This window comes from Primulina eburnea, chromosome 7 (genome assembly GCF_022965805.1).
Source record: "Primulina eburnea isolate SZY01 chromosome 7, ASM2296580v1, whole genome shotgun sequence".
NCBI lineage: Eukaryota > Viridiplantae > Streptophyta > Magnoliopsida > Lamiales > Gesneriaceae > Primulina > Primulina eburnea.
In genome coordinates this window covers 8,783,450-8,852,182 of record NC_133107.1, presented here as the reverse complement: position 1 = coordinate 8,852,182, position 68,733 = coordinate 8,783,450, and the positions used below count along the sequence as shown (strand labels likewise).

The 68,733-nt window shown below is 32.0% G+C and overlaps 5 protein-coding genes across 7 annotated transcripts; 1 reads left to right on the top strand and 4 right to left on the bottom strand.

The window, feature by feature from the left end:
• Window positions 1-9,998: 9,998 nt before the first annotated feature.
• On the bottom strand, window positions 9,999-11,603 carry LOC140836113 (protein PHYTOCHROME KINASE SUBSTRATE 2-like). The gene has a single exon (XM_073201521.1). It carries the CDS (start codon window positions 11,411-11,413, stop codon window positions 10,070-10,072), a length of 1,344 nt encoding a protein of 447 aa, XP_073057622.1. The 5' UTR covers window positions 11,414-11,603; the 3' UTR covers window positions 9,999-10,069.
• Window positions 11,604-16,133: 4,530 nt separating this feature from the next.
• Window positions 16,134-18,251, bottom strand: LOC140837149 (large ribosomal subunit protein eL34-like). The gene is made up of 4 exons (XM_073203195.1): window positions 18,047-18,251; window positions 17,808-17,887; window positions 16,575-16,684; window positions 16,134-16,459 (listed from the first exon to the last, which is right to left on the bottom strand). Exons 1-4 carry the CDS (start codon window positions 18,123-18,125, stop codon window positions 16,366-16,368), a joined length of 363 nt encoding a protein of 120 aa, XP_073059296.1. The 5' UTR covers window positions 18,126-18,251; the 3' UTR covers window positions 16,134-16,365.
• Window positions 18,252-22,800: 4,549 nt separating this feature from the next.
• On the bottom strand, window positions 22,801-23,960 carry LOC140836112 (zinc-finger homeodomain protein 11-like). Its single transcript, XM_073201520.1, has one exon. It carries the CDS (start codon window positions 23,778-23,780, stop codon window positions 22,911-22,913), a length of 870 nt encoding a protein of 289 aa, XP_073057621.1. The 5' UTR covers window positions 23,781-23,960; the 3' UTR covers window positions 22,801-22,910.
• Window positions 23,961-38,818: 14,858 nt separating this feature from the next.
• LOC140837147 (beta-1,3-galactosyltransferase GALT1-like) lies at window positions 38,819-44,492 on the top strand. Of its 3 annotated transcripts, none has more exons than XM_073203192.1 (9): window positions 38,819-38,965; window positions 40,636-40,734; window positions 40,872-41,696; window positions 42,513-42,745; window positions 42,850-43,131; window positions 43,418-43,546; window positions 43,618-43,797; window positions 44,033-44,140; window positions 44,253-44,492. In XM_073203192.1, exons 3-9 carry the CDS (start codon window positions 40,937-40,939, stop codon window positions 44,460-44,462), a joined length of 1,902 nt encoding a protein of 633 aa, XP_073059293.1. In that variant the 5' UTR covers window positions 38,819-38,965; window positions 40,636-40,734; window positions 40,872-40,936; the 3' UTR covers window positions 44,463-44,492. The 3 variants fall into 3 exon arrangements, with proteins under 3 accessions (XP_073059293.1, XP_073059295.1, XP_073059294.1); XM_073203193.1 differs by lacking the exon at window positions 38,819-38,965 and adding an exon at window positions 39,031-39,631; XM_073203194.1 differs by lacking the exon at window positions 40,636-40,734.
• A 4,549-nt stretch (window positions 44,493-49,041) lies between these two features.
• Window positions 49,042-51,426, bottom strand: LOC140836111 (uncharacterized). Its single transcript, XM_073201519.1, has 3 exons — window positions 50,619-51,426; window positions 50,089-50,535; window positions 49,042-49,614 (listed from the first exon to the last, which is right to left on the bottom strand). Exons 2-3 carry the CDS (start codon window positions 50,447-50,449, stop codon window positions 49,352-49,354), a joined length of 624 nt encoding a protein of 207 aa, XP_073057620.1. The 5' UTR covers window positions 50,450-50,535; window positions 50,619-51,426; the 3' UTR covers window positions 49,042-49,351.
• Between the last annotated feature and the right edge of the window lie 17,307 nt (window positions 51,427-68,733).

Below are 68,733 nucleotides of genomic sequence, written 5' to 3'. Positions count from 1 at the left end.
AATGATTGACAAAGGTATTTTAATTTTATTTTATTTACTTTAGATATATCTCAACATTTCGAAGTACTAACATTTATTTTCTTTGTTTATTTTGCAGAGTTGACAAAATTGGGTGTTGATACATCTATTATTGATGTTTGATTATTCTTGAATTATTGGTACACTTTATTGCATTTTAATTTTCTCAGGTTATTTGATTATTCTTCATTATTTTCTTGCATTTTATTTTTCTCAGGTTTGTTTCCTGTATTGATGAAAAACATGAATTATTTGTACACTTTATTTTTTGTTTTATGATGTTCATTTTTTTGTTAATAAATTTACATCTTTTTATGTAGGTGATGAAATATTCCATAAGATATTTTGCAAGTCAAACAAGAAGTTGACTCTGATTTTTTTGGTGAAAATCTAAGTTGAATTTTCAAGATTAGACTTGTTAATTATAATACTCATTCTATGTATTGAGATAAATATTTGTTTATGCTCGATTTAAAGATTTGTTAATCATAATACTCATTCTATGTTTTGAGATAAATACTTGTGTTTAACTTTTGTAGACATTCACGAGACAATATTATTTTCACAAGCTTATTTTCTTGTCATATATTAATTTGTAGACACAAAAAGATAAAATGTTATTTCTTCAAAAAAAAAAAAAAACCCGAACCTGACTTTTTCGGGTACCCGAAAAATCGGGTAGTGACCAGAATCGGGTCGGGTTCGGGTAATGAAAATACTACCCGAAAAAATCGGGTACCCGACCCGAACTACCCGAAACCCGAAAAACCCGACCTGTGCCCACCCCTACTCTCCACAACAAAGTGATCACACGATCACACAAAAACGCCTCAACAAAATATAGGTTCGGCTTTTGTATTTTTCTTCTATGTATGCGCTCTTCTGCCGACCTCACGAAAGAGTCACATCAAAAGACTCACACGAAAAGCTTCGACTCTCCAACTCTCTCCTCAAGACTTCTCTCTATCCCACGCTTTCTCTCTTCAAAGCCTTTTCTCTTTCTACTACCCCACTTGTCTCTCAAAAGCCTCCTCTCTGCCAACTCTCTGAAAAGTCTCTGGAAGTACACTTCAAAACTCCCTAGTATGACTGTAAGGCTATATATCTTTTTATTCATGGCTTGACCTAAAAGATATTCCATAAAAGAGTCCTACAAAAAATATGGAAACAAGATTTGATTAGATATTAAACTCTTTTAAACAAAGATAAAATATCTTAGATATAAAAGTAATATTAAAAACAAATCTTATAATATCTAGAGATAAATCAACCCCGATCTTATCACCTAGAAATAAATCAAACAAATTTTATAATCTAGAAATAAATCAAGGAATATCTTATAGTCTAGAAAGGCAAAATCTTAAATTGATATTATCAATTTAACAAAATAATAAAGGAATAAAATATTCCTTTCAATCTCCCCCTTTTTGCCTTTCTGGACAAAACATCCAAAAATGATAATCTTGGTAAGTATCACCGTCATTAAGCTCCCCCTGCGTTAGAGCGTGTCTCCCCCTGAGTCAAAGTTCATCTCCCCCTGAATTAAACATGTTAGAGCATTGGTGTTGTTGACAGTGTTGTCAACACCATCATTGGAACACCTGAAAACATAAGAAGACATACGAAGGAGAAATTCATTAATCACGTAAATATATATAAGAGCAACCCAAAAACAAAATTAAAGACAGAGTATAAGTATTCATTCAATCTCAGCAACTCCAGATGCTTCAGCATCATTCATTTGCATTTTTGGTCCTCATACTCCCCTTTTTTTGCCAGAATGTAAGTCTACTTCCAAAAACAAACTATACTCAGCCACGCAGTAAGCAACGAATTCTTTGGCCTTTTGAATCTGCTGTAGATCAAAGTCAATTTGCGCAACATAATCAAAAGAATCAATGTTGTCAACGGTGTTGACAACATCAGACTCAACATCAGTAGTATCTTCAGCCATATGTAGAACGTGAGAGAAAACTATAAAGATATATCAAAAGTTAAGCACAAAAAACACAAAGAAATCACGAGAGTAAGGAAAGATGCGAGAGCAAGTGAAAATAAGCAAGAGTAATTATCATGGATTCAACGATAACAAAACATATATACTCTTACTCAAACGAAAAAAAACACAGTGATTCAATCCTTCAGTTCTGAACAATCCACACGGTAAAGGTAATATTTTCAAAATTTACAAAAAAACTAATTATGTTTTAATCCCAAAATCAAACAGTAAAATTGATTCAAACTCGTGTTACGACGATTTCAAAAGAATATCCAGTGAAAACCCACATCGATTATAACCCACTAACACAAGTAGTCACATAAATTCAAAATCTAGGTAATCAAGGTTTTTATCAACTGTCATAAGTCAATACTGATATGTCACTGTACATGATGAATTCACGAAACAAAAATCAATATGCATGTCCTAAATATGCCTCCAATATGATGAATTATCAAAATGTCAGGCAATATATGAATTGTGCTGTGTCTGAACTTGGTGTTGGCAACACCTCCTGGCAACACCACTGAGTTTTAGTCAAACTTCCATAATTTTTTTTATTCAGAAATTGTAGCTCCCACACTAGAAGAACGGTCTTCAATAGACTCCCCTAGGTAGCTTTTTACATTACTATTTTTACTTAGAAGTGGTAGCTCCCACACTAGAAGAACGGTATTCAATGGACTCCTCTAGGTAGCTTTTTCCATTTTCTTCTAAATTAATTTTTTTATTATTTACCTCTTTTCTGTTTTTCTCCTTATGCTCACATTTTCCAAGTCACTTTTTCACATTAGACAAGATCACGATTTTCATGAATATCCTCAACTACTCGGTGCCTTGGATTGAGCATAATTCAATCTTCAACATTTGATTGGAAGTATGAACACTCATTGAGTACCTTTCAGAAATTGCCTTCACTGTTCAGACTTTACACAAATAAATAGGATGATTACGATTATGCAGTACACCTAGCATCCTAAAAAAGAAATGCAAAAATGTTGTTGTCACCGGTGTTGGCAACACCGAAGACAACACGTGTGTGTGATTATTGTACGCACATGCTGAGAGACTTCCGAAGGTTGGAAAATCTCTCAAAGTCCAAAGGTTTCGTGAATATATCAGCCAGTTGATTCTCAGTCCTAACAAATTTCAGTCGAATTATGTCTTTTTCAACCAAATCTCGAATAAAATGATGTCTTATGTCTATGTGTTTTGCTCGAGAGTGTTGAACCAAGATTCTAAGAAATGTCTATAACACTTGAGTTGACACAATGTACCATCATTATTATTCTTGGGTTCAATTTGAGACACAAAACACGAGTGAATTACCTAGGAAAACGTGGAGCTCATGCATATTAAACATATCATTTTGCGGTAGTCCACCTTTTCTTTGTTTCTTGTTTGCACACCATCATGTAATTCACCAATGATTTGTGATGATGGATGATTCTTCTAAATCTTGCTGGGAATTTCTCTTTCACAATTGATCACCACATCATCATTATCATCGTTATCATTATCCACAGTTTCTGTTTGGTTCAGAGGCGGTATTGTGCTTGGTGTTGCTTCACTGGTCTCAACACCAGACTCAACACTGTTTCTTGTCAATGCCTCACTTATATCCAACCATTCTTCTACATCAGCCTCCGGTGTTTTAACTGTCAGATATGCAAGATCATCAAACACAACGTTAATTGATTCCATTGTAGTCCTAGTTCTCAGATTAAATACACGATAAGCACGACCATTAGTTGAGTATCCAAGAAAGAGACATTTAACACTTTTTGAATCAAATTTAGCTAGATGATCTCTATCATTCAACACATAACCTACACATCCAAAAATATGAAAATATTTAAGGTTTGGCTTTCTTCCCATGATAATCTCATATGAGGTCATTGTAGAACCACTCCTTAAATAAACACGGTTGGAAATGTGACATGTCGTATTTAAAGCTTCGGCCCAAAAACATTTTGACACATTCTTAGAACTAAGCATGATCCGAGCCATTTCTAGAAGGGTTTGATTTTTCCTTTCAGCTATGCCGAATTTTTTGAGGGGTCTTCGAAGATGAATATTCATGAGTGATACCTTTCTTATGGCACAAAGAAATAAAATGAGAATTTTCAAACTCCTCACCATGATCGGTTCTTATTTTAATCACCCTCATATCATACGGATTTTTTTATCCTAGCATGCAACTTCTTAAAAGCATCAAATGTATCCGATTTTTCTCTAAGAAAACTTACCCAAGTAAAATGCGAAAAATCATCAACACAAACAAACGAATATTTCTTACCACCTAAGCTCTCAACATCCATTGGACCCAGTATATCCATATGCAAAAGTTCAAGGCACTGTGTTGTCCCAAAGTGTTGCAACACCGGGTGCGCAACACGGATTTGTTTACTTTTCTGGCATGGACCACAGACATACACAACACCTAAATTTAAATTGAGCATACCTCTCACAGCATCAAACTTACGCAGATTCTTCAAGGTATTGATACTCACGTGTCCCAGTTTTTGATGCCATATGTCTAAATCACTCACCTTGGCACTTCGGCAATCATCACCTTCTCCCAATTGATAGCAATTTTCAGCAGAACGAGTACCTGACATTACACAAACATTGGCATCATTAAAAACTTCACAATTATTTTTATTGAACTTAACATGCAAATCATCATCACAAAGTTGACTAATGCTTATTAAGTTTGAGTTAAGTCCTTCAACATGTAGAACATTGTGAAGTTCAGGAAGCCCATCAACGTTCAGGGTTCCTTTTCCTACAATTCTTCCTTTGGAACCACCACCATAGGTTACACACCCACTTTTTACTTCAACCTAATTCGTGAGGTGTTCTTTAGATCCGGTCATGTGGCGTGAGCACCCACTGTCGAAGTACCATGCACCTGCAATGTTAGTTTTTAAAGAAGTATAAATGATATTGCATCGAATAACAGTTTTAGGTACCCAAACTTTCCTTGTGGAAGATTTCTTGACTGCGGTGTTGCGCCTGGTGTTGGACAACACGGTGGGCAACACCCGATTTGATTTCCAATTCAGGTAGTCGTCTCTTAGTTTGTAGCAGAAGGGTCTGATGTGCCCAGGCTTATAGCAGTAGTGGCAGATAAAATGTCGCTTTCTTTGCTTTGGTTTGGAAGTTGACACTGGTTTCTTGATTTGTGACATCTTCACTGGAGGATCAACTTTCAAAGGAGAGGAAGAAGCTCTATTTTGTTTCGGCCTTTGTTCCGATGCTAGCTTTGAGATTGGCAGATTCTCCATAGGAGGGTTCACCATTAAAGGGACAGAATTGTCTTCAATTCCCTTTACAAACACAGTTGATTTTGATCCGGAGTTGGAAGAATCACCATGTTCATATGCGCTTTCAACATATCCAAGACCAGTTCTGTTGTCCTTTCCCATAGTTAGCATTGAGTCAAGTTTTGACGAACTTGAGTTGAATTTTGCAAGAGTCTTTGAGGCCTTCTCAAGCTCATCCTTGATTTTGCACAGTTCAAGATCCTTCTTACTCAATAAGACTTCCAGTCGAGACATGCTACTCTTTAACTCAGTATTTTCCTTTGAGAGCATAGAATTTGTTTCATTTCTTTTGATCCAATCTTCGTATAGCTCCTCATACATAGCCTGCACACATTCAAATGTGAGTTCATCAGAATCAGTATCCTGGATTTCATGATTACCTGAGTCATTGTGAGATTTAACATTGAGACACAAAGATTTTGAAGTGGTGTTGCGGCCCGGTGTTGCAACACCAGAGGCAACACCGTGCGGGTTGACTTGCAGCCAACATTTTTCCTTCAAAACAGCAGTGTTTGTAGACAGTACGTCCATTGAGATTCTGTAAAATTTCCTGCAAACAAAAACAACAATAAACCAGAATCAATCACTTAGTGTATCAAGCGTTGGCTCTGATACTACTTGTAAGGAATTGTTGTGCAGGAAATAAATATAAAACATTATTATATGTGTATCAGAAGTTAGTGTTGTGCCCGGTGTTGTCAACACAGCACACAACACGGCAGCGGAAATTAAGTATTTAACACACAAATATAACTTTAATAAATTAACACCAGATTTAAATTATGCACAAGTACGAATACTTGTGCGATGCCTCATGGCAAAAAATTCACTAGAAAAATTATGTAAATCGTTTACACCAAAACAATACTAGTGAGAAAACAAAATCAAATTCCTTGACACTCCAAGGAATTAAAAATGTATCAAAACAAACCACATAAAAACTAGATGCATAAAATAAAAAGGCGTGTTGCTTAAAACCAAACGACGACACTCTTCGATCAACACTCTGCGTCAGTGTTGTTCTTGAGTGTTGGCAACACCAATCGGCAACACGGTATAACAGTGAATCAATCACACAAACTTTTCACAATCTAAACTCTGTGTGTGCACTCCCGAAAACCTCCAGCAGATCCTGTCCACAACAAAGTGATTACACGATTACACAAAAACGCAAATATAGGTTCGACTTTTGTATTTTTCTTCTATGTATGCGCTCTTCTGCCGACCTCACGAAAGAGTCACATCAAAGGACTCACACGAAAAGCTTCGACTCTCCAACTCTCTCCTCAAGACTTCTCTCTATCCCACGCTTTCTCTCTTCAAAGCCTTTTCTCTTCTACTACCCCACTTGTCTCTCAAAAGCCTCCTCTCTACCAACTCTCTGAAAAGTCTCTGGAAGCACACTTCAAAACTCCCTAGTACGGCTGTAAGGCTATATATCTTTTTATCCATGGCTTGACCTAAAAGATATTCCATAAAAGAGTCCTACAAAAAATATGGAAACAAGATTTGATTAGATATTAAACTCTTTTAAACAAAGATAAAATATCTTAGATATAAAAGTAATATTAAAGACAAATCTTATAATATCTAGAGATAAATCAACCCCGATCTTATCACCTAGAAATAAATCAAACAAATTTTATAATCTAGAAATAAATCAAGGAATATCTTATAGTCTAGAAAGGCAAAATCTTAAATTGATATTATCAATTTAACAAAATAATAAAGGAATAAAATATTCCTTTCAATATGTATAATTTTTTTTAAAAAAAAAAAGATTGATTGACATATTTTTCAATCAATTTGTTTCGATAAAGAGGAAGAATTGTTGTTGATTTTAATATGAATCCGCCGATCCGGTATAAATGAATTATTAGATAAATAAGAAGTAAACAAAAAACATATATATTTAAAGAAAAAACCGTATAAATGCACCAAAAAAACCTCCTAGGAGACTGAGTTTTGACAGTTTTCCCGGCAAATATACATGTTCTCGTTTGTTATACTTTGTTGTATATTTTCGTTAAGATTAATTTCCCAATTATCCATCATCTCAAACATCGCCTCCATGGAGCCATCTAGCTTCCAAACATTCAAGAGTGAGAGCTTCCCAATGGGCCCATCCGCCATCACTCTCCCTTTTATATATCCATCCATTTGACTGCTGCTGCTGCTGCATTAAGTTCTTGGGCACTTGCACTCCATTATTTAATTAATTTGCTGACATGACTTACTCCTTTGTTTGCATCGATTTTCACGTTGAATCTTGGAACCCATTATGACATGCAATATATGCAATATATCCTCATCTGACCATCTTCTATAATATTGCATGATCAGTGAAATTGAGAGGTTTTGCTTCTTATATTAACGAGTGGCCTAAAATAACCAAACCAGGCAAAAATTCTCTATTATGATTAAAATTATAAATTTTAAATAAAATTTATAATTTTCTGCTTTTGAATAAGTTTTTTAAATTTTAGATTAAAATTCCAAATTTAAAACAAATATATGTACTCCGACATAGCTCAATGATCTCTATATCAACACCTCCACATTTATCCCGTATAAGTGCTTTCTCCATCGTCTAACTCGGCCGCCCACGGCTCCTTACTGACTTAGTTGTTGCACTGATATTTGTTCATCTGTTTATTTATTTTATTTTTTACTTGCAATTTTATCATAATTATAAAGGGCCGATCAAGAAATTTTATTGATGGGATGGAGTAAAATAAATTATATCTTGTCAACCAACCCTTTTTTTTTCGGAGATCAGATTCCAGCAACTTTCCCTATACTTCTGATCTTCCTTTTTTCTGCATAAATAAATTTATTAGAGTTGATGTGTTGCTGCTGGTCTTGAGCTTCTCATGCCATGAGGCGTTGTGTCCTGTTGTGCGGAAGCGAGGGGTCCATTTCATTATTAATAAGATGGATCGGTACATATATATCTACAGCTACAGTGCAAAGCTCGTTACAGCAGTCGAGTACGTGTACTGTGTGTTTGTAGAAAATTATTATTCTAAGAAGACTTTTTTTTTTTGGAAAATGGTTTTTTTGGGACTAATTTTGATCTATTAAGTTTTGATTTTAAAATATTATGACCTAATTGTTGACGTGGCATCTGACAATAAGTCATTTTCGAGATCAGATTAAATATTTTTCTATGAAACGTCGGCGTTTTCATATGTCACATCAGCCGTTGAACAAAAATAAAAAAAAATTAAAAGTTAGTGTACCAAAACCAAATTTTGAAAACTTAGTAGACTGAAATCAAAAATTGAACAAATTAGTTGACCAAAAAATGTGTTTCCTTATTAACTTTCATAAAAATAATGTTCTAAGAAACGGTTAAAAATAGAATTTCTTATCGAAAACTTGAGTAGAAGAGGGCAGAGTGAAACTAACTCAACAGCAGTTCGCAAAGCGATTCAGTCTGTGTATATGAATTATAAAGGTCCAAATATTTATAAATATACTCGTAATTAAAATATATTAAAAAATTTATATGAAATGGTCTCATAAGTCAATTTTGTGAGACGAATATTCTACTTGAGTTAATCATGAAAAATATTGTTTTTTATACCAAAATTATTATTTTTTATTGTAAATATATTCATTGTTGACATATATCACGAATAAAGTTATTGTGAAAACGTTTCAAAAAAGAACTACTTTAAAATATGTTTCATCATGAATTTCTCAGACCATATATATTTATAGGTAATTTCTAACTCATCTAAAAATCTTGATTTATCTGAAATAATTTTACCAGTGAGGTCAGGTTCAGTTTGTCCTATTTTGAAGTCTCAAACTCGAAAAGCGAAATCTTAGTAGAAAATGAAATTTTAATAGTACTTTATAATATAATTATTATAATATTAAATTTAATTAGTTAGATTTTTTAAATAACCTAGAAATTGCATTCTCTTCTTTTCTTGATCGTTCTTGATAGTCAGAATTTAGAGAAAAAGAATACTTAAAATTCGACTCAAATTAATTTATTCACGTGACAGAATCATATGGAATAGGAACCGAACGTGCTCAAGTTGGAAGAGAAAATTTTAGAATTGTGATTTGGCCTATGATAAGCTATATAGATGCTGCTAAAAGATTACTAAAGGGAAACTTGCCATTTTAATAATGTATTTTGATTTTATTTTTTTATTTTTTTTGTATTTTAATCGTAAATGTTATCAAATTTTAGTTCAAAATATGATTATTATTTTTTTTTTGGTTTATTAACATGTCTAATTTTGAGTTTTGATCTATAAAGTTTTAAAATTTTAGTTTTGATATACTATTTTTTAATTTTCTACTATTTTGTTTCAATTATTGATGTAACACCTGACAATATAGATTATCAACATTATGTCGAGTGTGATATTATAATTTTTTGATGTCACATCACCAAAATAACAGTATATTAAAAATTATTGTAACAAAATCAAACTATATAAAAAAAAATTAGTAAATCAAAACTAAAAATTTAACAAATAATTGGACAAAAAAATCATTTTTCTTTTCAATAATTCATCTTCGAATTTTAGTCCGTTTTTCCCATAACACGGACATCATATATCATGATTAAAAACAAAAATTGGACATTAAGATTGAAATTTGACGATATATATAATATTTTAAACCAAAATTTGCAATTTTCCCATTATTATACATCTAACAATTGATTAAACAAACAGCATAGACAAATATAAACATTTTACATGATGTATAAAAGATTTTTTGCATCTCCAGATTGTGATCGACATAACTTTTGCCCGTCAAATGATGGCTGCCTGATTTTGGCGCTGAAACCCACCTCCTTTTTCTCCCCGTTAAATCTTGAAACTGGCGATTTTTGCGATGATCTCGGATTTGAATATGCCTTTGTATTAGGTTTATGCACATTTCCAGCCACTCTAACAGCTTTCTGATTCTTACACCCCGACAGAAAACTGGATCCAACTTTCGGCATAACAACGTTGGACGATGAATTTTTCACTTTCTTGCTGATTTTATGAGTCGTGCTGATGGTGGATTTCCCATCATCCGAATCCGACAGGGCGGAAAAGTCCGCCGCACTGGTGGTGATCACGCTCCACTCGACGCTTGCTTCGCTTGGTGCGTAATCGTTTTGGCCCGAAGGGGAATCCGATCCCTGCCTGGAAAGAATAAGGCCGTTACTTTTGGGCATGCTCTCGATTTCAAACGTCTCCGAACTCGCATCACGGTGATCGCTTTCAGGAAGAGTTTCTTCAAAGTCTATTGCTCCGGAAATTGGAGGGATTTTGATCTGGTTCTCCACTCTACCTGGAGAAGTCGCATTCCATGCAAACATGTTAAATTTTTTCTCCAGGCCCCTAGAGTATATCCTGTCATCGAGTTCCGGAGAACCAAACACTTCCAGGGATTTCCTCTTGTTATTACCTTCTTCGTCATGATTTCCAGGATTCGGGTTGAAAACAGGGAAGCTGAAAGGGCAATCTGAGTTCAACCTGAATCCAGGTTCATCAGATTTTACAAAATTACGCCCTGATTCCGAGTTTTTCACGCCCTGATCCCTGATTTTCTCTTCTGGTCGTGAATTCCATTTTTCCACCACACAATCACGAATATCATTAGAATCCTTGCTAATACAAGAACAGCTAATAATATCAAGAAAAGTAATCCTCTTGTTCATCTTTCCAGGCTGCTGGTTTCTTGAAACACAGTGCATCAGCCTGCTCCGGCTATTGCAGCTCGATTTACAGCTCGACTCGGAACGTGTGCTCGGGAAAGACGTCCACCTTCGAGTTTTCACCGGAAGAAATTCGAACGGGTCATCTTTCTTGCCCGGATTAACATAGGGTAATTCTTTCTTCACGGTTTTACAAGTTTGATTCGTCCCTTCATTGAAGTATTTATGGGCATCGAATACATCGATTTCTTTGTCTTCTGCCTTCTTTCTTCCTGATAACGTAAGCACGAAGTTTTCCTCGTTTTCATTCAAGTACGAGGAGAAGGAAGCACCCCTTCTGGAATTGCTGCCGTTGGAAGGAGTTAGGGTTATTACAGGCATTGCCATTCTTGTGATTCGATGCAAGAAACGAAAAACAGATCAAGAGATGCTGTAAGAAAAATGGCAGAAAAAATGAAACAAAAAAATGAGAAAAATTTGCAGATATTTTGTGGATTGTAGGGTTTGAAAGACAAGTCGAGGTTTGGTCTGAGTTCTTGATCAGTATTAGGAAGGGAAATTAAATAGGAACAGGAGAAGGAAGGGTGCCTGAATAAATGGAGAGGGGCCCTTTAATTTGATGGGATCTTGAAGAAAATCCAAATTCATAGATATAAATCAAGAAATAGACAATATAGATGATTGGTGTGTGATACTGTGCATATAAATTTTATATACTTGTAAAAGCATTTTCAATTATGGATTCAAATTATTTTCAAAATTTGTCATTATATTAAAATAGGTGAGATAAATATAAAACTTTTCGATGTGGGTCAAAAAACATTGAAAACTAATTTGTAATATTTATCAGATTCTAATCAAAATCAAACATGTTCTATCTTTTTTAAATTAAATTTGAGCCCAAATTATTTTGATCGATAATTAACTATCCATCGGTGAATTTTACTATTTTATTGATATAATAGAATTTTTTATTAAATAAATATATTTCTAATCTTTCGAGTATTAATTAATAATTCGAATAGTTCACAAGCATGTTTGAATTTTTCTAGCCGAACTCGAGCTTTAGTTCAAACCGGATATGAGCCAAAAAAAAATCATTTTTCCGCAACATATTTAAATAAATCATTATTTTTTTTATAATTAAACATAATTTAAGTTACTGAGCCTCACATTACTGATACATTTTTTTCATATTCAACTTTATTTAGTTCGTATACGAACCATGTGATTACATGATTAAAAATATAATTTTATTTCTCTCTCCAATAATAAAAGTATCATTTATTTAGTTATTTCCCCTAATACAAGTGTCCTGATCCTTTTTCATTTCTCTCAATATGTCATGGACACGTTAGAACAGTAATTGAAACATGATATTTGGGTGGTTGTATAGTTTAAATATATAGTTGCACCATTACCGTCCGCTATATATTTTGGTAAAGCAACAAACGTTCGGTCCAATAATCGGTATTAGAGCCTGATACAATTTTAAATATTAAACTTGCAAATTACTAATAGCTATAAAATTCGGTTAAACGGAAAATACTCGGTGCTACACAACATATGTTAATTTTAAATTTTAAAGCACTAAGCATTTATGCTATAGTTGATCATCTCTAAACTGCATCTGGTGTAGACCACTCGGTGCATAATGAAAAATCCAAGATAGAACTCAATCAAGTATCTTAACATTGTACTATAGTCGATATACATATTTCGAATCCGAGTGATCATATGAACATGTTGAGAAACAATAGCAGGGGAGAGATCGAAGATATAATGCTTGAGCTGTTAAAAATTTTAAAATATTGAAGTTATAACGTTAAGATGACTATAACTTTAGATAAAACAAGAATCGGTGGATTTTAATTTTAGCTGTGGTGGATGCACTTGATTGTGTGTCCCATGTTACATTATCAATCCTGCCATGCACATAATCAAAACTACACAATCCCTTTTGCAACCATGTGAAGAATATATTAGTTTATTCAGAAAATCCACAGCATTACAGCCAATGTCTGCCTGAATTTATAGCATGTTTTAACCTGTTGACTCCCAATAATGCAGTTTCTCATGCCTTTTGTCGGCAAATATTTCACTTGTGAACAAAATATGTGTATTTTCACACTTTCAATCAATCCGATCTGGTTGGAGATAATATTTTTAATTATTTTATTTGGGTCGAGAATTTTTTTTGCAGTGATTGTTTACCTGTGTTAAAATGGTTTTTTTTATATTAAGTATTTTTACAAAAAATAATCTAGAGCATATATAAAAATAATTCAATAATTATTTAATTTGGATAATTTTATGTTATTTTTAAAATTTATAGTGTTTTATAATAATTTTTTAATAAATAAATAAAATTTATAGTGTTTTATTTTGTGACCCATGCATGTAAATTAAATTTAGAGTGAGTATCATGTGAGACCGTCTCACGGGTCATAATTTGTGAGACGGGTCAATCTTATCCATATTCACAATAAAAAGTATTAATACTCTTAGCATAAAAAGTAATATTTTTTCATGGGTGACTCAAATAAGAGATCTGTCTCACAAATACGACCCGTGAGACCGTCTTACACAAGTTTTTGCCTTAAATTTAATGTAAACTTTTAATTTTATAATATATTCTTGGGTGAATTATGTTAGGGTACTTTTTTTTGTTGAAAGATAAAATTTGAATTTTTATTTTTTAAAAAATATTATAAATAATAATTGTATTTTGGAAAAGAAGTGTTTTGGGAAATAATATTCGGTATATTTTCCGGAGATAAAAAGTAATTAGTACAACTCTACAAGGAACTCGAGCTTTATAATATACTCATATTTTGGTGCACGAGATTCGTGCTTACATAATTAGAATATGATTCATTGATCATGCATATTTTTTTATTTTAAATATGAATAATATCTAAAATTTAATGATATAGATAAATCAATACTTTTATAAATTTAAAATATTTTTAAAAAGTAGATAAAATAAGTTACACCAAAGAATAGGTCTCTTGTGAGACGGTATCACGAATCTTTATCTGTGAGATGGGTCAACCATACAGATATTCACAATTAAAAGTAATACTCTTAGCATAAAAAGTAATACTTTTTCATGGATGACTCAAATAAGATATCTATCTCACAAAATACGACTTTTTTGAGACCGTTTCGCACAAGTTTTTGTATACACCAAAAATACAAAATTAGTTGTCTAAAGCTCTCATACAGGTATAGAATATTTTAGATGTGTGTGTGATCATACACACACTGAATGCATATAAATGATTTTTCTTGTGTACAATATGATTTTATATCAAGTAATTTTGAATGAAAAAAAATTATAGATTGTACTAAAATTAAGAATATTAAAGATGAATTTTTATAATATTTTCTAATAATTAATTAAAATAATTATTTTCTATTTTTGAACTTTATAATAATTTTTAATTTTTAAAAAATTAGGGGTGATATGGTTCTTAATCTTGACATCATTTCAAAGTGGTTATTCTACACCTCGTAACTATTACATCATATATTAAATTGACTTCCCCCTTATTTAAATGTATTTTAGTTTTTACTTTGTTCTTTTCATAAAAATAATAATACCATGGGAAAGTGTATTTTGAGAAAGAAAAATTTGCATATCGCGAAAACAAAAATTAGTTACTTTATGGTTCTCTTAAAAATCGAAATTGTTTATTTTATAAATTATACAAACACATAATGCGTGCAGATTAGATTAGTATAATGAAAGACGGTTCAAGTCATTATCATTCATCAATTTAAAATCATGGTGCCCAATAAAATACAAAAACATAGAAGCCCAACTGCTAATGCAAGGATATACCTTGATTGAGACTAATTCCTAAATATTTAGACAATATTGATACCGAGGATCACATGACATCTCCACAATTAATATTGTTGAACCCGAAAATGAAAGCCATTTTGGTCCTATGTTTTCTTCCTGTTTGTACTTAAAGGAACAACACATCGCACCAGATCAACAGCATAAATGAGATTTTCTTGGATTCTAAAAGGATTACTAAACAGGGTATCATGGCTATGGTTTCTTGGATTCTAAAAGGTTACAAAACAGGGTATCATGGCTCGGTTCGGAAGAATCGAACTCGCTGTCAGGTGGGTTTTTCGCGGGTCAGATTCATGTACGGACTTATAGAGCTTTAGTTGAACTCGAACAAGTTCGAGAATTTCATACCTGATTCAAGTCGAAACCCTGCGAAATGGGCTTCATGTGAAGCACGAACATGTCAAATACAAACTCAGTAGGTAATATTAGTACTATGCATGACTCGTTTCACACCGACAATGAACCAGAAAAAACTAACTGCAGCTGGAAATCAATAAATAGTACTAATATTACAAGAGCTCGACTAAATACAACATACAGAACTATTCTTCATCCATGGTTAAATATGCTAATCTAAGCCCAACTAAAAGTCCCCCGTCCCATCTGCAGCGAAAATGTCAGCCCAGTAAAATGGAGAAGGCGTCCAATATTCCTTAGATTGTGTACAAGAAATCAAAGCATCGCAAGCTGGGAATGAATCGTGTCATTTCTGCAAATAATGACTCCGTCGGCTCTTACTGTGTAGACGTGGAATTGCCCCAATATTGTTCAAAAGCAACGAGTATTTTTTCTGGAACAAGGGGGCCATCATCTTCAAATCCCATCTCATATTTCCAATCATCTTCTTCACCTTGACAAGTGCATCAACTTCATCTCGTAATACAATCGCACCTTCTGGATGTCTATATTGATTTTTTGAACCAGTTTATCAGATGAAAACGAACTAACTCCAGATTCCATTTGGAATGGATTTTCATCTCGTGAAAACCCTCACCGCATGGTCTCGAAAAACGCCATCAACTATTCTTCTTCCTCGTTAGATATGTCAACTTGCATTTTTGTATGGTTTTGATTAATTTTAATACATATGGCTTCTCGAGGGTACGGAGAAGGGATAGATTTGGTAAATTTGATGTTGGATTCTTCTTTGCATGCATTCCAAAACACGACAAATACGCATTAGTATATTCATACATCAAAACATCAAATTCTAACGAAAATTGGCAGACTCAGAGCTAAGAAAGGCGCAGTACTAGAATTACATAAAAGAAATCAAATAAGTTCAGGTGCAAGAGGGAAAACCACAAAATCTTTTGAATTTTCGACAAACTGAAGAAAAAAAACAAGTGATTCTTTCGAGAATTCAAAGAAAATACAAATAATAGTGAAGCTTTAAAGCCTCACAATACAATTCCATGATTCCTTGAGCGATTGTAATCCAAAACTAGTTCAGAATCTGGCTGGCACTTCAGCTTTTAGAAGAAAGCTTGTCCTTGGCTTTTTGTATCTTCAAAACTTTCTTCACGATCTTTTGTTCTTCAATCAAGAAAGCTCTAATGATCCTATATCAAGGCATAGATGATTTATGTCAGTATTTACCAGAAACAAACATTGAAAACGAAGCTGAATTGAGAAACATTGAAAATGAAAAGCTTAATTCATACAAAAATAACGAACCTTTCCCGGACGGCGATACCAGACAACACGCCACCATAAGGTCGGTTGACAGTCCTCCGGTTTCGGGATAATCTAGACCTCTTGTACTCCGCAGGTCTCAAATGAGGAATCTGCGATATGATAAACAGTAGAGTACTTGCTGATCCGTAGATTTTAGCACAGAAATGCAAAGGACAAAAGCTTAAGGTTTATAATATGAAAACTCAATAGTGATAACTAATTTTCCAGATATACATAATAGGATCACAAGACAATGCTAACCACCACAGCCTCACAACACATAATACCATTATGTCTATTTGAAACTACTAGAAAAAACTAACTTCCCATTCTATCTTTATCAACAGAGCAGAACAGCATAAATGTCAAGGATTCTTATCAATCAAGTTTCTCTGAAAATATCACAAGCCAATAGGCCTATCATCACCAACTTAAACATGAGTGTGATCACTACCACAATATCATAATGCATGAATAGCCCTTGTCATAGTCGTTAAAATCCCTAATAGCACTTACCTAAGCTCAAAACTCAACAAGGTTCAGCTCACGTGTCCCAAAGCTGTGCTTTTTGATGACGAGAGTCCCTTAACCCGGAAGTCCCAACATTCACGAATATTACAGGTTATATATAATTAATATTTTATATTCTGATTATACCCCATTCTTCTCACTTTAAATGTGCATTGCTTTGCACATAGGGTCTAAGTTTATGATACTCATGCACCTAAGTGGGCATTCCACTTCTAATAACTATGGTCTAGGTGTACTCAAATGACATTGAAATTCAAGTATAAACAGAGCAATCCCGAATAGCATCAAGTGTTTCATTTCTGTTCCATTCTCTCAGTTACTCCTCTAAAATATATAATTTTTTGCTGCCATATATTTTACCAATGAACACTGACAGGAAGAAAGATTGTATTCCCATTTCCCACATTTCTTAAACATTGAGAAATAAGCATATATGAGGGCATCATGCATCATGAGATGTGTGCATTCCCTGCATCCACCAACACTTTCGACAACACCGCACAAGAATCGTTGAACAATCAAACAGCCCACACAAATGGGTATTCAGATATTGCAGCTGATACAAACCCCATACGAATTCATAAAAACCTTGGTTGAAACACACAGATTAGTGAGAGCTAACATCAAATGGAACAAAACAATGGATTCGTTTAACAAAAGGCCCATTGAAACACACAGATTACTTGGAAAATAGAGAACTACCCCTTGGATTCTTTTTCCAGTAACAGGGCATTTAGGGCCACTCGCCCTCTTCTTAGTAGTCTGGTACACTAGCTTCCCACCTGTATTCACACAAATCACAAACAATCCATCAACAAAACACCTACAGAATGAAAAGAATTCAGAAAGCATGACATCAGATTCACAAGAAAAAAAGATCAAATCCATCAAATTACTGCAAAATCACTCCTCCTCCTTCAAGCTCAAGGATCCAAATTTACCGGGGGTTTTCACGACGCGGTGCTGATTGGACTTGGTGGCATAGCTGTGCCGCTTCCTGTAGGTGAGCCGCTGCACCATTTTCACCTTCTTCGGGTCTTCGGATTTTGGGACTCCGAGGCGAAGAGAATACTCTTCTTAGCAAGTAGGGCTATTTAAATGTAGGGGTTCTGGATTGAAACCCTAGCATGTACGGCTGAGATCTTTCCTTTTTCTTTGGGTATAACTCCACGGCTGGGATTCGCAAAGCAGTTGGACTCGCTAAGCTTTATTTTCATATATATCAAAGAATTGGGCTAAGACAATATGGACAAGACAAATTTAACTCAATCGTTTATTTCGATACATTAATTGAATGACCAATATCATTTTTTTTGGAAAAATGGAAAAAAAAAAAACCCATTATTTTTTTCTAAAAAAACAATATATTTACCAAATTATTTTTTGATAAAAAGACAGTATAATTTATAACACGACCAATCGTATGTCAATTTACCAAAAAATATAGTCACTATTTGTGCAAATTAGATAATTGGAACCATGCAACAACCTAAGTTTCATGTTTCGATTGTTCTATCACGACAATTATGACTCAACATGAAAAGTTTGAAAGTTTTAGAAAATTCTAAAAAAAATACTAATACTAATTTCACTCTTTCTATTTTGAACTAATTTCCGTGTTAAACTATTTGTTGACAACTAAATCCATTTGGTAGTTGCCAATTTATGGTAAAAGTTATGTAAAAAAAAATTAAATTATTAACAGTCTTTAACAAATGGGAGGCTAGATTTTACAAATTCATTCCAACAAATGATTGATTGCACAAATATGATAGTTTATGTTGCAATCATTAGACATTTAATCAGACTTGTGGATCAAAATTTCAAAAAAAAAAAATTATTTTTGCCAAAGTCTAAAAATTATATATTATAAAATGATATTACATGTGTCAAAGTTGTAGCATCTGACTAAAGGAGAGACGCTGATTAGTTGAGTGGCATAAAGGTACTTTTGTAAAGTGAGAAGTGCGTCTCATGTGAGACCGTCTCACGGATCTTAATCTGTGAGACGGGTCAACCCTACGGATATTCACAATAAAAAATAATACTCTTAGCATAAAAAGTAATATTTTTTCATGTTTACCCAAATAAGAGACATGTCTCACAAATACGACATGTGAGACCGTCTCACACAAGTTTTTGTTTAAAGCGAGTTGTATGAATAGAGATAATGTAACATTAGTTCGTTCAATAAATGAGTTGATGATATTTGATATGACGTAAGTAGATATCTCTTTGTAATGTATGATCGATTCTTGTGTAGAACATCTCACTGAAATATGATGTAAGATATGCTTAGAGGTCGGTGTTTGTGGTCAGTCCCCCGAAAATCTGTAAACTCATTCACATCTCTCGATTTACCATCTCAAATGGGGTTCAGTCGACTCTACCCCTGCGGGCACTGTCCGCAGGGGTCATCCAACGGCTCGGATTTTTTCGAGTCAATTTTTTTTTTTTTACAGGGAGATGCGGGCCGTTCATTGCCTGCCTGTACGGACAGGGTGAAACAAAACCTCAAATGGGTGGAGAGAAATCTGACTCATATAAAGGGGTTTCCCATCAATGAAGTCCATAAGATAATTAACTAGTCCATTGACTTGTTTATACGACTCAGTAGATATTATCTAGCACCCAAAATTGTTTATGAAAAAATAAAAATAAAGCTAAATTTTGCCGATTTGATATTTAATACTGATAACGTAACCAACCCATCAGTAATTTATATATCGTTGTGCTAAAAAAAAAGGTCTTACGTCCGATCAATTTAAAAAAAAAATTCAAATCACTCGTTTTGTAAGTTATTTTATAATTTTTATTTTATTTTTATTTCATTACTCACTTATAAACTTTACAAAACTTTGTTATAATAAATTGCTTCTACATTCATGTATTCCATCAGTTTTTTTAAAAAAAATCAGAAAAAAATTAAAGTTCTTATTTTATTATTTTTTTTAACCAGAAAATGAAATTTGTCATTAGAAAATTGCACATGTTGTTCAAAAACAAATTGAAATGTTTGAGTTTTTATGTGTTTGTTTTTTGTTTTTTGACATATTTTCTTCTATGATATATTAATTCCATTTTCTTTTGTTTTTATTTTTCTATTATTACATATATTCATCATAATCGCCGCACGATCTCAACAATTAAACCATAATATCTTATTTATCTTCATTTTTTAATACTAACAATACAATTGACTAAATCTTTTAAAACTTACAAGGTAGCTCAAACAATAATAACGTTCTCGATACTACATAAGAGAAATTATCGTTCTTAATCTTTTATATATATCAATTATAGGATCGAATGCTTAATATATATATATATATATATATATATATATATATATATATATATATATATATATATATATATATATATTATGTATAACAGACAAAATTATACTAAGAAAAAATCACATGGTACATGTTATATCATATGTTATACTAATTTGAAGCCAATCCAAATAGTTACGTTACATATTTGAAGTTACAATATATTATTTATTATAATATTTACATGTTGGCCGATTTTTTAATTATAGAAACCAAGGTTGTCGAATATTAAATTTTATATCGAATTTAAAAAAAAAATTAAAAGAGTTGTCTCGAATTTTGAATTTGGTTCAAGATAAAAACCCAAATCAACCCTCCAATTCCTCTGGATTTCTTAAAACTAGAGATTATAATTCAAAATATGCAAGGGAAAAACTGTCTTTTTATTGGCTGGATTGTGAATTATCAAGGTTTTGAATTAGGTTTATTGGTAATTCTTTAACGTGTTTTACATTATTTTTTATACATTAAACTAATAAATTACTCAAGCATCAAGTGCTTGAATTCGACCAGATAATGATAATCTTTTAGGCAAAAACTTGTGTGAGATGGTTTTTACATATCATATTTTGTGAGACGGATCTCTTATTTGGATCATCCATAAAAAAAAATGTTACTTTTTATTCTAAGAGTATTATTTTTTATTGTGAATTTCGATAGAATTGACTCGTCTCATATATAAAAATTCATGCGACCGTCATAAAAAGACCCACTCAATCTTTTATAGTACAAATCAATGTACAGTTTGTTATAAGATTTTTAAGGGGGAAACTATATTTTTATATGTACTTTGTGTGGTCTATTTATGGTTTTAACTCATTAATTTGTATTATTTCTTAGTTTTTTATCAAAGTGCTAACATGTACCTAAAAAATAATGACTTGACACTGAAAAATTATAATATGACATCAAATATTGTTTGTATGTCTGACGTCATGTTAATATTTTGATTAAAAAAATTAAACTAGAAGAAATCTTAAATTAAAAGATAAAATGATAAAAAAAATGAAAAATATACTAATTATTTGGCGTAATCAGAAGAAGCAAAGTTTTTAAGCAAGGTGTAAATAAAATTTCAGAAGTGTAAATTATAATATAATTGTATATGTGATATCATATTTATTATATTATAAAATAGATTGATAGAAGACAAAATTGACCACAAAGTTTGATTGAACAAACTGCAGCTGAGAATTAATTAATATAATAATTATTATAATCACGGCCATATTCTAAGAGTTTCACATGTGAACCCTGAAAGGTAGATCCTCAAATCTGCCAGACTGCAACCCTACACCCCTATCTCTTGTTAGTTAAATAACAAAGTAATAGGTAACAAAAATATCAAAACCAATTATTAAAATGATAGAACAAAAAGAGATTTTTTCTTGCCAGCCAAAATCAATATTTAAAAGATAAAAATTTGTGTGAGACGATCTTATAGGTCGTATTTTGTGAGACAGATCTCTTATTTGGGTCATCTATACAAAAATATTAAGTTTTATTCAAAGAGTATTACTTTTTATTGTGAATATGAATGGGGTTGACCCGTCTCACAGATAAAGATTGGTGAGACCGTTTTAAAAGAAATCTACTCTGTTTAAAAAAATATGTCAGAGATTCCAATAATGTCGGAATGTAGTGTAAAACATATAGGCCTATCGAATCAAAAATTAATAATCATCATTAAAAAAAAGCTAAAAAAATAAACTTTTCCATTTAATTTTAAAAATAAAATATGACGAAAACAAAGTAAAAATTATCTATAAAGTCTGATTAATTGGTCAAAGATTTTGTCTTAATTTTAATATAATTAATTGTTTTTATATATATTTACACCCATTTTTGGAGTTGTTTTGATTATTGATTAAATATATCAATAATATGCAACGTTACATCAACACTTACTAAGGCCAAGCTCACTTTGTGTAGCATTTTTAAAGATAAAAACTCTTGTGATATTTGTAAAATAAATATTCAATCCGATCCAACTTACGTACAGATATTATATTTTATGTTAAAAATATTATTTTTTATAATATATAAATCGGATCAACTCTAAACAAAATTTTGAATAATATCAAAGATGGACAAAACTGATTTCCCACCTTTTCCCTACTAGAGACAAGAAATCAACTTTCTCACATTCCAGATTTAAAAAAGAGTAGATATCTTGTGAGACGATCTCACGAATCTTTATTGTGAGACGGATCAATCTTACCGATATTCATAATAAAAAGTAATACTCTTAGTATAAAAAGTAATATTTTTTTCATGGATGAATAAAATAAAATACCCGTCACACAAAATACGACCCATGAAACCATTTTTAGTCTTGAAAAAAACAAAAAAAAATCTAAAATAATACGGTCGAATGAATAATTATAATTAGATTATGTGAGTTACATATATTAAAGTAAAACAAAAATGAAGTATCCCTTAATTATAATCAGCCTAAGTAATCATATCAATGTGAGGGAGATGAACAATTAACATGAAAACAAACTCCACCTCCATTGATCTCATTCTCAAAATGACCGCCATTAATGTTACTGTTTTCTTCATTTTCTGTGTTGATTCTATTCTCCATTTCGCCATTGATGTTTACTCCGCCGCTGTCCATTTTCTTCTTGCCGGAGGTGCTCTTGTTGTTGTGCATCCAGACTTTGAGCACCCCCTTCGCCACCCCGATTCCGCGGCAGAATTCTTCCACCGCCGCCCGATCGCTTCCCTGCATTTTCCAGCCGAGTTTCTCCGAGAAGGCTTGCATTTTCTCCTTCTGTTCCTGGCTGAATTTAGTCCGGAACCGTTTTCTCTGAATTGGGTTCCCCGTGATCGGTGTCACCGGCGCCGCCTGGTGCGCCTGCTCCTCCTTTGCCACCGTGGAGCTGAGGGTGATTAGCATGTGCGGTGCGAGCTGGCAGTATGGCTGCTGCGGCGGGGGGGAGCGTGATAGGGACGACCGCCGAGGGGGGAGAGGGTGACGGAAGTCGAGGAACGGCGGGGTGCTCACGTCGGTGGGAGAGACTTCCGCCGGATCGCGTCGGTGGAAGTTCCGGTGGCAGCCGCAGGCGGCGCAGATGAGTGACGTGGGGTCTCTGTTGGTGGAGGACGGGGAGAGCATGAACTCGCCGCAGCCGTCCACGGCGTGGCCGCCGAAGGTGGCTGCATGGTTCTTCATGCACTCTCTGTATGTCACCACCAACGGCGGCGGGCGGCGGGGCGGGTTCTTAACCTCGCCGTTGGTGATGGATTGAATTTGTGTGGGCGGTGGTGGGGTTTCATTTCCAGAATCACCAGAGCTAGTGGATGGGGTTGGGGTTAAATCCAAGTCCATAGATTTTCAAGAAAATTAGGCAACAAATCTAGGGTATTAGGGTTCGTAAAGTGGAAGCTTGAAGGGCACTGAAAATGGTGAAAGAAAATGTGAAAGTTGTCCTATTTTAGGGATTTGAAATTTGGGATTTTATGCCAATTTTTAAGGATTTGCTTTTGTTTGGGATTACTATCATCTCACCTACAATTATATGTTCCACTTCTTTTTTTCATTTAACTTTAATCATCACACACACCTGTATTATTTTACAGAGTATGTCTCTTATGATACGGTCTCACGGATCTTTATTGCAAGACGGGTCAGTCCTACCGATATTCACAATACAAATTGATACTCTTAGCATAAAAAATAATATTTTTTTATGGATGACCCAAATAAGACATCTGTCTCACAAAATACGACCTGTGAGACTGTCTCGCTCAATGTTTTGCCTATTTTTTATATATTTAATACACATTACATACATATATTTAGAAATAAAATATAATGAAATAAAAACTCGATGAGAAATATTTTTCAGTATTAGTATTTTGATAGACACATGTTTGTATAGTCAATTTTTTAAAATAAACACTATTTTTATATAAAAATAAATAAATTTGTACAATGAAAAATCAAGTTTAAAATTTTCTGATTTTAATAAGTCTTTTTTAATTTATTTTTCTACATAAAATTGATTTGTGACGCCGAGAAACAAGAGGAGCTATTTCGGGTGAAAAAATTCACTATAACACTAGTTTGCCTAGATTAGGTTAAACATAATGTATAGCTGAATTGGATAAGAGAATAGTACTACATTTTATTTGAACTCAATATATATTTGTATTTGTCTCGATTTTCAAACTCGATATCTCGTCTCATATTTAACGTCGTGTTGTATGAGCTATAGATATAGCTCATCGTGGTACAAATTTTATAATGTATGTGTACAGGGACGGATCCAGGAATAAGAGTTGGGGTGGGCTTGAACTCAATATGATAAGTTATATATTATTAAAAAAAAAGTACATTATATCGTTCAACGAAGTTGTGCCTTACGGGATTTTAAAACATAAAATTCATCAATAATAGAATTTACATCAATATGTTTAGCTAAATCTCGTTCAATATAGAGTGTCAAACAATCGGCAAGAAAGTCATCCTCCATTTTATTGCGAAGTGCTGTCTTCACATGCTTCATTGCTGAAAAAGCCCGTTCAATAGTGGCAGTAGACACAGATAATGTCAAAACAAGATGAATCAATCTAGTCAACATAACATAAACACTTGACCGTCCACTCTCGGTCAATTGCTGACACAACTCAACAAGTGTAGAAACCTTTAAATTCTGCATCACATCGAGTTTATAAATGTATCAATTCATACTTCAAAACAACAATTTATTGATCTGTGAAATCTCCAGGATAAAACTTCTTCGCAAGCTTGCAAATATCATCACTGTTAAATGAGTCAAATGAATTTTTAGGATCTAAATCTATACTAAGAGAAAGAAGTTTCACCGATGACTCATTGAACCGAGTATTTAACTCCATCAAAATGAAATCTATTGCTGCATTATAAACATCAAAGTGTAATGATGTTCTATTGAATAAACCGTCGCTAATTAAAACCGCCGATCCACCTTTTTTTTATTTTTTAATAATGTAGCGACGGTTTTAGCAATAACCGTCGCTAATAATTGCGACGGTTTTTGATAAAACTGTCGCCGATCCACATCGGCGACAGGTTTACTAAAACCGTCGCAAAAGTAAAAACCGTCGCTAAAATCGTCGCTAAATAAAAAAAAATGGGCTGGGCTACAGCCCAGTATAGCCCTAGCGTAGATCCGCCTCTGTATGTGTAAATGTGTGAAGTAAATTGAAGAAAGATTTGGTTGAAAGAAGTGAATATGGTGGGTAAAAAACATGAATAGAAAAAAATAAATAAAAAAATAAAAAGGGTCTTTCCCCAAATAATGTCAACTACTTTGGTCATGGAAAATTCACGGGGACATTAAATGGGGCGGTTGTCATAAAACCAAGAAATATACCAAAGGCAGATCTGTAATAAATTTATTTCCTGCGAGGGGCACGTGCGTCTTTTCATCCAGTTTCGGCGTACACGTGGCAATTTCTCAGAGCAGGAGAAAAAATTCTTACCCCTTGGTACAATGTGTTGGCTGTACGAGTAACAAAGTTTACATGGCGTGTTTGTAGTTAAATAATTAAATAATATTAAATTTGATATTATTTAAATAAATAAATTATATTTGAAAAGAGAGATATTTCTTGCCTCTTAACTTTGGATTATCCTTCTAGTTGCAACTATTATTTTTTTGGAAACGTAGTTGGGATTATTTTAATATTATTTAATATAGTAATATATTAAGATATATATTTATTTCATTAAAAACATGTATGATTTAATATCAATTATTTATGAAGATATTTCTAACTTCTAATCTTGTGGCATCCTTCTAGCAATTTGAGGTTGTCCGATGCAAATATCTTCCGCAAAAAATTTGTGTGTGACGGTCTCACGTGTCGTAGTTTGTGAGACAGATATTTTATTTGGGTCATCCATGAAAAAGTATTATTTTTTATGCTAAGAGTACATGTTTTTTATTTTGAATATCGGTAGGGTTGACCCGTATCACAAATAACGATTCGTGAGACCGTCTCATAAGATATATACTCTTTGAAAAAATGCCTATTTAATTATGAAGCAAATCAGATAAAGAGCATCTCAGATATTTGACATACTCTATTTAGAATTTAAAATTTTAAATTTAACTACTCGAACGAATATACAAATAATTCAAAATTAAATATAAAATTTAAAAAAAAAAAATCGAGCCACCCATGCATGTGGCTCCACCAACGAGAGCTCTGCCATGATTAGTTGGACGAAACCTCGAAGAAATACATGTGATTTTTATGTATTGATATTGAAATTTTCCCCACATTTTATGTATTCAAATCCTTACTAATTCAAAACAAATAAATATGTGTTTTAATATTACTATTCTAAATATTCATATAAAATATATTATTTCAAATAGCTTTAAATTTTTAATTTATATTTATTTAATTATTTTAAATAATATATATCTTATATCTTAATAATTTGTTTTTTGTATTATTTTTAAAGATAATGAGTTCTATAGTTTTAATTTTTTTGATATAAAAGTTCTATAGTTGATGACTGATAATAGCAGTAATTTTGTAAAATAATATATATCTTTATATATTATTTTTAAGAGTATGTATTGTGAGACGGTCTCACGAATCTTTATCTGTGAGACGGGTCAACCCTACCGATATTCACAATAAAAAGTAATACTCTTAGCATAAAATGTAATAATTTTCATAGATGAACCAAATAAGAGATATCTCTCACAAAATACGACACGTGAGATCATTTCACACAAGTTTTTGACTATTTTTCAAAACCTATATACAAACCAACATTTGGAATATTTGTGATTTCTTTTTTTATAATTCCAAAAATGCCATTTAATTATGAATTACATATTTTACAAAAAAAATTCGTTATATCTCTTCTCTTATATAATATCAACCTTTTTAAAATTAGAAAGAAAAAAATGATTTTCTTCGATTTTTCAGAGATAACATATATAACGTGGAGTGAGTCTCATATGAGACCGTCTCACGGGTCATAATCCGTGAGACCGGTCAACCTACCCATATTCACAATAAAAAGTAATACTCTTAGCATAAAAAGTAATACTTTTTCATGGGTGATCCAAATAAGAGATCCGTCTCACAAATATAACCTGTGAGACCGTCTCACACAAGTTTTTGCCTATAACGTATGTCACGATCCATTAATATATATTAGGTTGAATGTCCTACCTTATTTTTTTCCCATTATAGAAAAGAATATAGAATTTTTGCAATATTTATCAATTTAATTGTCGGTACCTTATCCCCTACCTGATCCATTCATTCCATTAATTTAAAATAAATTAATTACAACTTGACTCGCGTCGCAGATGAACTTCTTTTTTTTTTTCAACAAAAAATATAAAATTCAACCAGAGACATATAAGCCTGATTTACATGCCAAACAGATACACTGTACTCATCTACGTATTATGTTAACATGATATTAATAATAAAAATAAATTTTTTTTAAACAAAAATAACAATATAATATATAGTGTCATCTGTATTCTCCAAATAATAAATTATAAGAATATTTTTATATAAAACGTGTTAAGATTGAAACTTGAACCTAACTCAACCCCAAAAGCCAGCTCAATGAGGGAGGATTATACAAGTCCATATATGCAATTCCCAGATATATTATCCAACCGATGTGGGGCAACTGACACACACACTCATGCTAAGGAATGAACATTTGGAGCGTAAAGTTTACAAATGGTCCAGTTATAGGCAGAACGGGTGGTCCAACCATAGGCAGTCCAACACATAACGGTGGAACCTGAGTTCTGATACCATGTTAAGATGGAAACTTGGACATAATTCTACCTCAAAAGCTAGCTCAATGAGGGAGGATCATCCAAGTCCATATATGCAACCAAATATATTATCCAACCGATGTGGGACAACTAACGAAACGTTGTTATATATCCTTTGACATGTTTTCGTAAAAATACATTTTCAACCACCACCTTTAGTTTTCTAGAGATGTCACTTGCTTAAATAGATAATATAAAAGTTAATTTGACATAAACATTTTAAAAAATTAATGGTTATGTCAACGAGAGACCGTCTACTTATTTATACATCTTTGCAAATGGGCGCGCGTACAAGCACATATATACATACATACATATACATAAATATTATATATGAATTTTTCAACGTTTGCTGACGTGACACTAGATTGTTTGTGTGTCTCATTATAATATATATATATATATATATATATATATATATAATGGTAAAGGTTGACGTGGATTGACTTTGATATTAGTTCGATGTCATGACCGGAATGACATTAGATGATACTTAATTAGACCCATATTCATAAAAGAATATAAAAAATATTTTTTTTATAGGTGACTAAAATAAGAGATCCGTCTCACAAATACGATCCGTGAGACAGTCTCATACAAGTTTTTGCCGAGGAACAATATAGCGCACCTCCCATTCCCTAAAATATATTTTTAAATAATTTTATAATTAAACATCTAACACACAAATTTATTGAATAGTATTTAAACATTCAAGTACACAGTTAAAATAAAAATACAAACTCGAATTCAGATAATTTAAATAGAAATATAATAAAAGATAAACAAACTAAATCATCAATAATTTTAAAAATCGGATCCGAGAATATGTAATTATAATAAAGGATAAACAAACTAAATTATCAATAATTATAAAATATAATTATAATTATATCACTAAATTTAAAAATTATACATTTAATAACTAATATTAACATTAATTATAATTATATTGTCCAATTTATAAATAAATAGTAAACAAATGGAATATTCTAGAAATATACTTTTTAGTGTAAGATTTGAAGTAAATTGGTTGAATATAGGACCCATGAATATATGAATTTTCAACGTTGTATTGACGTGACACTGACATAATGATTATTGACTGTTACGACTCTATATCTCATTATATATATGGTGTTATTAACTTGAAATCATTATGCAATATTCGTGAATTAAATTGAAAATGTTTAACGTCAAAAGATAAAGTAGATCGAAATAGAGGGAGGAATATTGATATCTATGTAAAGATTGGCATATATATTGTTAAAAGCCTTTAAATATGCTGCAACTTCAAGAAATGACAAGTTATAATAATTATAAAGTCAATGTCTATATTCATTTGGCACGCGTGACCGTGGCAAGTTGTAAATAGGACACACAATTTGTCACAAAATTATATGGTACAATTAGAAAAAATTATATGACGTTAAGAGTTAAGGTCGATGATTTCATTTTATACAACTTTTTAAATGTGAGATGGTATATTAGTTTCTATGACAGGAGGAGAAGTGAGAGATTGATTCATTAAAGTAGTTAATCAAATCTTTTTTCCTCAGTTTAAATCTTTCTGCGAGAAACTTAGTGAATGTCAAATGCTTGATATCTATCTGACCTATACATGATTTTTTGGAATCGAACATTTTATTTGACGCGAGGGCTGCCTCCTCTGCCTAAACGGTGGGGTGTCGCCTGATCAAACAAAAAACCTGAAATATATTCCTTTATTTATTTGCTATCGTTTTGGTATGTGGTTTGATGGTGAAATCTTATCTTCACCTAGGATCTATCTTCACATAAATTGTTTAGATTTCATGTGTGACAACTACATTTTTTTTCTTGTGCTTTTTTTAAAAAAGAATTTTAATCCTCAAAATATATTGAATGGAACATCGAATCCAATTTTATTTTTTTTAAAAAAAAAGAAGAAGAAGAAGAAGAATTTCATACTCATCAAGTGGCATTAATTAGAATATCTATGTTAGAATAATTAACTGGAGCAATTTATTGAAAGTAAGATTTGTTTTGGCTGTTTTTGGATGAGAGTATCTAGTTGATTTAGATTTAAAATCTTTAAAGAACAGTTCAACATTTATATTTTAAATCACTTGACTCTGATTTATTTAATTGTTATTTTATGTATCAGAATCAAAGCTTTTCATTATCTATATTATTTATACTATCTATACTGTATTATTAAATGTGAGATTATTAAAAACTACCTTAGAGAATATCAAAATATTTAATTCCATAATCATCCTTCTTATCCTACTAAAAAGCTTCTCAAGTCACTTCATATTTTATAAAAAAAATCTAAAAAAATTCCTTTTTAAATCGAACAACTCTTCTAAATTGAAATTATTATTTGGTCAAATTAAAAATAATAATAATACATACAATGCGTATGCATTTTTTACTAGTATCAAATATGGGTGACACTTTATTAATACTAGTAATCATATGCATGTATTGTGTGTTGACAAAAACTTGTGTGAGACGGTCTCACGGATCGTATTTGTGAGACGAATATCTTATTTGGGTCATCCATGAAAAAATATTACTTTTTATGCTAAAAGTATTACTCTTTATTTTAAATATTAATATGATTGACCCGTCTCACAGATTAAGATCCGTGAGACGGTCTCACATGAGACTCACTCTTGTGTGTTTGTATAATCGCTTTTTATGTTTAATATTTTTATTGGGGAATTTGGAATTTCATATTATCATTTTTCATTTTTTTGTTTTTAATTTTCATTTTTCCTTGTTTTATGATGGCTCTCGGATTATTCTATTTTTTGCTTACTTTATTTAACAAAAATTAATTGAGATAGTTATCTAATTTTTTTTATTTAATTAATTAGAAAAACATATTGTCTACTTTTGTGAGCATTTTCATTTGTGTTGGATAAGTTGTCAAATAAATAATCAATAAATTAATTAAAACCTACATCTACATCAAGTCGAAGTTGTGGTATTCTTTATTTAAATGTTATTAAATACATGAATTATTAAAATTTTAAAAAGATCATTTTCCACAAGTTATTATATAGTATATAGTAATAGACCCGTGGTTACACAATTATCTGTCCGATAACTGATAAGGCATTACCCCAACCAATACCCGAATGACAAACACTAATCGAACGACTTGGTCTAAGCTACATTGAAAGTGTTACGCTATATGCTTTTTTATCCCGATCATCTGAAGAACCCCACATTTTTTATTTTGAATTTAGACGATCATATGAACGTCTTGTATGATAATATATATCGAAAAGAATACTCCGGATCTAGTATAGAATGATCTCCATCGAACTATCCCTAGTCGGAGGCGTTGCCTCTTTTTTAAGGTTAACTATTTTTAGACGATACAAAACGAAGTCAGTTTCCGAACAATGGATATTCGTTGGTGTGGACGACGGCAACTAAAACGAGGGTTGCGCTCAGCTTTCCCGAACGTCTCCTATAATCGAAAAGAAGCTAAATTAGATATTATATATTATCTATATCCTTGTATCACATACCACGTTCCAAAAATTACTTATTTCTAATCAATCTTTTGTCAATGATATCCTTGTATCACATATGCTCCACAGTTTTATTTACAATAATTAAATAAGCTCGCGAGTTAGTTTAATTATATATATATATATATATATATATATAAAAACTATTTCAGTGTCACCAAGTCTATTTTCAAAATTACTAACTTAAATTTATAAAGTATTATACATTTCCCAAACAAATTAATTACAAAAACCAACTTGAAAATAAAAATAAAAGGCTGCTATTTTAAGACCTGCAAATTTCAAACTTGGTGTATTATTTATGTACTCGAAATTTTGTACTAGATTATCAAATAATGTATATATTTGAGATTATCAAGATTATATAAAGCGGCGTGAGATAATTAAATCTTTGTGTACAATTATCCAAAGAATTCAAAATTTAAGATGATAATATGCCTATCTTTTTAATTTTTGGGATATATAAATGTCATGGTCCAATAATTTAAATTAAGAGATATTAGATATATACAATTAAGTATATATGTAATTCGAAATTTTGGTGTGTAATTTCAAATTTGAGAAATAAAATATCAGATAAAGATATATGATAAGAGATAATGAATATATATGTGTATATTTGGATAAAGATAATGATATATATAAGAGATGATAATTTATCCTAGATTCAAAATTTAATTCAAAAATTTAAACGAGAAGATAATACACGATCTGGATAACAATCATTCATCTACAAATTAGAATGACTTAAAAATAGATATATTATTGAGTGAAATTGAAATTCATTTTAATTAACATAAAACATTATATAAACATACAAGTGATGAATTTAAAATTTACGAACTTATTTCTCTAAAATAATAAAAATATATTTGAATATCTCTATCCAACATAGCCTCGTTTCCTTGCTTTTCAACCCCTTCCCCAATTCTGAACGGGGAGCATTTGGCGCTCTTTGTGTCTTTAACCGATTGGGTTGACCCAATTCCAAAGCCCATTAAAAACGATCCTTGACTCACCAGTTGTTGGGCCGAGCTCGTCTATTTTGAAGCCCAATAGTAATATAGTAATTAGATTAACAAATTTTAACATAAATGTAAAATCACTATTTATTAACTTATTTATCATGTCTAATCGTTTTATGTGGTATTTTAAAAACCGGATCGAATCGACCTATTTAATCGGTTTGCCCAGAAACCGTTTACGGTCAATTCGGTGCAAACATGTTGGATCGGTTCACATTTTTTAATTATATTATATATAATATATAATATGTGTGATTATTTGGATTTTAACGTTTGTTAAAAATAATATTTTAATAGTATTAGAGCTTATTTAGTTTTTAAACATTGAAAAAAAATATTATTATTTATATACACATTTAAGATGTTTATAATTTAAAATATATCATTTATTATATTATATAATTATTGTTTATATATGACATTGTTCTGGTTTAACGGTCCAGTTGAACCATTTTTTCAATATAAATCGGTTCGATTATGAAAACATTGATTTTACGTTTTGTTTAACTTTAACTTATCAATAATTGAATTTATAATAGATTTGAAATAATTTCACATGAGTAATCTCAATAATAGGAAAACTATTTTTTTTTAAAATATGCATAGAAGGCATAAATTAAATAATGGCTTTTCATGGTGAAGGTTGATTATTTATTAGCTATTATGTTTTATTATATATTTTAATATTTTAAATAAAAATTTTTTTGTCAAACAGCTGGGCCCGGGGGCGTGCTGGAAATTCGAGGGAGGGTCGGCACAACCACCCGCCACCCCAGTCTCCGTCACTGACTACGATTCATATATCACACGTACAACGCACTTAGCTTTTAATTTAACATTTTAAGATCTTGACATAACTAAATAATATAAACATTTCGATTAAATAAAAAAATAATTCACATATATGCATTCTTTTTACATACCTTCTCCCACGAAGTTGATTTATTCATTATCGAATTAATTAAAAATTTTGATATTAGATTGGTCTCGACTCTTTCTCAAGTCCAAGCGATCTTTTCGTAGACGAATCCGAAATTTCAATTCTAAAAACGGGGCACGTGTTGGAATAATTTGTTTTCTAGCAAATTGAAACTTCTTGATATTTCTTGAAAACTATGAGGGCCGATTTAATGATCAAACTGTGACCAAACTTCTATTAATTTCTCATTCATTACATTGAGAGGCGGAGCTACAGCCTCCTGTATTCGGGCTGTCCAATTTTTTGTTTAAAAAAATTTATATGTAAATTTTTGGATAAATCTGATATTAGTTCGAGTAGATCAATTTAAAATATTAAATGATGTTAAAGTTTAAAATTCTAGCCAGGGTACCACCAAATTCCCGGCTCCGCCACTTATTTGCATCTCTTTGTAAGTAGCAGAAAATGGTCTTTAAATTGTACACTACATGCCAGAATATTTCACCCTACCTTGTGGAGCACTGCCCCATGAGAAGATCAAAGACCCAATTTTAACCACACATATGCGGGGTCCACCAATTCATATGCGGGGTACACCAATTTCTTTAAAATCAACTGCCCAGATCATGTGGAGGCATGCATGCCTATCCATCCCTTTGTAGCTAAGTTTGTCCCATTGGCTTCCTTAACTACTTAGTTGACTGTTCTATTTCTTTTCATTTTTTATTATTTGTTTTTAGAAAATCTTGTTGAAACAGTCGTATTGTCGTGTTTATGGGTCTTAAGTAATTAATCATCGATGTATATACCTAATAAAATCAACTCTCGAGTAGAAATAAGAAGTCACGAGTCCCTAATTTGTCATGTTTTTATGTTTTAGATTTGATGTTTATCATTGATTTCGAGCACAAACTTGATCTAATATTGATTTAACTTTATCTGGTAAGATAAAGAGCTTAAAAAAGTCAAAAAACGAGTAAAACAGCAAAAAAAAATGAACCTTCTTGACACAAGTATAGGGGCTGGGGCGCCCAAAATCAACGCCCAAGTGCCGATATAGAACAAGGAGGTGCTAGGGCATCCCGTCTATGCTAATAAAATGATGTTTGAACTGTTTTGTACGTTTGAAAAAATTAGAATTGCATCATTATCATCAGTTATAATTTTTTGTAAAACGACGTGCGCTCGTTCCTATACTGTCGCAAAATAGCGACAGTTTTAAGTCAAATTGTCACTAAACCAAATGAAAAAAAAAATTAATGTTAGCCGGCAATTGACGGCTACTACCATGAATACTGTCACTAGATTAGCAAATGTTTTATGTAAATCGTCGTCAAATTAGTGATAATCGCTATAAATCGACAACGATGGATTCAGTGACGAGATATAAAACTCTCATTAAAACCATCGGTAATGACAATAGTGTGCGATAGTTTTATAAAAATATTATTACACTATAAAATATTGCAATTAAACATAATGTTTTATGCTTCCAAAATGCACATTTTTTATACAATTAGGAAAACATATTATTTATTTACCTAAAAAAACCACGGAAACTTTCATTGAATTTCGACTCGTCGTGATTAAAAAAATTGTGACAAAATATAGTGACGAGAACAAAATATATATATTTTGCTATCAAATTTATTTTTTATTTTAATTCACATATCATATTTAATTCATTGTGTCTAATTATTTGTTTGATATAAATATACTTGAAAATTACCTTATTTTTTATTCAGATTTGATTTCAATTTCGTAATTATTGAAGTCTATATTTTCTTATATCATAATAAGTTTTATTAAAAAAACCATAGTGTGTGCACAACAAAAATTCAATATTTAAATGAATATATTATTTTTATTTTATAATCGAACTACAATATTTGTTAAACAAGAATATTAAAAATTTGATTTGAAACTGTTATGTAAATGTTATTTCTCTTGAAAATTGATCCCTTGGCGCTAATTTTTCTAATTTATTTATTTCTTAGAGGTTGTTGAAAATTTAGTGATATATAAACATAATATTTATGTCAGCTTAAACTAACCCCTTCTACACGATGACAAAATTTTGTGTGAGACGGTTTTACGGGTCATATTTTATGAGACATATATCTTATTTAGATCATCAATTAAAAATATTACTTTTTATACTAAGATTATTACTTTTTATTGTGAATATTGGTAGAGTTGACCTGTTTCACAGATAAAGATTCGTGAGAACGTCTTACAAAAGACCTGCTCCTACACGATATCCCCACTCAGATCAAATACTTTTTATAATGATAATAAAAAAAAATTAACAAAAAAATGATTAATTGTGATTTCAAATTAAATTACAACAATTTACCCAAAATCATGCTTGCAACTTCTACAAATCCAATGGCAAACACTAAGAATGTTTTTGGATACATCAGCTTGATTAAGGTATATGATTTCAAAACGAAAAATCAAATGATGTATATCTTAGATGTATTTATGTTTTAGCCGATAAAAAAAATACTCGAGTTCATATAAATTTACTTAAATTAAATTAAGTGACTTTCAAAAAATTATCAAATGCTTGATGCAATAATTCGAGTTTTCGATATTTTGATGTATTTACATTTTAATTGATAAAAAATACTCAGAGTACATAAAAATCTACTTAAATTAAATCAAGTGACTTTCATAGAATTCTCAAATGCATGATGTGATTATTCGAGTTTTCGATATTTTGATGTGTTTATATTTTAGTTGATAAAAAATATTCGAGTTCGTATAAATTTACTTAAATTAAATCAAGTGACTTTCAAAGAATTCTCAAATACATGACGCGATAATTCGAGCTTTCGATATTTTGATGTATTTACATTTTAGTTGATAAAAAATGCTCAAGTTCATATAAATTTACTTAAATTAAATCAAGCGACTTTCAAAGAATTCTCAAATACATGACGCGATAATTCGAGCTGTCGATAATTTTTTTGTATTTTACGTCTTCATGATATATAGTTTTTTTCCCTGAAAATAACACTATGATTTAAAAAGTTGGTACACCTAATATTAAACTTTTGCATTTGATTATTATTTATGAAAAAGAAGAGGACCTGAGAGACGTGTTTAGTGGTCCTAGGCACCAGAAACCGGATCTAGAAAAACGTGTTTTTCCAAAAGCAATAAAGTGACACGCTTTCCTTTTTACTCGTTTGTTCTTACTTTTCCTTCTTTATGACTTCTATTGACATCGATTTATATGAGGGCAAAAACTTGTGTGAGACGGTCTTACGAGTCATATTTGTGAGACAGATCTCTTATTTGGGTCATCCATGAAAAAGTATTACTTTTTATGCTAATAGTATTGTTTTTTGTTGTGCATATGAGTATGATTGACCCGTCTCACATATTAAGATCCGTGAGACGGTCTCACATAAGATCTACTCTTATATTAGTGATTGATTATGCGATATATTATCTATAATATTTCGTTTATGTAATTTACGTTAATTAATTCGTTGATTATTAAATTTGAAATATATAAAACTCATGTTTTAAATAATATAATCAACTTATTAAAAAAAAAGAGAGAATATAATCAATCGCATACATGTATAGTGTGAATTACATAATTAATAATAAAATATATAATACTTAAATGGATTATTTGAGTGTGATATTTTGAATATAAATTTTCATTTTTTCTATCGAAGTTAATCAATGTGATAATTGATGAAAGCTTAGTATATAAATTGGCATGCCATAAAGAGAATAAATTTAAAGTGTGGGAATTTTTCTTTTGAAAAAAATTGGCGGAATTTAATTTTTACAGTGTTGGAGTTTTCAATAATTGACTATGCTACAAAAAACAATCGAAATGTGATACTTCTGCTGCTATACAATTTAAAAATATTTGAGTTGCATCATTACCATAAGTATAATTTTTGGTAAAGTGCAAATACTGAGTCTTGCAATTGATATCAGAGATAATGTCACATGTTCAATTCAAATTGATTGCGATAAGTGCAGTTATTGGAAAAAAGATTGTTGGAGTACAATAATTGACCTACTAAGTAAAACAATCGATGTTGTTGTACGACTAAAAAAAAGTTTGAGTTGCACTGCTATAACCAGTTATATTTTCTGGTAAAATAGTAAGCGCATGATCCTACGAACAAATTGAATTGAATGTTAATGATATTAAATATTAAACAAAAGTAGCAACAAGAAAGAAAAAAAGTTTAAGACGTTAATGTTGATTTTGTTAGTCAAGGAATTGAGAAAAAGTCACAAGAGACAATCTAGACTCCTTTAAACACATATTTTTTTTTTACATAGTTGAATAAGATGCATATTTGAAAAAATAAATTTAAAGACAATTTTTTTAAAATAATTCGGGGTGGAAGATTATAATTCGAGTTTCGAACTTAAAGACATTGTTTTTTTTACAGAGATGTTGGTGCTACTAGTTCAAAAGTCACGGCGAAATTAAATACCATTTCATATATTATCATATACCAAAAGTCACATATATCTCATATAAATTTAATACATGAGAGAGGATGTGCTAAATTAAATGTAAATTCTTATCAAATTAGCTAATGAAGTTCTATATATATCTTTTAAAAAACAAAAAAATAGAATAATATAAATAGATAGATAGCGACTGTCTATTGCATTAGTAAAATGATAAAAACTTGTGTGAGACAATCTTACGGATCGTATATGTGAGACGTATCTCTTATTTGGATCACTCATGCAAAAATATTACTTTTTATGCTAAAAGTATTACTTTTTATTGTGAATATGGGTAGGGTTGATCCGTCTCACAGATTACGATCCGTGAGACGGTCTCACATGAGACCTACTCATTAGTCAAAAACTTATGTGAGACGGTCTCACGGTCATATTTGTGAGACGGATATATTATTTGGGTCATCCATGAAAAATATTACTTTTTATGTTTGAATTATTACTTTTTATTGTGAATATTATTAGGATTGACTCGTCTCACATATTCAGATCAGATGATCTCACATTAGAGGCACTATTATAATTAATATCAACTATCGACACCTAACAGTAAAACAACAATTGAGCAGGTAATATTTGCTTAAACAGGAAGTCGAGCACAAATTCTAAGTTTCAAACCACAGCTTTCAAATCATTGTCAAATTTCCTCTGTTTCTTCCCGAATTCTTCTACGTTTCTCTCTCCAAAACGCACGCTTCGGGTCGTTTTGCCGCAAGGTGTGCCTTATTGTTACAGTTTGAGTTCTAATATTGTTGCAGTTTTTGGATTTTCAATCGCGATTTTTGTTTTTTTCTGCTCGATTTTTAGTACTGTGTGCTACGATCCGTGCAGTTTCATTTATCCGCTGAGTTTTTTTTCCGGCATGTGATGCGCTCCGTGTGCATGTGTGCGTGTGTGTGTGATACCGGTGGTTGGATGGAGGATGCTTGGTGTTTGCTTCTGAGTAGGGAGTTTAGGATTTTGATTATTTCTAGATTTGGGAGGTCGTAGTCGTTTAGGTTCGTTTGTAATCAATGTTGAAGTTTAAATCAGCAGTTGGAGTTCGCTGTGATGCACGGTTGAAATTTTTAGAGAAACAGTTGAGATGGGTGATAACCGTGATATGAATGTATTAGAGTTGGTTTTGGAAGTTTGTAGCCATTTAGGTTCGTTAATGGCTAGTTTTGAAGCTTAGATCTGTTGAAGTTTGGTTCTGGACTTCTGGTGGCAGTTGAATTTTTCTGGAGATCGTGCCGATGGAATCCTGCTCGTAATTTATTGTTCACGGATCATTGCTATGGTTTTATGCTTAGATGGCCATGTCATTATGGTTATCATAGTGACGTTTGGCAAAATGGCGAGTATACAGTCAATGGGCTGCCTAATGCTTCCGCTCTTAACTGGTGACTTTTGTGGTCTTTTTCTATGTCTATTTTTGGGTACTATGGGAGGAGTGCCTCATGTGTAGCATTTGTTGTCCATAATATTATCTAAGTCTGAGTTTTTTTCTTGTCCATAATATTATCTAAGTCTGAGTTCTTTTCTCTCTGAACTGTGGAGTTATATTTGTAGAGTCTGATGGTTCTGAAATAGTTGTTATTTTCTTCTCTAAAGGTTCTGAGTCTCTTGTAAATTTTTATGTTTGAGTTTTCATTATTTTTATTTTTGTCCAAGCCAGTCAAATTGTCGTTGTCGTTCCAAATTCTTATAATTTTGTACAATGTTTGTGTTATTTTATTATCCAAATTCTCGAGGAAAAGATGTTTATTGCCTCTGAATGTCTTCCCTTGTATGTTTTTATGGTTCTATGTTGATATCCAAATCTGGAGAAAAAATCTTTGCTGCCCCTTTCTATATTGCGGTGTCTTCGATCCCTCTCTTTCAGTTCGTGTTTTGGTTATCCAAATGCTACTGAAAAATTGCTATTATATTGTGTTTGAAAGGGCAGTGGTTTGAACTTTGAAGCCAATAGTTTTGTGAGACACTCGAAGTACCAGCAGGCATTCCTCAAAATCTGGTTGACCTTTTATTTTAAAAAGGATCATAAAGGGCTGAAATATGGTTTAACGTAATTTTTACTGCACTTAGTGCAAGGGCTGCATAAAGCTAAATGATTTTCTATATGCTGATTGAATTTTCTGTTAGTTGATTTTGTTATCTTGGTACAAAATCTGCTAATCACTTATAGCTAAAGTCCACTTTACGAAGTATGGAATTAATGTTTTGTTGTTAGAATAAGACTAGATGCCTCCAAATGTGTATGTCATCTAAACATTATGGAGTTATAATGCATTGCATTACCATTACTTTCTCTGTTAATGGATCTTATGTTTCTCGAGGGTCGATATAGTCTAGAATGAACATCGCACTCTACCAGCTTATCAATCAATTCACTTGAATGATGCAGAAACAACTGGTTGACGTCTTATAACTGATGTCTGGTTGACATCTCACAACCGATTCCTTTCTTGCGACATCTCACAACCGATGCCTTTCTTGCGTAATCGTAAGTTTTTAAGTTTAAATTCTCCTTTTTTCCAGAATACCGTCTGACTGATATGTTACTTTCATTCACATTATCTTTATCCTTAATTTGGAATTTGTGTTGTTTGTTTTGATCTATTTTGCTGACCATTTATGCAGATTGTCTTGCTTCCTTGATGTTCAATTATCATGATATCTTTTTGGATGCTTGATAATGCACAAAAATGAAGAAACTGTATGGTGGTGTCTTATCCACAACCTTGTTGATGGTTTTTGTTCTTGGTTATTATGTAACTAAGAACCCCATCAAGGAGAGTTATCTTGCAAGTCCTCGGACCTTCAATCTAACAAATCCTCTTGAGTGGATAAGTCCTGGCACTCCGCCTGCATTTCACAGTCGAGAAACTTCTCCTCAAGTGATCTCTGCTGAAGTTATATTATCTGAATTCTTTGCTAAAAGAAACTTAACAAATGAAGAACAAAATGCTTTGCAAACTTGGAACCGACTGAAACCCCTGCTTACGCAGGATATTGTCTTACCTAATGCTATTGAAGCTATTAAGGAAGCTGGTGTTGCATGGAAAAACCTAATCCATGTAGTGGAAGAAGAAAAACTTCGGAGCGATGGAAGTTCATCGTACAGAGGAAAAGGGAAACAATGTCCTCATTTTCTAAGTAAAATGAATGTATCAAAACTTGATGACAATGGATTTAAGTTGTGGGTTCCTTGTGGCTTGACTCAAGGTTCTTCAATAACAATTATTGGCATTCCTAATGGCCTTCTTGGTAATTTTCGGATCGACTTCAATGGTGAACCACTTCCAGGAGAGCCAGATCCTGCTATTGTTTTGCACTATAATGTTAGGCTCCATGGGGATAAAATAACTGAGGATCCTGTGATTGTACAAAACACCTGGACCATTGCTCATGACTGGGGTGAAGAGGAGCGCTGTCCGTTACCTGATGATGAACAGAATAAGAAAGGTATATATCTATCGCCTTCTCCATCTGCTAAAATCTGTACAACAGATTCGGTGTTCAACATGCATTTGAATTTGATATCTTATGCATGGTTCATTAGCATTCAGCATGAGGAACCTTTAGTAACAGTAGTTGTAATCCAGATATAAATCTCAGATTTGAGGAACCTTTAGTAATTGTAGTTGTAATCCAGATATAAATCTCAGATTTCTTTGTCCCAGTTTTACGGGCCTCGTGCATAACAAGCATTTGCATGATATAATGGACTCAAATCAGTTGCAAACTTCTCTCAAAAAAATTTAAAAGTCAGTTTCTAGCTAAAGATTTGGTCAGCCCTCATTTGGATATGATTCTCAAATCGTACTATCCCCTGGGAATTCCCTGCAGAGCTTACATTTACCAGGACACTTGATTTGACTATATCAATGTTTTTAATTTTGTTTTACTATTGACATCCACACGACCTGCTGTTTACTTTTGGAGTATCTAATGGATTATTGAATCAAAATTTACTCTATTATCTGACGGATGTTATTATTCTGTCCAAACATTGTCCCTGTATCTTGTGCGTTTCTGCTTGCACTGGTATTCCAAATAAGGAATAATTGAACTTTTCACTTTCAGTAAGCTTTCCGTGGCTTCAGTTTTGCTATGTTTGTTAATGTGATAAACTGTAGATTTAGATTGTATCAATCATTAAAGTATAATAATTGAAATGATTTCAACATGTAGCACATCTCAGATGTTTACATGATCCAATTTAATCCTATGTTATCTGTTATTGCATTTGTTGGATAACACTCTCTCTACTAAAATCAGTTGATGAGCTGGACCAGTGCAATGAGTTGGTGGGCAAAGAAGGCAACCGATCTAGCAAATCCAACCAACATGCCAGTGGACCAAAAAAGATTTCTAGGGTTCATGATGGTATACCAAGAAAGTATTTTCCTTTTAAGCAAAATGAATTGTTTGTTGCTACTTTCAGAGTTGGTTTAGAAGGAATTCAAATGACTGTGGATGGAAAGCACATTACTTCATTTGCATTCCGTGAAGTAATTTTTCTGTGCCCGTTCCCCTCCTTCCCCCAATTTATCTGAATTTTATGTCAATATGACATGACATGTTAACTTGTATTTATTATTGGCGTGGCAAGCAGGATTTGGAATCATGGCTCATCAGTGAAGTGAGGATTTCAGGAGATTTAGAGTTAATTTCTATTGTAGCCAGTGGTTTACCAACTTCGGAAGATTTAGAACATATAATTGACTTGGAAGCTCTTAAAGCAATCCCACTACCTCCACAAAAACAGCTGAGTCTCGTTGTTGGTGTTTTCTCTAATGCAAACAATTTTAAACGTAGAATGGCAGTTCGAAGATCATGGATGCAGTATGGTGAAGTACGATCAGGACAGGTTGCTGTTCGTTTCTTTGTGGGTCTGGTAGGTTTTACCCTTTTTGGAATATTTATCATGACCTGTTCAAGCACCATCTTTCATACTTGAACTTAAAGCATTATAATATTAAGATCTTATGCTGCTAGAATATTCCCTTTTAAGAAAGTAAGTGTTAACCTTGGCAATCAAAACTCGACATATTTTTCTTGCCTCCTGTCAATATTCCCAAATTTTTTTAAAAATTGCCTTTTACCTCGACAATCAAAACTTATTTGAATGTGGTTTATTTATTTAAGTATTAAAGTACCTCGTGTATGGTCCATTTCTTTAGCATAAAAACCAGATGGTGAACGAGGAGCTCTGGAATGAAGCACGGACATATGAAGACATTCAGCTGATGCCTTTTGTTGACTACTACAGCCTCATCACATGGAAGACTATAGCCATTTGCATCTTTGCGGTAAACTCTCCTCACCTCCTTAACATACTTACAATTTCTGAAGTACCTTATGGCCTCAATCTCTTCAACAGACTAGGGAAGTTTCGGCAAAGTTTATTATGAAGACGGATGATGATGCATTTGTTCGTTTAGATGAAATATTGAATTCTTTAGGAAAGACCAATGCAACACGTGGTTTGCTCTATGGTCTCATCAATTCAGATTCCGAACCTCATCGTAATCCAGATAGCAAGTGGTATATTAGTCCCGAGGTATTTCTTCAACCGATAATGTACTTTCCCGGCTCAAAATTCTCAGTGTTTTAACCCTATACTTATTCTGAATACATGTTCCGAGTTTCCCATAGTAATTTGCGCACTTTACAGAGTCTAACATGAGTGATCTATCTGACTCCTTTCCCATAGTAATTTGCGCACTTTACAGAGTTTAACATGAGTGATCTATATCTGACTCCCCCATACTTTTTTATCTGCATTTTTTTTGTAGGAATGGCCCCATGATAAGTACCCACCATGGGCGCATGGTCCTGGTTATATAGTGTCAAATTACATAGCGAAGGCAATTTCCAAAAAACACGAAAAGGGACTTCTAAAGGTACAGAGCATAAGTCATCTACTCTCGCCATTATTATTTATCACTATTAAAATGTTAGCTACTTGGAATGTCTCGAGCATTAAAAAAAACAAAATGACAATCATGGCTGCAGATGTTCAAGCTCGAAGACGTAGCAATGGGGATATGGATTGCTGATCTGAAGAAACACAATCAGGAAATTAGATACGTGAATGATGGGAGGATTATAATCGAAGGTTGCACGGATGGTTATGTTGTTGCTCATTACCAAGGCCCAAGAGAGTTGCTCTGTTTGTGGCAGAACATTCAACACAAAAAAATCTCAAGTTGTTGTGGCGATTAACTCACAAATCTGCTGGAGTAGATAGATTTTCCGATTAAATGCTGGAAACATACGTTGGACGACAATCGACTATAAAACAATAAAAAGGCTACCGAGCACGATCCGAGTAGCCGGAAAGAGTTGTTCCAATGCTTGTGGGAGGAGGAGTTGAGGTAGCTGTACAGGTGACAAGATATTGAAATGGATTCATGTGCAACAGGAAAATGAGATATTTTTCTTTACCATTTTTGTTAGTAAATAGGGTATTTGTAAAATATGTGTAGAGGAGAGAAAAAACCGGCCATGCCTCATGTATCAGCTCTGCAAATAGAAAAATGGTTACTTTATTTTTTATACATAAATAAACAATTCCCATTTTTATATGAACCTTTTAATTAAAGTGGTGCGTTGACTGATGGAATTAATCAAGTAGATTACACATTTATTATCGTAAGGATTTATTTCACTGTAATGAGTTTGTTCCCATAATCCTGAAGCTAATGTTATGTCTAAAAATTTGGACGAAACGATGAACAGGTCATTCCAAATAATTGGTTTCGATTACTTGTAGCACCTTGAAGTAGGGGTGGACAACGGTCGGTTTGGTCCGGTTTTACTCTACAATGGTTCGGTTTTCAGTTTTGAATATCTCTAGTCCAAAACCGAACCATTTTATTATGGTTCGGTTCGATTTTTTGTAGTACGGTTCGGTTTATACGGCCGGTTATATACGGTTAGCTAAAATTTGTTACAAAATAAAATTATACGTCACTTTATGCTTTTAAAATCTAAATCATAGTATTTTTCAAACATTTAATTTGTGAGACTTACTTTTTTATATAAAAAAATTAAAGAAATATATACAGAAAAGAAAAAAAATCGACTGGTGAGTGGTGGGAAAGAAGAAAAAACGATCGGATTGAAAATTAAGAGTTAATGATAATAAGTTCTTAAATCTTAATAGGTCCATTATACATAAAAAAAATCTTATACTTAACAATAATATGACCCATTATACATAAAAACCTTATACTTAACAATAAAATGGCCGGTTCGGTTTTTCGGTTTTTTTGGGGGTTAAAACCGAAACCGAACCGAAAAACCGAATTTCATAAATTTTAAAACCATAACCGACCGAAAAACCGATAAAACCGAACCATTTAAACCAAATTATTCGGTTCGGTCGGTTTTTTCGGTTTTTCGGGTTTTATGTCCACCCCTACCTTGAAGTGTTTCAAGAATGCTTATCGTGCCACGTCTCGAATCACGAAGGCTCGTGCATTAACATTTGAGGATGTCTTTTGTGAGACGATATCACGAATCTTTATCTGTGAGACGGGTCAACCTACCGATATACAAAATAAAAAGTAATACTTTTAGCCTAACAAGTAATATTTTTCATGGATGACCCAAACAAGATATTTGTCTAACAAAATACTACATGTGAGATCATCTCACACAAATTTTTGTCATAACATTTTCTTCGTGTAAATTATTATCCATTAAATTAAATTATTTTCATTAATCAATAATCATCCATCATCAAAACATCTGAACAATTTTGGATTTGTTTGGTACATGTCCAATGGCCCGATAACTTCAACTGGTAATTCTTCTCAATTTTCAACATGATTAGGTAACTTACATTAAAAAATTTGACATCATATTTATACTTATTTTTATATTATACGCATAGACGGATCTATAATTTTATATCCAGATGAACTGAACTAAATAAAAATTACAAACTTTTAGCGAAAATAGATTCTTAAAATTTAAAGTATCAAGATTAATATTAATAATAAAACTAATATATCGTAATATATATTTAATCAAATACGCAACACATAGGAAAAAAAATTATTAGTTTTTTTGGGATTTTTTAATAAGTTTTTAACAATGACATAATACATATCCATAACTGGATTAATATTTGAGCCTAGAGTGAGTCTCATGTGAGACCGTCTCACGAGTCATAATCCGTGAGACGGGTCAACCCTACCCATATTCACAATAAAAAGTAATACTCTTTGCATAAAAAGTAATACTTTTTCATGGGTGACCCAAATAAAAGATCCGTCTCACAAATACGACCCGTGAGACCGTCTCACACAAGTTTTTGCCTTGAGCCTAACTCAGGGACGGATCCAGGAATAAGAGTTGGGGTGGGCTTGAACTCAATATGATAAGTTATATATTATTAAAAAAAAAGTACATTATATCGTTCAACGAAGTTGTGCCTTACGGGATTTTAAAACATAAAATTCATCAATAATAGAATTTACATCAATATGTTTAGCTAAATCTCGTTAAATATAGAGTGTCAAACAATCGGCAAGAAAGTCATCCTCCATTTTATTGCGAAGTGCCGTCTTCACATGCTTCATTGCTGAAAAAGCCCGTTCAATAGTGGCAGTAGACACAGATAATGTCAAAACAAGATGAATCAATCTAGTCAACATAACATAAACACTTGACCGTCCACTCTCGGTCAATTGCTGACACAACTCAACAAGTGTAGAAACCTTTAAATTCTGCATCACATCGAGTTTATAAATGTATCAATTCATACTTCAAAACAACAATTTCTTGATCTGTGAAATCTCCAGGATAAAACTTCTTCGCAAGCTTGCAAATATCATCACTGTTAAATGAGTCAAATGAATTTTTAGGATCTAAAGCTATACTAAGAGAAAGAAGTTTCACCGATGACTCATTGAACCGAGTATTTAACTACATCAAAATGAAATCTATTGCTGCATTATAAACATCAAAGTGGTAATGATGTTCTATTGAATAAACCGTCGCTAATTAAAACCGCCGATCCACTTTTTTTTATTTTTTAATAATGTAGCGACGGTTTTAGCAATAACCGTCGCTAATAATTGCGACGGTTTTTGATAAAACTGTCGCCGATCCACATCGGCGACAGGTTTACTAAAACTGTCGCAAAAGTAGCGACGGTTATCAAAAACCGTCGCTAAAACCGTCGCTAAATAAAAAAAATGGGCTGAGCTACAGCCCAGTATAGCCCTAGCGTAGATCCGTCTCTGGCCTAACTATTATTTAAAAAATAAGTTGAGTCGATTTGACTCAATTAATACTGATATATTATTGTAGAAAATAGAGTCATTTATAAAATAGTTTCACTGTCATTTACATATATTTCAAGTTCAATCACATGCATTCAAATTAAATCCAACCCAACATACATACATGATTATGTAATTTATTCACTATCATATATATTCACTATCATTTATATGAAAAGTTAACACACACACACACATTCACACAAAGCCTAGGGGTTAGGATGAGCTACAGTTTAGCATAGCTCTTATATAGATCCGTCTAGGAGTGGTATATCGTACTATAACATACTGAAATTATATATCATATACCGTACTGAAAATTACAGAATAAGCATTTTTATACTGATAACATACCAAAATTTTCAGTACATGTAATTAGCATATCAATTATACAAAATTGTAAGGTGTATCGAAATTTTGATACGATATCGATATATACCGTATTATACCCAAAAATCTTACATTTTAAATTTTTTTTTATAAATTTATTGTTTTAAAATATTATATATATTTTTCGGTATTTCGTTATATATCGAAATTTTCAAATTTTATGTCGCTACGTTATCGAAAAATTCGTTATCGCTATCGTACCGTACCGAAATCTATGATGGTATTTTTTCTCATTCCTAGATACATTTCTGATTAAACGAGAGCATCATATACTAACTGAACAGGAACGTGGAGTAATTTTGTATGTAACCAAAACAACCTCTATCTTATTAACAATTCCCATACCAGCAAATACTCAACAATATAATAAAATAAAACTCACTTTATCCGCTTCCCTCTCAAAACTAATGTCTCATCTTCTGGGCAAAATCTTGTGTGAGATGATAAATCAAGCTATGAATTATTTTTTATGTTAAGAATATTATTTTCATTGTGAATTTGGGTAAAATTGATCCGTCTCACAAATTATGATCCGTAAGACGGTATCACATTAGACCCATTCCATCTTCTGAGATGAGAAATCAAGCTGCACTTTATTCGCTTGCTCTAAAAACAACTCGTTACTAACAACTATACCTCTCTTCCGGTTCGTAAATTCACTATAGCTGTTAATATTCTAACATCGATGAAAAGATCGTTTAAATTGTCGAAGGTATTTATTTTGTTCACTCTTATTTACAAAAAAATATATTATGAAATCGATATTAGTCTCATATATTCTTAGCACATACAACTCGTGTGTCTCATTAACTAGTGCTAGTAATCCAAAGCTAAAATTCCACCACATCACAAATTAAGAACCACGATGTAGCATAAAAAAATCTCATATCAACATCCTTTTTCCCTTGTTCTTGTTATGTTTTAATTCTAATGTTGAATGTTTAAATCTTTGAGAAACAACTTGTCAACCGGATATGTAAGATGTAAAATCTTGATTTCGGATTTTCAAGAATATTTTTTAAAAATCTTTTCATAAAGTTATACACACTATAATCCACATTTACGCGAAAGTAAAACAAACATAATTCCTAGATATCATATTATATATAAATTGCATTAAAGAAAAAGGGTAGAAAATTAGTGGGAGTGGACAAGACAATATTGCTGCACATTTGGCAACAGTTTCACCAAAAGAACAGCAGTGAAATTACAAGAAATTAGAATAGAAAAAGAGTTGGGCAATTTAATGACATTAAAAGATCTGGCTTTGGCAATTTTCATGTCACTCAACTGAAAGAATTCCTACTGTTGCCCACCCTTTTCCACACTTCACATAAAAGCTGCCCCCCCTCCTTTTTTTTTTAACAAGAAAGATTCAAGGACTGTAACTAACCATTTTCAGTTTTTTGCAATTAACTCCCATTTTCTTCACAGGGCCCCAACCCCAAGAAAGTCTATAAATGGTGGTGGTGCAGCTCTTTCCTCTGCGGTTGGTACAATTCCTGGAACTTGTTGTGGTGATGATGAGATCTCTGATGAGTCGTTGTAGTGATTGTTTTGTGACTGCTGAACTGCAGACATCAGAGAAGGGTATGAAGGATATTGGGGATAACAATTAATAATTGTTCCATCCCAAGATTTGGTACAGTTCTTGAAAATGCCCATCATCTCACTCATGTTATTGGTGTTCCCTGTCCCAAAAAAAAAATGTTGAAAATCAAATAAAGCATAATTTATTATGAGCTAAAATTCATAGTCAAGATCATCCCGAGATTGGGACGAAGTTGTAACAACCACCATGACTACAAAATATACAATTTTCTTGATGTCTCTCACCTTATTATATTGTGGCAGATTGTATATTTTTTCATGCCAATGGTTCTGATGATTCTTATGAAAAATGTTTTAAAAAAGTAGGCAGACTTTCAAATTTTAAAGAGAACTAGAAAGTGCAAGCCCAGCCAATTGCAAACTAGTGAATTTGTGTTTTGTAGAATTTGATACAGTATTCAAAATTCGCATTTGAAGCAGAATTTGATTAATTAATCTACAAGAACCTATCTTTAAGACTATGAAGAGTAGAATTTGAAGTTGACATCAGTTCCATATTCAAGATTTCGTTTTTTAAGAAGATTAATATGAACAAAGTGCATTTAAATGCATACCCGTCAAGAAACCAGCAGATGCCTCCGGTTGCCAGAATCCATGACCAGTACTAGGTGTTGCTCCGCCGCCGCAGCAGCAGAAGCAGCAGCCGCCGGAGTCACACTTGACACCACCAAAATGTGGGCACTTGGTCTCTACTTGAACATCTGCGGAACCATTATAGAGCGAAGGGGAATCATCTTCTTCCACTCTCTTACAGACAAATTGCCCCATTTTCCTCCTCCTGAAAGCACTGGATTGCTCCCTATATTTCCTCGCCATAACAACGTGCCAATGATTCTTCACCGCATTGTCTGTTCTTCCCGGAAACAGCCTCGCGATCATAGCCCATTTGTTGCCATACAATCGGTGAGCAGCCATAAGTCTCTCCTCTTCTTCTTCAGCAAAAGCCCTTCTGTTAATCTTCGGATCCAACTGATTAAACCATCTTAACCTGCAGCTTTTACCTGCCCGTATACCAAAAGAAACCGAAAAAAAGAATCACAAAATCAGAAGAAAACATAAATTTAAAGTACTATTTGAATTCTACCTGATCTCCCCTCTAGTTTTTATGCAATAAGGTTCCAATTCTGAGGGCCATAAATGGCTACGAGTTCTTTAAGTTTCGCATCCTCCGCAGGCCTCCAGTGCCCTCTCGCGCACAATTTAGATTGCACATTTCCATTATTGGAGTATTCTTTCCCACTGCTCAGCAGCGTTGCATGCATGTTAGACTCATCTTCTTCGTTTAAACTTGCATTGAGATCAATAATCTCATTATTTTCTCCGAACCCATAACTGGAATCTGAATATTTCCCTTCACAATTATGCGTTTCATCCAAGCAAGAAAAACCCCAGTGATCACCACTGCTGCTCTTACCAAAAGAAGAGCTCTTCTCCATCGATGAAGAATACTCAAACCCGTTGCCCACGGTAAGCGAGTTCAAATCTTCAAACATCGTCCCCTCCACTAAAGAACCCAGACAGAGAGAAAAAGAACGCAGAGAGCAGACTCTGTAGGATTTCTGGGTTTTATTCTTGCTGATAAAAAGAAATCCATTTTTTTCTGACAAATGATGCTGTCCTTGTACTGTTACGAGGTCATCCATCCATCATCACGATGATCAGGCGATGAAGAGCGTGGGAAGTAAAAGATTTCGGAATAAGAGCGTGTGAGAGTGAAAATGGACAGACGTTGAAAATGGAAAGAGGAAGTGAGAGAGAGGAGAGAAAATGGAAGGGAAATTAAAGCGCAGATGGTATTCGTAACTGAAAGCTGTACATGGACAGGCCGCTGATGTTGATCTCCTCTTCCGCCATTAGAAGCTCCACTGTGTTTTTTGTGTGTAAAGATCTCATGTGTGTGTATATATATCACTGTATATATCATGATGACCTAATTCTTATTACCCCGTCTGCAGAAATCGTTTTCTAGGTGGTCCTAATTTTTTTTGTTCTAAAATGCGTGTAATATTTTATTTGATTTAATATTTTTTTGGTATATGATATCCGAATTTTACGAAGGATTGAAATGTAATGTTCCACGATGATTGATTGTCCTCACTCTATCAATGTATGTCTTTATAATATATTTGTGTCTTCACTTCTTGAGAAATTCTTGGTGGTTCACTCATCTCAAAATTGTTACAAATCAAGTATGTTTAGCTTTGATTTTAAATGATGAGCTCTAAAAATAAGATGCACATTGATGATATGAGTAGTATCTATAAAATCTTTTAAGCCATTCACAATTGTACGCTCTCATGTTTTAACAGTTTTGAATACATCTCATTGCAGTATGAGATCGATTCACTCATGTTTCTCTCACCTAGAGATCTTCCAGGAGCTACTCATTGTCCCTGCAATCTCATGACAACGACGATCACCCCGTCCTCTTCGGTCTCGAGCATCACATATCCATCATCTTCCACTTGGTTCGTCCCGATCCACACCATACTAGAAGATTTCGGCTTTGATGTCATTATATAATACCCCAAATCCGACGACTATTCTCACTATATCAAAATGAGACTTTTCAACGTCTTTATGTCCTCATTTACACGCATCTTAAGAAACTTCATAGGGGGACATCCATCTCAGAATTCTTCAAAGTCAAGAACGATTAACTTTATGTTCTTATGTGATTAATTCTCGAAAAGAATGTGATTTTTTTATATGAGCAGTACATACAAAATCTTTTAAGTCCTGAAAAAGTGTATAATCTTATACTTGAATAGTTTTGAAAATCTCTCATACGAATGTGAGATCAGTTCATTCATGTATCATTCGTTTAAAAGTATGTCAAGAACTACTCATTGTTCGTGTAATCTCGTGACATCTACAATGACCTCCCATCCACTTCGACCATGGGAGGTACACGAAGGCTTCTGAAAATCTATAGTTTGTAATAATTGTGATATTTAAACGGTACTAAATTTAAGCCGCGTTAGTCAACCACTGTCCTAGTAAGGAAATTGATTGAATGCCAACATTTTGTTTATACAAGATTTTATTTGATAAATATTGATAAAAAAAATAGATTTTTTAATGTTATTTTGATATTAAAGTTAGATTTGGAAGTATAATAGAGAGAAAAGGGTTTAATTTATTTAATTTAAAATAATTATGTATCTTTTAAATGGTTAAGAAAGAATAATAATCTCTCTATATTTATTGTACAGGAACGATTCTTAGAAAATGATTTTTGATACACATAAAAGTTTTTGTAGAAAAATATCATTCACCTCGAACAGTCAGTAAAATGGAAAGAAAAAGGTAATTCATTCCAACCTACAAACATAATTCTTTCCATTTCTTCGTATTTTCTCTTTCCCACTTGTATTCATTCATCTTTCTTTTTAATTTAATTCAAGATCTATCAATACTATTTATAAAAAAAAAATCTAATTTTAAAACATATTACGACTCTTTTGCAAAAATAAAAATACTGACAAGAAATTAAAAATCTTCGCATAATTCGAATGAGCAGGATTTTAATTTTTTTAAATATATGATTAATGCAATTATTTAGTTTTTTTTTTTACTTTTACTTCTATTTTCCTCAAATATTAACATGACACTGCACGCTGTTAACGTGGCATCAAATTTTATTATCATATCTACCACATGTCAATACTAATTAAAAAATTGATGACAAAAACTTATGTGAAACGGTTTCATGGGCTGTATTTGTAAGACGGATCTCTTATTTGGGTCATCCATGAAAATGTATTATTTTTTATGCTAAGAGTATTATTTTTTATTGTGAATATGAGTAGTGTTGACCCGTCTCACAGATTAAGATCTGTAAGACGATCTTAGATGAGACCACTCAAAATTGATTGGATATGAAAAAAACTATTTTAATGTATTACAACCAAATTTAACCTGTTAAATAACCAAAAATTTATATAAAACCAACTTCTAAAATTTTCCCGTACTTGCCATCATTCCTTTGAAGTTGTAGGGCATTTAGGACAACAGTTGTCTCCAAAACAATGACAAAAAATGACTTGATTTAATGAAATTCGGTCCTTTGTTATTATAAATTTGTACATGAAAATATATACAATATACATAGCACAACTCCTGTGAAAATTGTCAAACGAATTTAAATGCTTGGCTTGTACTTTTGGGCCTCTCACCCTTTCCCATCAATCTATCATTATTCAAATTGAATTCAAACTTCCCAATATGGTTTAGTTTACATCATGAACAATAATAATAAGTACTGAATCCAATTTCACAGCAATATATAACTCTGTGCACATGATTTCTTGATTTTCGAAAGTTTTTAAAAAAAAATCTGTAATTTTATGTAATGATAAATTGAATAGACTTGACATGAGTTTTTTTAGTAAGAAATAATTTGGATAAATAGAGTAGGAAATTAAGAAAAGAATTTCTGGCTATGCTTACAAATGTGTTAGATTGAAGTGTCTTAACTTTGATGAAAACAAAAAACATCGAGTTGTTTTAGAATTCGGCTTCTATTTATTTGTGTTCACATGTTTTAAACCGAATGCTATGAAGTTAAGCCGAACAGGAGACAAATATATGAGCATACTTTTCTCTTTTATGAATCAACATTTCGACTTTTCAAAAAACATTAATTACCATATTTGGATACATACCAATAATATTAAATGTAACGTACTATGAAGAGAAAGAAGACAAAAGACATCTTACTTTTGTGTCCGCTACCAGAACAATGACGATAAAGATTTGACCGTTGAAGAAGATCAAGTATAAAGGCAAGATTCAAGACTGAAAAAGGCACCCCGAGGCTTTTACAACATTCCTTAATCAAGATCTGAGCACTATTTTCTTTTTTCCTATCATCAAGCTGTTCTACATAACATATACATACTCGGGGATGACAACGAGACGAGTTTGTCATTCTCATCCTCGCCCCCGTATTGTATCTCCATCCCCGCTCTCATCATCGGTTCTGTCTATTCACAGAATCTCCATCCCCGACTCTGCGGGATTAAATCATCCTCTCCGCTTCAAATACCATTTGAGTTGATAAAATCTGATTTTTTTTTTGTTACAAGTTGACAAAAATAATCTTTAATTGATTGTTCTTGATTTTAGTAGATCCGCTGATCGTTTCAATTCCCAAATAAGTTATCTAATTACTCAAAAAAGTAAAGTTAAATCTAACAATAATCTTAAAATCAAAATACACCAAATGAATGTTAAAAATATTATTATTGGAAACTGAATTTCGGTTGTTTGACAAACTAAGTGCTTAAATCGAAAGGATTAACTGATCAAGAAGTTTGAGAGTAACTGAACAAATACTCAAAACTAAACCTACGCAGTCAACTGACTGATCAGTTGCTACATTCAGTTGTGAGCTTACCAGCCATTGCTATACATTCAACCAACAAATAGTACAAAAACAGACTGCAACTACTAGTGGAAATGCCGCAATTCAGCTGTAGTGTACGAATGTCAGAAAAAGATTGACGTGACAAACAACGGATATAAAGATTCAAATTATATTGATTATTACCGTTGAAGAAAAGCCTATAAATAGCAGAGAAGAGCAGTTAGAAAGAGACAGACGATAAAAATGATCATTCTTGCTGTTACTCTGCTGAAACTCTTGCTCATATTCAAATAATTAGAAGCTCACTTTTATCAGATATATTCGTAGAATTCTAGGCTAATTTTCGAGCTTACTAGCACAAATCATCTTATTGTAAATCCGATCTTAAAGAGACCAGTTGTGTTAAGTCCAGTTGACTACTGTGAAATATTTTGTAAATTAAGAGTTTCAGTTTTGGCATTGTTAAGTACAAAACTGAAGTGGGTCTGTACAAGTGTTTGTATTGATCAAAGTTTTTTAGTGGATATCATATCCTTGTGATAGAAGGGGTGACGTAGGAGTTATTGAAATCTCCAAAAATCCAAAAAATCTCGTGTATTCTCTGATCAGTTTTTCATTCTATCTGGAGGATCGAGCGCTTGCCGCTTTACCAAAAGCTATAGCTGGTGGTAATGGTGCAACTCAAATCTTTTAAACCGCACAGCAGTTCAAGCACCATGGTTCGGTCGCTCTACCAAGCAAGGACAATTATTGTACCCAACACTATCTATCAGTCAGTTTCTTTCCGTATTCTATTGTTAACTGATTGATATTGACTAACAAGATTTCGAATTTCAGTTTGTACTAAACTGACTCAACATTCAAAAAGATTGTGATAATTAAGAGTGTTTATTCAACCCTCCTTCTAAACACTCATTCACCAGTTAATCGATCATATCAAGTGGTACCAGAGTAGTTAAATCTTGTCTCAGAATATTCTTATCCACAAAACTGATAACCATGTCTTCATTCAATAAAATACCAGAGAATATTTCGATGATTGAAAAATTAGAATGCAAGCTCATTTAGCTGCACAAGACGACGATATGTGGTATGTCATTATTGAAGGACCCATGAAAATCTTAAAGGCAAATACAGCAGTTGCAATAACTGATGGGGCACCTCATCACATTGAGAAGCCCAGAGAGGAATGGACAACTGAAAGCCAACCTCGACAATGTGGCTAAGGACATCTTATATAAAACACTAGATATGTCATTTTCAGCAAGATCAAAATGTGCAAAACTGGTAAAGAGATATGGGAGAAACTGATTCAGCTTTGTGAAGGAAACGAACAAACCAAGGAGAACAAGCTATCAGTTGCCGTTCAGAAATTTGATAATATCAAGATGAAAGCTGGATAATCCATGCTCGATTATGATGAGAGGGTCAGTGGTATCATAAACGAGCCGAATGCACTTGGAAATGTGTATTCGGTCAAAGAAATAACACTGAAGGTGGTCAGAGGTCTTCCCAAAGAATAGGACGTCAAGACCATGGCTATGCGTGAATTAAAGGACCTTAACAAGGTTGAACTACACGATTTGTTTGCTAATCTAAAGGCATATGAGTTTGAACTATAAACAAGAGAAGGGGAACCTTCCACATCAAATGTCATTACTGTTTTAACTGCTGTCAAGCTGGAATCAACTGGTTCAGTTGACAAATCTGCTGATCAGCTGAGCAATGACGTAATGTCATTGTTTGTCAAGAAGTTTGGAAGGTTTATAAGGAGAAATCAAAACTTCCAGAAACAATATCAGAAGAATCATTCCAAAGAAGAATCATATGCATGCTACACTGTGGCAAGACTGGCCATTTCATTGCTGACTGCCCCAAGCCAAAGAAGGACAATCGAGGATCAACTGAAAAAGAAAATAAGCCCTATGAACACAGAATAAGAAGCAGGGATGACAATAAATTTCTCAGAAAGAAACATGAGGTGCTTCTAGCTGAGGAGAGTAAGTCGAAGTAGGCAGAAACTGACAGTGAGGAGTCAGAACCTGAAAGCCAAATCAGTTCAAGCGATGATGAAGATGAAGTCAAGAGCTTAATGGCAAATGATGTTGAACTAAAATCAACAAGTGAACATGTATTTGACTTTAGCTCTACTGATTTCACTCGTGAGGAACTTAATCATCACATTGCATGACATGGTAAAGGAGTATCACAAACTTGCCCGATCATTTGAGAAGGTCATAGCTGAGCAAAATGATCCCCATGATAACAAAACTGAAACTGATGAGTCAATTGAAGTGTTAAATCTAAAAAGGGAGATTGCAAAGCAAAAAACTGAAATGATTGAGAACCAAGCTTTGATAAATCAATTACAAACTAAAATTTCAAAACATACTGAACTGATTCAAGCTTGAAACAAGTCTTCAGTTACATTGACTGAAATGCAGAATTCACAAAAATCAGTTGATGATAAAACTGGTTTAGGATTTAACTGTCATGTTGAAAATTCTACAAGTGATACACATCCAAGGTTGAATAAAGACAAATGAAACTACATTACCTTTGTAAAATCAACCATGGTAAATGAATTCTCAGAACCGAGTAAACCAACTGTTCAATCGACTGAAAGTAAGAACAAAGCCAAATGGTATTGAATTGGATATAGCTCTGAGAGTTCAACTGATTCAAGAAACTGGTTACCTAAACGATTCAGTTACAACAATCAGTACTCAAGGAATGACTATTACAATTACTACAACTATAAGCCAGTTCAAAAACGGTATCAAAAGAACAGTCAGTTGAAAAAGGATATAAATCATATTGTTTCTCCCTTACACCACACACTTAATACCCAAAAGTCGAGAAAAACTATTTGGAACACATCAACTGGAAAGTCAGTTCGACTGGTCCAAGTTTGGGTTCCCAAAGATCTAATCAGTCTAGGACCTAAATGAATATGTGTACCAAGATTATATATTGTGTGTGATTGCAGGCGGCAGGTACAAACAAGGAATCTACCTGGTATCTAGATAGTGGATGTTCACGGCATATAACAGGGGATGCAAATTTGCTATCTCAATTTATCAACTACAATGGACCAAACATCAGTTTTGGAGACAATTCCAAAGGTAAAACTATGGGTAAGAGTAAGCTTATCCATGGTAAATTTACAATCAAAGATGTTTTACTAGTTGAGAATTTGAAGTATAACTTGATTAGAATCAGTCAGTTATGCGACAATACTTTCTCAATTCAGTTCGACAAACACACTTGTCCATACTATTTTCATAATAGACGAATGACTTGTGTCATGTAGTAATATTTCTTTTATGTCTCTATTACGACTGGATATAGCTGCTCATATCTGAAAGTAACAAATTCTCCATGTAAGATTGTATCAAGATTCATTAAATGCTCCATATACACATTCAACAATATGTTACGTTTATGAAATTATTGAAGCTCTGTTAAATTAACAAGAACACACACATAAAGTTTTATCCTATCTATTTCAACGATCATCTGTGTTGAAATTTTACCCACGAGTGTATCAAATTCATATTGTATCTTGTGTGAGTTTTTTGTAACTGAAAACAAGAGTCTTTTTGTGCTGATTCATTTTAGTTGTGATAAATTTATACTAATTGTTTAAGTTATGCTGTAGTAAGTTCCAATGAAGTTAGTAGTCACAATTTTTAACTATTAAAATCTTTTAGTGGAATTTTTTGGAAACATAAGGGGATAGTCGTAGAAGATATTTATTCGAATTTCATAAAAATCTACGTGTAATTTATTTTTAGCCGAAATAATTTTCCTTAGTCGTTTACTGATTGCGGTCTACTGATTTTATTTAGTTTACCAAGTTTGGTTGGAATTTGGCACATTGATTTGTTTTAGTTGTCCATTAAACATAGAAGATCATGATATGATCTCGACTGCTAACACCAGTTGAGATCTTCTTTGTTAAAAAAAAAAGAAAAATTTGTGAAATGTTATTCACCCCTTCTAAACATTCCCACCATGCCTAACAAAGTGTTAAATGTGAGTTGTTGATATGAAAATATCTCGCATTTGAGTGTTTTAAGATGAATCAAATTTTGCATAGTAAGGAAAGTAATTATATGTGTAAAATTGGCTAATAGTTAATTAAGTAGATATTATTATTATTATCATCATTGAAATGTCCACTACTTGTTTTCTTAAAAAGTACTAGAAATTTTTTTTCCTATCCTCCTAATTTCGGTCGATGCATACATACATACATATAATATATATATGTATGTATGTATATAATATTTTGACACCATTTTAAAAATAAAACACCCAACCATGTTTGAAAAATCAATGGAAATAGTATGAATCATAAAATCGTCAACGTTATCAAATCCTACTTAGCAATATTGCTAAAACTAACAACCTCTCAAAAGCATAATCAAAGTCGTAAAAATATCTTTAACATAAACTTAAAATCATAAACCATAAACATAAGTGCGGAAAACTACTATAGCTGGTCCTCGGGTTATGTGCACCTTCAGTCCATTCAGATCAACCCTCAAGACCTCCATTGTTATTATCATAATCACCTGCATGAATCACACCTAGTGAGTTTAAAGACTCAGCAAACCATAATCTTGATAACAAATAATACATATACAGAACACATGCAACAGTGAAAAATAATTTTACGTAAAATAACGTTTTCATAAAGTTGCATAAACATAAACATAAACATTTTCATATCATCATCAACATATTCATATACGTATTCCATTTTCCTTTCGTTGAATTCAGATCGTTAATTGTGCCTTTTGTAATTGTATTGGGGCGATGGATCCATTTACATGTTACCACAGTACTGGGCGGCAGGAACATCAGCAACACTCTCACCAGTCAGCTGAGCCTTGGCCTTACGTATTAACATATCAGCGTATTCGTATTAGTCACAATTACTTCACATCCTTCAATATTTCATATTCTCATCACTTTACAAAATTCATGCATATAAATATCAATTTTCTTTTAAACCAACCAAGCAACATATCTTTTAACGTTAATTTTTCATCATAAAATTTCTTAAACATTTAAAATATTCATATTAACATATAAAAACAACATTCAGAGCACTGCCATGACGTTTACTAATTTTTCGGGTGTAAGAAAATGTCACGATTTTGACTTTCTCTTATTTCCATTGACTCTAGACCATCCCAAATAATTATTTAAGCTTACATAAATTTTTTCATATTTTTATTTAGCTTAAATCAATGGCTTGTTATTTATTCTTTAATTATAACTTATTAATATGTTTTAATCCCGAATTAAATCAAACTTTAATATAAAATTTCCAAATTTAAAACATAGACTTTTAATATTTATTTAGCCCTCGTGAAATATGATTCGACCCCCATTGGACCCTGTTTCAAAACCTAGCCAATAAAACCCTAAGTTCGAACGACCTAAGGAAACCTCTGAGCCAACTTGCATTTCCACCGAGCCATGCTCGAACCACCCTGATCCGACCCCTGACCAGACCCTCTGGGCACCCTATTGGACCCTTAGAACACCTAGGACTCGAACCATAGCTCGCCTGAAGCCTCCTGCACCTGCAGCAAGTAACCGGCTGAGAACCCTACTTGCCTTAGGACTCTTCGAACTCGCCTAGGACCCTAACCACCGAGCCAGCCCCTGACCCAAACCCTTGTGCACCCTATTAGGACCCTAGGGACCTATCCCAGCCTAGCCCAATCCTAAGCCCCCTAGCCGAGACAAAAGCCCAAGCGTACACCAGCACGCCGTCGTGCCTTGGCTGGGGAAGAGTCCTAGCTCCTTCCCAGCCGATAAGCTCGAGTCCAGCATGGCTAGAACTCCTTTCCTAACCCAACCATGGCCCAACCCAGCCTTGGTCGCACCCAAGCCAAGCCAAGCCATGCACCATGGTTCCTCTTGAAACCGAATTTTGATCAACCACAAGCAATTTCGGTTCCAGCTTTATTCTATTCTCGTGTGAAACTTTTTCGTGCTTTCTAAGACTCTATAAATCGTGTAAAAACATGCCCATTTTCAATCCTAGAACATGACAACCCCTTCATGTACATATACATCAAGTTTTTAATAAAAAACATGCTAAAAAATTCATGCTTTGCACAAAAACGAAAATAAATAAAAATGTATCTTGTTTTTCATGCAAATTCATATTTAATACATATTAGGATGTGTTAGATGAGAAAAGGGAAGAAATATGGCGTGCCTTTGCTTATTTAGTATACGAATTTTCGTTGACGAATCGAAGAACGGCGACGAAAAAACCTTGGGTGAATTTTCCTTGAAAATTTCGAAGCTTTTTCTTGATGTGTTTGTGTGTGCCGTGTGATGTTGAGAGAAAAGAGTCCTTGTATATTGAGTTATAGGGTGGGTTATGGGCTTATATACTTGATTAATAAAACTTGAAAATACTTTAGGCACATTAACAAAATTAGTTAGGCCCAATAAGCTCATTGGTGCTTTTAAAAATTATTTCGTTTAGAAAAGTTTGTGAAATTATTAGTCGGGTTGTCAAAACGTTCGCATTTTTGTTGAAATCGTATACTGATAAAAATTACATCCAGACATATAAAATCACCTCAAAATTCATTATTTTTATAAATAGTAAAAAACATCAACCTTATTTTAAATAATTAAAAATAATTATTAACTAAAAACATTTTCCATTTTTTCAGCCACCGGTCTCCATTCTTCGATCGCAAGTCGAATAACCTTTAAAATTATATCTTAATGCATTTAAGTAGACAACTACTATAAAATCATATAAACACATCATACATAATTAATTTAAGCAATTGAAACAATTTAATTAGCTATCATTCATTTTTCCTAGATTCGCATGCAGTTGGATTACGTCGTCTTGATTTCGGACCTTACAATCATCGTCGTCGTCGTCATAGAGGGTTCTAGGACGTAACTGAAATAAGTTTTTGCAAGTTGTTGTAACAGTCACAATCTTCTAGTGAATTTCTTGCTTGAATGGAAGAAAAAAAGACGTGGAAGGATATTGCTTTCGAACCTCCATATATCTTGTGTTATATAATTACTTTGAGCTCCTCTTTATTGTCTCCTTTAGTTATTCTATCTTGTTAACTTCTTAAAAGATCAATTAATTGAATACATTGTAACTCAGTGGTACAAGCCAGACTTTTCCGCACTTTTAAGTGGTCTAGCTGGTCGAGAATCAAGCGTTAACAGTTAACAACTGTTAATACCAACTCGAGTTTAGAAGAGAATTTGAAAATAGTTTATTTAAACCTCAATCCTAAACTCTTTTTCCATTCTAACAAAATGCATTTTTCCATCTTAAAAAAAATTTCAGTTTTACTCGGTGTTTGTTTTTTTAAATCCCGGAATTCTTTATATATTTTCAAAATAAATCGAATAGTATTATCTTATATTTTTAATTGTTAATCCAAAAAGTTAAATTGGTTGTGCTTGTTTAGATTTCAAAAAGAAAAATTATTTTTAGGGATACAAAGAAGGAATATACTCTAATTGTTTCCCAAAAATATTTTGCATCTCATTTTCACATTATCTTAGAAAAATCATTATTTTATATTCAATTTACGAAAATAATTGTTTCATGAATGTATGTTATTTTAAAATAATTGACAGAAAAAATAAATATTCAACTATGCATGGGAAAAATACCGAATTTCTGGTATACCGAAGATTCCGGTACGATAACAATATCGAATTTTTTAGTAATATAGAGGTATGAAATTTGAAAATTTCGGTATGTATCAGGAAACAAAAATAAAAATTTAAAAATATATAATATTTTTAAACAATAAATTTATAAAAGTTTAAAAATTTGAAGTTTTTTGGGTATAAAATTGTATACCGATACCATACCAAAATATCGGTATACCATATAATTTCGAGATAATCGATATGTTAGTTATATGTGCCAAAATTTTCGGTATACCAATCTTATATTCAACACATATTATTTCAAAATATTTCCTTTAAAAAACATAATATTACATATTCGAATTACTTATTTTTGAAATTCATCAATTTCATATCCTTCAACATATATTTTAGTTTATTTTTTTTAAAAAAAATCTATGTAACTTTAAAACATCAAATCGTAAAATAATTTGAACATTCAAACCAATTTCTCAAAATTAGATTAATTTAACCGATTTCACTGTAAACTGTGTAATTATTTAATATATTAATAATTAACACGAGTCATAGTTAACCACTTTTTCAATAATCAATTAATTAAGATATTTTTCAATATATTAATTGAATAATGTACTATTACAAAATTATTACTCTAAACATTAAAATTGATTTTTCAAATTAGTTAGAAAATTAAAAAAATTATATATATTTTTAATTTTCATAATTCCAATATATCACCCCATGACAATGACCTCCAGTCCATCCAAACAGAACTCGGGCACAATGGCCTCGATTCTTAGAGAAACCTATCATGTTTTCATTCTAAAAATAGTTAACTCAGATTACTATAAGATTATAGTATATATATTCTTTATAAATAATTTACAAATTTATGTTAAATGTAGAACTTGGGTATCCTGCGAAATGTATTTTAAAAAATTTGGAAATAAGTAGATAATAAATATAATTTACTTTGAGAACAAAACTTGCATCAGCATTATATTTTGTTGCTTTCAGAGTCACAACACACAATTTACGTGATGTAATTGTTAATAATGGAATTTAGACATAACTCAACCCCAAAAACTAGCTTAAGGGAGATTGTCCAAGTCTATATATGCAACTCCAACAGATGTAGGACAACTAACACACCTCTCTTATGCACATGAATGAACATTTGTAACGTGAATTCTACAAATGACCCAACTATGAGCAGTTCAACACACAACAGTGAAACCTGAGCTCTGATATCATGCTAAGATTGGAACTTAGACCTAACTCAACCCCAAAAACTAGCTCAAGGGGGGATGATTGTCCAAGTCTATATATACAACTTCCAGATATATTTTATTCAACCGATGTGGGACAACTAATAGTAACAACTTATTTGTTGTAATTGATTAAAGAGCAAAATCTCATACAAGTTGATGGAGAGTATTATATTATTTAATTTATATTATGACAACAAATTACTTTCGTAATATATCTGTAACATATATGTCACACCCGTGCGTTCCAAGACAGTCTATTATTTATGTAATTGATTAATTAACATCGATTAAACATGTGAAGCTCGAAAATTCTATATGTCCATTCAAGCTGCATGATTTTATTTTAATATTAATTATTTAATTAAGAGAATTGTTAAAATAAGTAATTTAACTGTATTTTTGATAATGTCATGATTTTTCAGGTGTAAAAGTTGTATTTTTAGAATACACGAAAAAAAGACTTAAAGTAAATCGGTCCTTTTAATATTTTCGACAGAATTTTTTTTTGATTTTTATTAATTCGTAGGTTAGAAGTCAGCACGTTGATTTTTAATTAAAAACACTCTTTTAATAGTTGTTTGACAATTTTCTTGAAATGCTAAAGTTAACAGTTTTAAAAGGCGATTTAATTTAAAACTTTCTCAGCACTTCCATTAATTTTTTTTAGCATTTTCAAATGTTGAGATTAAGATTTTCGAAGTTTGGAAAATAAAATAAATAGAAAACGCCTCTACCCAAAACACGAGGGCAAAAACTTGGGGAAACGGTCTCACATCTCGTATTTTCTAAGAGTATTTTTTTTATTATGAATATAGGTAGGACTCAAACGTAAGAGAGAGGAGAGAGAGACGTTCAACAGTTAGGGTTCAATAATTTTCAGTTTTCTTCAGTTTTCAAGCGTGGCCGGGATATTTTCCGAGTACTATGAGTCTTCGAACCATCCATGCTACAAAACAAGACAAATTGATTCCTGAGTTTTCAAATAACTTATATTTATATTGATAGTTGATGGGATTTGTGAAATTCCAAAGAGCTTATGTCACAGTTTTACAAAGATTTCCCGCCATGTTCTCCATAGATGATTTCACACACACACACACTTGTATATGTATTTGAACATGTGTGTATGTACGTATATATAAGTATATTTCTGCGTACTTGTGTGTGTATTTAATATAATATTCACCTAAAATTAAGTTTAGGTTTGGCCCCATCTTTTTGTGCCATCGTCATCCTACCATTTGGATTAATAGGGCAGATGTGGTTTAACTTGGATTGAGATCCTCTGCTGTGGGGAAACCCACAGCAGCGGAACTGTGTATTAATAAAAAAATTATTTTTTTTTAAAATTTGATATTTTTATATTTTAATTCTTTTAAAATTAAAATTATATTTTTTATATTAAAATATGTGATTAATAATCCAATTTAAACTTATAATTTTATTTTTGGTTATAAATATATATTATTGGGGTAAAATGACGTGTCTCTTATTACTTTTTCTTTTATAATTAATTCAATTTTTTTTAAAAAATAATAATAAAAAATTTAATTTATTTTTTACAAATATAAGATTCCGAACGAACAAGAAAAAACGACGGTACATTCAATTTTTTTTAATATTATAGATCTTTTAAAAAAACTATGTTGTCATTTTTTTATCTTGTTAATTTTTTATTTAGAAGTTAAAATTTTATTAATCACATATTTGTAATAAAAATAATAATCTTATTGGTTTTTTTATATTTTAATTATTTTGCAAAAAACTATTTTCTCCTTTTTTGCATTGTTAATTTTTCTCCTTCCTTTTAAAGTTTAAATACAAAAAATATTTTTTCCTTTCTTAGAGATTTAAGAAATAACCCAATTTTTTTAAAAAAATTTAAAAAACTAAGCGTTTGAACAAGAAAAATTATACAATATAAATTTCTTTTTATATCGTGTCAATTTTGTGGTATTATTTTTAATTATTCGATATGTTCAACATTTTTAAATTTTTTGAATTTTTTTTACTTGGATTATTTCTTATATCTCTAAAAAATATATATATTTCATGTATTTAGACGTTAATTTTATTTTTGTTACAAATATGTGATTAATAAAATTTTAAGTTCTAAATAAAAAATTCACAAGTTAAAAATGAACTATAATATTTAAAAAAAATTGAATGTACCGTCGTTTTTTCTCGTTCGTTCGGAATCACATATTTGTAAAAAAAAATTAAATTTTATTAATTTTTTTTTAAAAAAAAACTAGTTGAAATAATTATAAAAGAAAAAGTAATAAGAGACACGTCATTTTACCCCCATAACATATATTTGTAACCAAAAATTAAATTTATAACTTTAAATTGGATTATTAATCACTAATTTTAATATAAAAAATATAATTTTGATTTTAAAATAATTAAAATATTAAAAAATAAATTTTTAAAAAAAATTAATTTTTTTATTAATGCATAGTATCCGCTGCTGTGGGGAAACCCACAGCAGAGGATCTCAATCCGTTTAACTTAGGGGTGATCACGGTGCGATTTTGCGGTTTTTTTTAAAAAATTCAAACCGAATTGCCATATGCGGTTGGTTAGTATTTTGAAAAATTAATCGCGGTTTTACGTAAAAAATCAGCCTTGCGGTTTTGAGCGGTTTCAAGCGGTTGCGGTCGGTTTTACAATTTTTTTAATGAAAAATATTAGAACATATATTCTAATTTATTTGAAAACAACAACAATATATTGTTTTCAAATATAAAATATAGTTCAAAGCATATAAAGATCAAAATAGATTAAACAATAATCAAGATTCAAAACTAAGTTAATAATTTAACAACACAACACATTCAAAACAAAAATGACATTTACACTATTTTATCATTTTTTACTTTCGGACTACAAACAAAATATTGTAACAAAAAAAGTAAATACTTTAATAAAAGACTAATATGAAGAATAATTAAGAAAAATATAAGTTTTATTTGTAAGAATAAAATTTTTAAAGAGAGTTAGGATATAATGAATGATGAATTCTTTATTTGAATATGTTGTTTACAAATTATTATAATTCTAGGCCAAATATTATGGCAAGCAGTTTAGGCGGTGAGGTTTGGTGCGGTTCTTGGCAAAAAAAAAAATAACCGAACCGCGTACGCGGTGCGGTTCATGATTAATATTTTTAGTCGCGGTTTTTATAAAATATTATGAAAAAAGGTGTTGTGCAATTCGGTTCGGGTGGTTCGGGCGGTTAATAAAAAATTTTGATCACCCCTAGTTTAACTTGATCACCGACCGACTTTCTAGCTACCTTTGGATTTTAGAATGCTACGCGATTTTGAAATTTATGTTCCCATTGGCTTTTGAATTTTAATGTGTCGTGAAATTTCACATATTTATGTCCGGAGGAACGATTGTCGGGGTATGAAAATGAATGAATTAATGAAAATCATCCCTCCAGAATGTTATATAAGTGAATAAATTTGTAGATAAATAAATTTATTAATTTTTATGGAGTTATTGATTTAAGGAAATTATTACATGCTAAATTCTCATGTTCTGCATTTATGTTCATCGTTTTTTGGAGGATTTTATGTGAGCGGTGTGTTGCTGAAATTTTTATGCAAAATTTAAATTTTGTTCTTGAAGGTTTCGGCCAATTTGCAAACATAAATAAAAAATCACGTGTTTTTAAGAATAGATTTAGTACGTTTCAAAACAAATTGAGCATTTTAACCTAGAAGATGTAAAACAGATATTGAGTATTCTAGAAAAACATTTCGCAGTTGATTTACCAAAAAGAGGTTTTCAATCTGTAGCGCAATTGATGTATTCGAAAGAGATTCATAATTTTCTTGACTAATTAATGTATCTACGGAGAAATCGCTTTGAAATATTATTCCCTAAATACACATGCCTATTATTTTACAATTGAATCAAATTTCAAAAAAGACCTAAAGTTATGGATTTATTAATGGGTAATATTGCACCAATATCCAACCAAAGAGCGACTGTAAGTACCGATCAAAAAGACGGTTGTCGCTACTTGAATCATGGGTACAAGATCCTTTACATGTTAGACCTATTGCTCATGCAATTTGGGATCCTCATTTTGGTCAACCGGATGTGGAAGCTTTTACTCGAGGGGGTGCTCCCGACCCCGTCAATATCGCTTATTCTGATGTTTATCAATAGTGGTATACAATCGGTATCAGTTTACGCACAAATGAAGATCTTTATACTTTAGCTCTTTTTTTACTATTCCTTTTCTGCCCTATCTTTAATACTAATATACTATCTATAGAATTAAGTTATTAAATTTTGCATAATGAAACTCATATACAAATTATTTTCTCTCTCTAAAAATCCATCCCATAAAAAAATCTTAAAAAAATTAAAATAAAAAATAATAATTGCCAACGACGAGACTTGTAACTAATGGCACCAACCTCCCAATTATGATAGATGTATCGAGTTGAAGATCAACCTAACACTTTCTCATGCACAAAAGAAACTTCAACGGATAAGAATAAAATAGTAGATAATAAATAAAGTGGTAAAATTTAATTTTTTTTACCAGTTCGCAGAAGGAGGGCCAAACCCAGTTGCAGACGTATTTCATTTATTGGTGACAGAGAAGATTGACTAGAATATTGTACTAAATTTTCAGTGAAGTTTCAATATTTTGGTCAAATTTTTGGAAACTTAACATTTATTCTGGGTTTTTTGGGTTCACAGTTCAGCAAAATGTTAATAAATGGATTTGACCTGATTCAGTGTTTCCCGAATTTCATGCCTTAATTCTGGGAACATGGCAACCATAGCAGGCATGTTTTTTCATTGGCCCCAGCAACACAGGAAGAGAGAAATATATATATATATATATATATATATAT

Coding starts and splice junctions, on each gene's coding strand:
- LOC140837149 (XM_073203195.1), bottom strand. CDS start 18,125: ATGGTGCAGCGGCTCACCTACAGGAAGCGGCACAGCTATGCCACCAAG. Junction 16,685..17,807: donor CTGGAAAAAGAATCCAAGGG/GTAGTTCTCTAT, acceptor ATCATATCGCAG/ATTCCTCATTTGAGACCTGC. Junction 16,460..16,574: donor GGTATCGCCGTCCGGGAAAG/GTTCGTTATTTT, acceptor GCCTTGATATAG/GATCATTAGAGCTTTCTTGA.
- LOC140836113 (XM_073201521.1), bottom strand. CDS start 11,413: ATGGCAATGCCTGTAATAACCCTAACTCCTTCCAACGGCAGCAATTCC.
- LOC140837147 (XM_073203194.1), top strand. CDS start 40,937: ATGAAGAAACTGTATGGTGGTGTCTTATCCACAACCTTGTTGATGGTT. Junction 43,547..43,617: donor TAGCCATTTGCATCTTTGCG/GTAAACTCTCCT, acceptor TCTCTTCAACAG/ACTAGGGAAGTTTCGGCAAA. Junction 43,798..44,032: donor AGTGGTATATTAGTCCCGAG/GTATTTCTTCAA, acceptor TTTTTTTTGTAG/GAATGGCCCCATGATAAGTA.
- LOC140836112 (XM_073201520.1), bottom strand. CDS start 23,780: ATGGACTTGGATTTAACCCCAACCCCATCCACTAGCTCTGGTGATTCT.
- LOC140836111 (XM_073201519.1), bottom strand. CDS start 50,449: ATGGCTGCTCACCGATTGTATGGCAACAAATGGGCTATGATCGCGAGG. Junction 49,615..50,088: donor ATCTGCTGGTTTCTTGACGG/GTATGCATTTAA, acceptor TTTTTGGGACAG/GGAACACCAATAACATGAGT.